The following is a 72,089-nucleotide window of genomic DNA, read 5'->3' as shown; positions in this document are numbered from 1 at the left end:
TTCGCACTTGTGTTAGTGTTGAAAAACCACTTTTCACACTTGTGTTGGTGCAGGAAACCACTTTTGCACTTGTATTAGTGTGGCAAAACCACTTTTCGCACTTGTGTTAGTGTTGAAAAACCACTTTTCGCACTTGTGTTGGTGCAGGAAACCACTTTTGCACTTGTATTAGTGTGGAAAAAACACTTTTTGCACTTGTGATAGTGTTGAAAAACCACTTGTCGCACTTGTGTTAGTGTTGAAAAACCACTTTTCGCACTTGTGTTGGTGCAGGAAACCACTTTTGCACTTGTATTAGTGTGGAAAAACCACTTTTCGCACTTGTGTTAGTGTTGAAAAACCACTTTTCGCACTTGTGTTAGTGTTGAAAAACCACTTTTCGCACTTGTGTTAGTGTTGAAAAACCACTTTTCGCACTTGTGTTGGTGCAGGAAACCACTTTTGCACTTGTATTAGTGTGGAAAAAACACTTTTCGCACTTGTGTTAGTGTTGAAAAACCACTTTTCGCACTTGTGTTGGTGCAGGAAACCACTTTTGCACTTGTATTAGTGTGGCAAAACCACTTTTTGCACTTGTGTTAGTGTTGAAAAACCACTTTTCGCACTTGTGTTAGTGTTGAAAAACCACTTTTCGCACTTGTGTTAGTGTTGAAAAACCACTTTTCGCACTTGTGTTGGTGCAGGAAACCACTTTTGCACTTGTGTTAGTGTGGAAAAACCACTTTTCGCACTTGTGTTAGTGTTGAAAAACCACTTTTCGCACTTGTGTTAGTGTTGAAAAACCACTTTTTGCACTTGTGTTGGTGCAGGAAACCACTTTTGCACTTGTATTAGTGTGGAAAAAACACTTTTTGCACTTGTGATAGTGTTGAAAAACCACTTTTCGCACTTGTGTTAGTGTTGAAAAACCACTTTTCGCGCTTGTGTTGGTGTTGAAAAACCACTTTTCGCACTTGTGTTGGTGCAGGAAACCACTTTTGCACTTGTATTAGTGTGGAAAAAACACTTTTTGCACTTGTGTTAGTGTTGAAAAACCACTTTTCGCACTTGTGTTGGTGCAGGAAACCACTTTTGCACTTGTATTAGTGTGGAAAAAACACTTTTCGCACTTGTGTTAGTGTTGAAAATCCACTTTTCGCACTTGTGTTAGTGTTGAAAAACCACTTTTCGCACTTGTGTTGGTGCAGGAAACCACTTTTGCACTTGTATTAGTGTGGAAAAAACACTTTTCGCACTTGTGTTGGTGCAGGAAACCACTTTTGCACTTGTATTAGTGTGGAAAAACCACTTTTCGCACTTGTGTTAGTGTTGAAAAACCACTTTTCGCACTTGTGTTAGTGCTGAAAAACCACTTTTCGCACTTGTGTTGGTGCAGGAAACCACTTTTGCACTTGTATTAGTGTGAAAAAACCACTTTTCACACTTATGTTAGTGTTGAAAAACCACTTTTCGCACTTGTGTTAGTGTTGAAAAACCACTTTTCGCACTTGTGTTGGTGCAGGAAACCACTTTTGCACTTGTATTAGTGTGGAAAAAACACTTTTTGCACTTGTCTTAGTGTTGAAAAACCACTTTTCGAACTTGTGTTAGTGTTGAAAAACCACTTTTTGCACTTGTGTTGGTGCAGGAAACCACTTTTGCACTTGTATTGGTGTGGAAAAAACACTTTTTGCACTTGTGATAGTGTTGAAAAACCACTTTTCGCACTTGTGTTAGTGTTGAAAAACCACTTTTCGCACTTGTGTTAGTGTTGAAAAACCACTTTTCGCACTTGTATTAGTGTAGAAAAAACACTTTTTGCACTTGTGATAGTGTTGAAAAACCACTTTTCGCACTTGTGTTAGTGTTGAAAAACCACTTTTCGCACTTGTGTTGGTGCAGGAAACCACTTTTGCACTTGTATTAGAGTGGAAAAACCACTTTTCGCACTTGTGTTAGTGTTGAAAAACCACTTTTCGCACTTCTTTAGTGTTGAAAAACCACTTTTTGCACTTGTGTTAGTGTTGAAAAACCACTTTTCGCACATGTGTTGGTGCAGGAAACCACTTTTGCACTTGTATTAGTGTGGAAAAAACACTTTTCGCACTTGTGTTAGTGTTGAAAAACCACTTTTCGCACTTGTGTTGGTGCAGGAAACCACTTTTGCACTTGTATTAGTGTGGAAAAACCACTTTTCGCACTTGTGTTAGTGTTGAAAAACTACTTTTCGCACTTGTGTTAGTGTTGAAAAACCACTTTTCGCACTTGTGTTGGTGCAGGAAACCACTTTTGCACTTGTAATACTGTGGAAAAACCACTTTTCACACTTGTGTTAGTGTTGAAAAACCACTTTTCGCATTTGTGTTAGTGTTGAAAAACCACTTTTCGCACTTGTGTTAGTGTTGAAAAAACACTTTTCGCACTTGTGTTGGTGCAGGAAACCACTTTTGCACTTGTATTAGTGTGGAAAAAACACTTTTCGCACTTGTGTTAGTGTTGAAAATCCACTTTTCGCACTTGTGTTAGTGTTGAAAAACCACTTTTTTTTATCACCGATTCGTGCCCCGCGCTGCTCAGCTCATGCGGCCCCTTTATGAGGCCCTCCGGGGCAAGCCGGCCAAGCATGACATTGTTTGGTCCGCGGCCATGGATGCGGCCTTCGCCAGCGCCAAACGGGCCCTCGCCGACGCAACGCTGCTGGCTCACCCGGTGCTCAACGCGCCCATTGCCCTCACTACGGACGCCTCCAACTACGCGGTGGGCGCCGTCCATGAGCAATGGGTGGACGGGGTTTGGCAGCCATTCGCTTTTTTCAGCCGGCAACTCCGGCCGAACGAGTTAAACTACAGCACGTTCGACCGCGAGCTGCTCGGGCTATTCCTGGCCGTTCGCCATTTCCGACACCTCCTGGAGGGCCGCCCGTTCACGGCTTTCGTCGACCACAAGCCGTTGGTCTACGCAATGGCTAAGGTCACGGAGCCGTGGTCGGCCCGCCAGCAGCGCCACCTCTCCGCCGTGTCGGAGTTCACCACGGACATCCGGCACGTCGCCGGCAAAGACAATGCCGTGGCCGACTGTCTTTCTCGGGCCAGCGCGAACGCGGTCCACCTCGGCGTGGACTTCGCGCTCATGGCGGCCGACCAGACCACTGACGCCTCGGTGCAGGCACTCCGTGCGGTGGACACGGGCCTCCGCGTGGCCGACATTCCCTTCGCGGGCACCGTCCTGCTCTGCGACGTCTCCCAGGGCCAGCCTCGCCCCATCGTGCCCGTTTCCTGCAAGCGCTGCATCTTCGCCTCCATCCACGGCCTTTCTCACCCGGGCCGGAAAGCTTCTCAGAAGCTGGTGTCGGCGCGTTTCGTCTGGCACGGCCTTCGACGAAACATCCGCGACTGGGCCAACGCCTGCACGGCCTGCCGGCGGGTCAAGGTCCACCGCCACACCCAGGCCCCGCTGGCACCTTTCGCCGTGCCTGAACGGCGTTTCGACCACGTCCACGTGGACCTGGTGGGTCCCCTGCCCCCCTCGAGGGGGTTCACCCACCTGCTCACAATGGTGGACAGGACCACCAGGTGGCCGGAGGCTGTGCCCCTCGCCTCCACCACCACCGCCGACGTGGCGCAGGCGTTCATCGCCACCTGGGTCGCGCGCTTCGGCGCACCAGCGGACATCTCGTCCGACCGCGGCCCACAGTTCACGTCTGACCTTTGGGGCGCGGTCGCCCTTTCGTTGGGGGTCACGCTGCACCGCACCATGGCCTACCACCCCCAAACCAACTGGTTGTGCGAGCGGTTTCACCGCTCCATGAAGGCCGCACTCATGGCCGGCCTTCAGGACGACGGTTGGGCCGACCGGCTGCCGTGGGTCCTTTTGGGCCTTCGCACGGCCCCCAAGGAAGACCTCCAGGCGTCCGCCGCCGAGCTCGTCTACGGCCAGCTGCTCCGCGTCCCGGGCGAATTCGTGCCCGAAGCTACCAGTCCCTGGTCCGCCGCTCGCCAGCGCTCGGACCTCCAGGAGGCCGCCCGACGATTTGCCCCCGTGCCGACGTCCCGCCACGGTGGTACCCCAGTCCTACGTCCCCCCGGCGCTTCGCACAGCAGAGTACGCCTTTGTGCGTCATGACGCGCACCGGGGGCCAATCCGGCCGCCGTACGACGGGCCCTTCCGGGTCCTGCGACGGGGCGACAAGTCTTTCATCGTCGACTTCGGCGGCCGGCCGGACCGGATTTCTGTGGACCGCCTCAAACCGGCGCACATGGACGTCGACCGACCACCACGGTTGGCCCTTCCTCCACGGCGAGGCCGCCCCCCGTCCACAGTTCCCCCCGCTCGACCACCCACCACCACGTCGGACCCCTCCCCACGACCCTCCAGGGGTCGCTTCGGCCGGGTCATCCGGACCCCCCTTAAATTGACCCTGCCGGTGCAGGTCGATTCTGGAGGGGCATGTGTAGCGGTTACCACTGGATGCACACAATCGCCTTGCACCGGCCAGAACACGGCCAGACGCGCCTCTCCCGGGCATGCCCGGACTCACTGTTCCCGGGCACGCCCGAACCTCCCGGGCACGCCCGGTCTCGTCTTTCCCAGGCATGCCCGCTCTCGCCTTTCCAGGGCTCGCCCAGAGCGTCCGGGCATGCCCGCTCTCGCCTTTCCAGGGCTCGCCCAGAGCGTCCGGGCATGCCCGCTATCGCCTTTTCAGGGCTCGCCCAGAGCATCCGGGCATGCCCGCTATCGCCTTTCCAGGGCTCGCCCAGAGCGTCCGGGCATGCCCGCTATCGCCTTTCCAAGGCTCGCCCAGAACGCCCGGGCACGCCCAGCCTCGACTTGCCAGGCCGCAGCCAAACACGCCCGGCAGGTCCAGACTCGCCTTTCCAAGGCTCGCCCTTGACACCCGGGCATGCCCGGTATAGCTTTTGCCGGGCAAACTTCCCGACATAAATGTGTATATATATTGCTGCCCGATAAACGGGCTTGTCAGAATACCTGAGCTGTTTTGTTTCAATAAAGCAACTCGGACGAATTCCGTCTTTGGTCGCGTCAATTCTTTCGACTCGCGTTGGAGCGCAGTTCCTTCATTGGTGACCTACCGACATGGATATGGCAGTGACGCTTAAACTGCCTACCTTCTGGGAGGCTCACGCGGCTGTTTGGTTCACTCAGGCGGACTCTCAGTTCGCCCTGCGAGGCATCACCGCGGACGACACCCGCTTCCACCATGTTGTGGCGGCGCTCGGTTCCGCCACCGCGGCCCGCGCCTTGAGCCTCCTCGAGCACCCGCCGGCTGCTGACAAATACGACGCGCTGAAGACACTCCTCCTCGATGCTTTCGCCCTCTCACCGGCAGCACGCGCACGGCGCCTGCTCGCTCTGCCCGAGCTCGGCGACACGCGCCCGTCAGAGCGCATGGACTATATGCTCTCATTGCTCGGTGAGCACTCTCCGGATTTTCTGTTCCGCGAGCTGTTCCTTCGCCAGCTGCCTCACCCGGTACGCCTCGCCCTGGCTGGCACGTTGATCACGGTTTCCCGCGCCCTCGCCAGGGAAGCCGATAAGATCTCCTCGGCGGGCCAGCACATCGGCGCGGTTACCTGGAGCCCGCCGCCATCCGAGGCGACGCCCACGATGCCCGAGCGCCCTGCGCGGTTGGAGGCCGAACTGCCGGTGCAACTGGCGGCCGCCACGCCGCACCGCCCGCTTCCGACACGACGGCCGGGGCCTCCACCTGACCGTGCGTTGTGTTATTACCACGCCAGGTTCGGACACAAGGCTCGGACGTGCCGGCCCCCGTGCACTTTCGGCAGGTCGGGAAACGGCCGGGCCGGCGTTCATTCCCAGCCATGAGCGCCGGCCACTCGGACAACTTGCTGTTTATTCGGGACAAAGCGTCTGGGCGGCGTTTCCTGTGTGACACCGGCGCCCAACTGAGCGTCATACCCGCCTCCGAGCAGGACAGGCGGGACGCCGTTTGCGGCCCCTCTTTGGTCGCTGCTAATGGCTCGGCCATACGCACTTTCGGCCCACGCGTCGTCACCCTCTGCTTCGGCAGCCAGCGTTTTCAATGGACTTTTGTGACCGCCTGCATCCCCATGGCTTTGCTGGGCGCCGACTTCCTCTGCGCGCACGGGCTGCTGGTCGACGTCAAACGTCGTCGCCTTGTCAACGCCGAGACCTTCAGCTCCCTGGCGTGCACGATGAGCAGCTCCGCGCCGACCGAACTGGCATGCGCCCTCCCGGCAGCGAACGAGTTCGCATGCCTGCTCGCGGAATTCCCGGCCCTTACGTGGCCGACGTTTTCGGCCGTCGCGGTGCGGCACGGGATCGAGCACCACATACCCACTACGGGCCCGCCGGTCTACGCCAGGGCCCGCCGCCTCGACCCGGCCAAGCTCGCCATGTCAAAGGCCCAGTTCGACGCGTTGGAGCACCTCGGCATCGTGCGGCGATCCGATAGCGCGTGGGCCTCGCCACTGCACATCGTGCCAAAGCCGGGGGGTGGATGGCGCCCGTGTGGCGACTACCGCCGTCTCAACGACGCTACCACCCCCGACAGGTACCCGATCCCGCATATTCAGGACTTTTCCGCCCGTTTGATGGGACGGGTCATCTTTTCGAAAATTGACCTGATACGGGGCTACCACCAGGTACCTGTCCGGGCGGCCGACATCCCGAAGACGGCCGTCATCACGCCGTTCAGCCTGTTCGAATTTTTGCGGATGCCGTTTGGCCTCAAGAACGCGGCCCAGGCGTTCCAGCGCTTGATGGACGGCGTGCTGCGCGACCTGCCGTTTCTTTTCGTCTATCTGGACGATATCCTCATCGCCAGCACGTCCCGCGCCGAGCACCTCCTCCACCTCCGAACACTGTTCGGTCGCCTCAGCGAGCACGGCTTAATTGTCAACCCGGTCAAATGCCACTTCGGCGCGACGACCGTTGACTTTTTGGGCCACCGCATCACCAAGACCGGGGCCGTGCCGCTGCCGACCAAGGTCGAGGCCATCACCACGTTCCCGCGTCCCCGTTCCATCAAGGCCCTCCAAGAGTTCCTCGGCATGGTGAATTTTTATCACCGATTCGTGCCCCGCGCTGCTCAGCTCATGCGGCCCCTTTACGAGGCCCTCCGGGGCAAGCCGGCCAAACATGACATTGTTTGGTCCACGGCCATGGACGCGGCCTTCGCCAGCGCCAAACGGGCCCTCGCCGACGCAACGCTGCTGGCTCACCCGGTGCTCAACGCGCCCATTGCCCTCACTACGGACGCCTCCAACTACGCGGTGGGCACCGTCCATGAGCAATGGGTGGACGGGGTTTGGCAGCCACTCGCTTTTTTCAGGCGGCAACTCCAGCCGAACGAGTTAAACTACAGCACGTTCGACCGCGAGCTGCTCGGGCTATTCCTGGCCGTTCGCCATTTCTGACACCTCCTGGAGGGCCGCCCGTTCACGGCTTTCGTCGACCACAAGCCGTTGGTCTACGCAATGGCTAAGGTCACGGAGCCGTGGTCGGCCCGCCAGCAGCGCCACCTCTCCGCCGTGTCGGAGTTCACCACGGACATCCGGCACGTCGCCAGCAAAGACAACGCCGTGGCCGACTGTCTTTCTCGGGCCAGCGCGAACGCGGTCCACCTCGGCGTGGACTTCGCGCTCATGGCGGCCGACCAGACAACCGACGCCTCGGTGCAGGCACTCCGTGCGGCGGACACGGGCCTCCGCCTGGCCGACATTCCCTTCGCGGGCACCGTCCTGCTCTGCGACGTCTCCCAGGGCCAGCCTCGCCCCATCGTGCCCGTTTCCTGGCAGCGCCGCATCTTCGCCTCCATCCACGGCCTTTCTCACCCGGGCCGGAAAGCTTCTCAGAAGCTGGTGTCGGCGCGTTTCGTCTGGCACGGCCTTCGACGAAACATCCGCGACTGGGCCAACGCCTGCACGGCCTGCCAGCGGGTCAAGGTCCACCGCCACACCCAGGCCCCGCTGGCACCTTTCGCCGTGCCTGAACGGCGTTTCGACCATGTCCACGTGGACCTGGTGGGTCACCTGCCCCCCTCGCTGGGGTTCACCCACCTGCTCACCATGGTGGACAGGACCACCAGGTGGCCGGAGGCTGTGCCCCTCGCCTCCACCACCACCGCCGACGTGGCGCAGGCGCTCATCGCCACCTGGGTCGCGCGCTTCGGCGCACCAGCGGACATCTCGTCCGACCGCGGCCCACAGTTCACGTCTGAGCTTTGGGGCGCGGTCGCCCTTTCGTTGGGGGTCACGCTGCACCGCACCACGGCCTACCACCCCCAAGCAAACGGGTTGTGCGAGCGGTTTCACCGCTCCATGAAGGCCGCACTCATGGCCGGCCTTCAGGACGACGGTTGGGCCGACCGGCTGCCGTGGGTCCTTTTGGGCCTTCGCACGGCCCCCAAGGAAGACCTCCAGGCGTCCGCCGCCGAGCTCGTCTACGGCCAGCTGCTCCGCGTCCCGGGCGAATTCGTGCCCGAAGCTACCAGTCCCTGGTCCGCCGCTCGCCAGCGCTCGGACCTCCAGGAGGCCGCCCAACGATTTGCCCCCGTGCCGACGTCCCGCCACGGTGGCCCCCAGTCCTACGTCCCCCCGGCGCTTCGCACAGCAGAGTACGCCTTTGTGCGTCATGACGCGCACCGGGGGCCAATCCGGCCGCCATACGACGGGCCCTTCCGGGTCCTGCGACGGGGCGACAAGTCTTTCATCGTCGACTTCGGCGGCCGGCCGGACCGGATTTCTGTGGACCGCCTCAAACCGGCGCACATGGACGTCGACCGACCACCACGGTTGGCCCTTCCTCCACGGCGAGGCCGCCCCCCGTCCACAGTTCCCCCCGCTCGACCACCCACCACCACGTCGGACCCCTCCCCACGACCCTCCAGGGGTCGCTTCGGCTGGGTCATCCGGACCCCCCTTAAATTGACCCTGCCGGTGCAGGTCGATTCTGGAGGGGCGTGTGTAGCGGTTACCACTGGATGCACACAATCGCCTTGCACCGGCCAGAACACGGCCAGACGCGCCTCTCCCGGGCATGCCCGGACTCACTGTTCCCGGGCACGCCCGAACCTCCCGGGCACGCCCGGTCTCGTCTTTCCCAGGCATGCCCGCTCTCGCCTTTCCAGGGCTCGCCCAGAGCGTCCGGGCATGCCCGCTCTCGCCTTTCCAGGGCTCGCCCAGAGCGTCCGGGCATGCCCGCTATCGCCTTTTCAGGGCTCACCCAGAGCGTCCGGGCATGCCCGCTATCGCCTTTCCAGGGCTCGCCCAGAGCGCCCGGGCACGCCCAGCCTCGACTTGCCAGGCCGCAGCCAAACACGCCCGGGCAGGTCCAGACTCGCCTTTCCAAGGCTCGCCCTTGACACCCGGGCATGCCCGGTATAGCTTTTGCCGGGCAAACTTCCCGACATAAATGTGTATATATATTGCTGCCCGATAAACGAGCTTGTCAGAATACCTGAGCTGTTTTGTTTCAATAAAGCAACTCGGACGAATTCCGTCTTTGGTCGCGTCAATTCTTTCGACTCGCGTTGGAGCCCAGTTCCTTCATTGGTGACCTACCGACATGGATACGGCAGTGACGCTTAAACTGCCTACCTTCTGGGAGGCTCACGCGGCTGTTTGGTTCACTCAGGCGGACTCTCAGTTCGCCCTGCGAGGCATCACCGCGGACGACACCTACTTCCACCATGTTGTGGCGGCGCTCGGTTCCGCCACCGCGGCCCGCGCCTTGAGCCTCCTCGAGCACCCGCCGGCTGCTGACAAATACGACGCGCTGAAGACACTCCTCCTCGATGCTTTCGCCCTCTCACCGGCAGCACGCGCACGGCGCCTGCTCGCTTTGCCCGAGCTCGGCGACACGCGCCCTTCAGAGCGCATGGACTATATGCTCTCATTGCTCGGTGAGCACTCTCCGGATTTTCTGTTCCGCGAGCTGTTCCTTCGCCAGCTGCTTCACCCGGTACGCCTCGCCCTGGCTGGCACGTTGATCACGGTTTCCCGCGCCCTCGCCAGGGAAGCCGATAAGATCTCCTCGGCGGGCCAGCACATCGGCGCGGTTACCTGGAGCCCGCCGCCGTCCGAGGCGACGCCCACGATGCCCGAGCGCCCTGCGCGGTTGGAGGCCGAACTGCCGATGCAACTGGCGGCCGCCACGCTGCACCGCCCGCTTCCGACACGACGGCCGGGGCCTCCACCTGACCGTGCGTGGTGTTATTACCACGCCAGGTTCGGACACAAGGCTCGGACGTGCCGGCCCCCATGCACTTTCGGCAGGTCGGGAAACGGCCGGGCCGGCGTTCATTCCCAGCCATGAGCGCCGGCCACTCGGGCAACATGCTGTTTATTCGGGACAAAGCGTCTGGGCGGTGTTTCCTGTGTGACACCGGCGCCCAACTGAGCGTCATACCCGCCTCCGAGCAGGACAGGCGGGACGCCATTTGCGGCCCCTCTTTGGTCGCTGCTAATGGCTCGGCCATACGCACTTTCGGCCCACTCGTCGTCACCCTCTGCTTCGGCAGCCAGCGTTTTCAATGGACTTTTGTGACCGCCTGCGTCCCCATGGCTTTGCTGGGCGCCGACTTCCTCTGCGCGCACGGGCTGCTGGTCGACGTCAAACGTCGTCGCCTTGTCAACGCCGAGACCTTCAGCTCCCTGGCGTGCACAATGAGCAGCTCCGCGCCGACCGAACTGGTGTGTGCCCTCCCGGCAGCGAACGAGTTCGCTCGCCTGCTCGCGGAATTCCTGGCCCTTACATGGCCGACGTTTTCGGCCGTCGCGGTGCGGCACGGGATCGAGCACCACATACCCACTACGGGCCGGCCGGTCTACGCCAGGGCCCGCCGCCTCGACCCGGCCAAGCTCGCCGTGGCAAAGGCCGAGTTCGACGCGTTGGAGCACCTCGGCATCGTGCGGCGCTCCGATAGCACGTGGGCCTCGCCACTGCACATCGTGCCAAAGCCGGGGGGTGGATGGCGCCCGTGTGGCGACTACCGCCGTCTCAACGACGCTACCACCCCCGACAGGTACCCGATCCCGCATATTCAGGACTTTTCCGCCCGTTTGGCGGGACGGGTCATCTTTTCGAAAATTGACCTGATACGGGGCTACCACCAGGTACCTGTCCGGGTGGCCGACGTCCCGAAGACAGCCGTCATCACGCCGTTCGGCCTGTTCGAATTTTTGCGGATGCCGTTTGGCCTCAAGAACGCGGCCCAGGCGTTCCAGCGCTTGATGGACGGCGTGCTGCGCGACCTGCCGTTTCTTTTCGTCTATCTGGACGATATCCTCGTCGCCAGCACGTCCCGCGCCGAGCACCTCCTCCACCTCCGAACACTGTTCGGTCGCCTCAGCGAGCACGGCTTAATTGTCAACCCGGTCAAATGCCACTTCGGCGCGACGACCGTTGACTTTTTGGGCCACCGCATCACCAAGACCGGGGCCGTGCCACTGCCGACCAAGGTCGAGGCCATCACCACATTCCCGCGTCCCCGTTCCATCAAGGCCCTCCAAGAGTTCCTCGGCATGGTGAATTTTTATCACCGATTCGTGCCCCGCGCTGCTCAGCTCATGCGGCCCCTTTACGAGGCCCTCCGGGGCAAGCCGGCCAAGCATGACATTGTTTGGTCCGCGGCCATGGACGCGGCCTTCGCCAGCGCCAAACGGGCCCTCGCCGACGCATCGCTGCTGGCTCACCCGGTGCTCAACGCGCCCATTGCCCTCACTACGGACGCCTCCAACTACGCGGTGGGCACCGTCCATGAGCAATGGGTGGACGGGGTTTGGCAGCCACTCGCTTTTTTCAGCCGGCAACTCCAGCCGAACGAGTTAAACTACAGCACGTTCGACCGCGAGCTGCTCAGGCTATTCCTGGCCGTTCGCCATTTCCGACACCTCCTGGAAGGCCGCCCGTTCACGGCTTTCGTCGCCCACAAGCCGTTGGTCTACGCAATGGCTAAGGTCACGGAGCCGTGGTCGGCCCGCCAGCAGCGCAACCTCTCCGCCGTGTCGGAGTTCACCACGGACATCCGGCACGTCGCCAGCAAAGACAACGCCGTGGCCGACTGTCTTTCTCGGGCCAGCGCGAACGCGGTCCACCTCGGCGTGGACTTCGCGCTCATGGCGGCCGACCAGACCACCGACGCCTCGGTGCAGGCACTCCGTGCGGCGGACACGGGCCTCCGCCTGGCCGACATTCCCTTCGCGGGCACCGTCCTGCTCTGCGATGTCTCCCAGGGCCAGCCTCGCCCCATCGTGCCCGTTTCCTGGCAGCGCCGCATCTTCGCCTCCATCCACGGCCTTTCTCACCCGGGCCGGAAAGCTTCTCAGAAGCTGGTGTCGGCGCGTTTCGTCTGGCACGGCCTTCGACGAAACATCCGCGACTGGGCCAACGCCTGCACGGCCTGCCAGCGGGTCAAGGTCCACCGCCACACCCAGGCCCCGCTGGCACCTTTCGCCGTGCCTGAACGGCGTTTCGACCACGTCCACGTGGACCTGGTGGGTCCCCTGCCCCCCTCGCGGGGGTTCACCCACCTGCTCACCATGGTGGACAGGACCACCAGGTGGCCGGAGGCTGTGCCCCTCGCCTCCACCACCACCGCCGATGTGGCGCAGGCGTTCATCGCCACCTGGGTCGCGCGCTTCGGCGCACCAGCGGACATCTCGTCCGACCGCGGCCCACAGTTCACGTCTGAGCTTTGGGGCGCGGTCGCCCTTTCGTTGGGGGTCACGCTGCACCGCACCACGGCCTACCACCCCCAAGCCAACGGGTTGTGCGAGCGGTTTCACCGCTCCATGAAGGCCGCACTTATGGCCGGCCTTCAGGACGACGGTTGGGCCGACCGGCTGCCGTGGGTCCTTTTGGGCCTTCGCACGGCCCCCAAGGAAGACCTCCAGGCGTCCGCCGCCGAGCTCATCTACGGCCAGCTGCTCCGCGTCCCGGGCGAATTCGTGCCCGAAGCTACCAGTCCCTGGTCCGCCGCTCGCCAGCGCTCGGGCCTCCAGGAGGCCGCCCGACGATTTGCCCCCGTGCCGACGTCCCGCCACGGTGGCCCCCAGTCCTACGTCCCCCCGGCGCTTCGTACAGCGAAGTACGTCTTTGTGCGTCATGACGCGCACCGGGGGCCACTCCGGCCGCCGTACGACGGGCCCTTCCGGGTCCTGCGACGGGGCGACAAGTCTTTCATCGTTGACTTCGTCGGCCGGCCGGACCGGATTTCTGTGGACCGCCTCAAACCGGCACACATGGACGTCGACCGACCACCACGGTTGGGCCTTCCTCCGCGGCGAGGCCGCCCCCCATCCACAGTTCCCCCCACTCGACCACCCACCACCACGTCGGACGCCTCCCCACGACCCTCCAGGGGTGGCTTCGGCCGGGTCATCTGGACCCCCCTTAAATTGACCCTGCCGGTGCAGGTCGATTCTGGAGGGGCGTGTGTAGCGGTTACCACTGGATGCACACAATCGCCTTGCACCGGCCAGAACACGGCCAGACGCGCCTCTTCCGGGCATGCCCGGACTCACTGTTCCCGGGCACGCCCGAACCTCCCGGGCACGCCCGGTCTCGTCTTTCCCAGGCATGCCCGCTCTCGCCTTTCCAGGGCTCGCCCAGAGCGTCCGGGCATGCCCGCTCTCGCCTTTCCAGGGCTCGCCCAGAGCGTCCAGGCATGCCCGCTATCGCCTTTTCAGGGCTCGCCCAGAGCGTCCGGGCATGCCCGCTATCGCCTTTCCAGGGCTCGCCCAGAGCGTCCGGACATGCCCGCTATCGCCTTTCCAAGGCTCGCCCAGAGCGCCCGGGCACGCCCAGCCTCGACTTGCCAGGCCGCAGCCAAACACGCCCGGGCAGGTCCAGACTCGCCTTTCCAAGGCTCGCCCTTGACACCCGGGCATGCCCGGTATAGCTTTTGCCGGGCAAACTTCCCGACATAAATGTGTATATATATTGCTGCCCGATAAACGGGCTTGTCAGAATACCTGAGCTGTTTTGTTTCAATAAAGCAACTCGGACGAATTCCGTCTTTGGTCGCATCAATTCTTTCGACTCGCGTTGGAGCGCAGTTCCTTCATTGGTGACCTACCGACATGGATACGGCAGTGACGCTTAAACTGCCTACCTTCTGGGAGGCTCACGCGGCTGTTTGGTTCGCTCAGGCGGACTCTCAGTTCGCCCTGCGAGGCATCACCGTGGACGACACCCGCTTCCACCATGTTGTGGCGGCGCTCGGTTCCGCCACCGCGGCCCGCGCCTTGAGCCTCCTCGAGCACCCGCCGGCTGCTGACAAATACGACGCGCTGAAGACACTCCTCCTCGACGCTTTCGCCCTCTCACCGGCAGCACGCGCACGGCGCCTGCTCGCTCTGCCCGAGCTCGGCGACACGCGCCCGTCAGAGCGCATGGACTATATGCTCTCGTTGCTCGGTGAGCACTCTCCGGATTTTCTGTTCCGCGAGCTGTTCCTTCGCCAGCTGCCTCACCCGGTACGCCTCGCCCTGGCTGGCACATTGATCACGGATTCCCGCGCCCTCGCCAGGGAAGCCGATAAGATCTCCTCGGCGGGCCAGCACATCGGCGCGGTTACCTGGAGCCCGCCGCCGTCCGAGGCGACGCCCACGACGCCCGAGCACCCTGCGCGGTTGGAGGCCGAACTGCCGGTGCAACTGGTGGCCGCCACGCCGCACCGCCCGCTTCCGACACGACGGCCGGGGCCTCCACCTGACCGTGCGTGGTGTTATTACCATGCCAGGTTCGGACACAAGGCTCGGACGTGCCGGCCCCCGTGCACTTTCGGCAGGTTGGGAAACGGCCGGGCCGGCGTTCATTCCCAGCCATGAGCGCCGGCCACTCGGGCAACTTGCTGTTTATTCGGGACAAAGCGTCTGGGTGGCGTTTCCTGTGTGACACCGGCGCCCAACTGAGCGTCATACCCGCCTCCGAGCAGGACAGGTGGGACGCCATTTGCGGCCCCTCTTTGGTCGCTGCTAATGGCTCGGCCATACGCACTTTCGGCCCACGCGTCGTCACCCTCTGCTTCGGCAGCCAGCGTTTTCAATGGACTTTTGTGACCGCCTGCGTCCCCATTGCTTTGCTGGGCGCCGACTTCCTCTGCGCGCACGGGCTGCTGGTCGACGTCAAACGTCGTCGCCTTGTCAACGCCGAGACCTTCACCTCCCTGGCGTGCACGATGAGCAGCTCCGCGCCGACCGAACTGGTGCGCGCCCTCCTGGCAGCGAACGAGTTCGCTCGCCTGCTCGCGGAATTCCCGGCCCTTACGTGGCCGACGTTTTCGGCCGTCGCGGTGCGGCACGGGATCGAGCACCACATACCCACTACGGGCCCGCCGGTCTACGCCAGGGCCCGCCGCCTCAACCCGGCCAAGCTCGCCGTGGCAAAGGCCGAGTTCGACGCGTTGGAGCACCTCGGCATCGTGCGGCGCTCCGATAGCGCGTGGGCCTCGCCACTGCACATCGTGCCAAAGCCGGGGGGTGGATGGCGCCCGTGTGGCGACTACCGCCATCTCAACGACGCTACCACCCCCGACAGGTACCCGATCCCGCATATTCAGGACTTTTCCGCCCGTTTGGCGGGACGGGTCATCTTTTCGAAAATTGACCTGATACGGGGCTACCACCAGGTACCTGTCCGGGCGGCCGACGTCCCGAAGACGGCCGTCATCACGCCGTTCGGCCTGTTCGAATTTTTGCGGATGCCGTTTGGCCTCAAGAACGCGGCCCAGGCGTTCCAGCACTTGATGGACGGCGTGCTGCGCGACCTGCCGTTTCTTTTCGTCTATCTGGACGATATCCTCGTCGCCAGCACGTCCCGCGCCGAGCACCTCCTCCACCTCCGAACACTGTTCGGTCGCCTCAGCGAGCACGGCTTAATTGTCAACCTGGTCAAATGCCACTTCGGCGCGACGACCGTTGACTTTTTGGGGCACCGCATCACCAAGACCGGGGCCGTGCCGCTGCCGACCAAGGTCGAGGCCATCACCACGTTCCCGCGTCCCCGTTCCATCAAGGCCCTCCAAGAGTTCCTCGGCATGGTGAATTTTTATCACCGATTCGTGCCCCGCGCTGCTCAGCTCATGCGGCCCCTTTACGAGGCCCTCCGGGGCAAGCCGGCCAAGCATGACATTGTTTGGTCTGCGGCCATGGACGCGGCCTTCGCCAGCGCCAAACGGGCCATCGCCGACGCAACGCTGCTGGCTCACCCGGTGCTCAACGCGCCCATTGCCCTCACTACAGACGCCTCCAACTACGCGGTGGGCACCGTCCATGAGCAATGGCTGGACGGGGTTTGGCAGCCACTCGCTTTTTTCAGCCGGCAACTCCAGCCGAACGAGTTAAACTACAGCACGTTCGACCGCGAGCTGCTCGGGCTATTCCTGGCCGTTCGCCATTTCCGACACCTCCTGGAGGGCCACCCGTTCATGGCTTTCGTCGACCACAAGCCGTTGGTCTACGCAATGGCTAAGGTCACGGAGCCATGGTCGGCCCGCCAGCAGCGCCACCTCTCCGCCGTGTCGGGGTTCACCACGGACATCCGGCACGTCGCCAGCAAAGACAACGCCGTGGCCGACTGTCTTTCTCGGGCCAGCGCGAACGCGGTCCACCTCGGCGTGGATTTCGCGCTCATGGCGGCCGACCAGACCACCGACGCCTCGGTGCAGGCACTCCGTGCGGCGGACACGGGCCTCCGCCTGGCCGACATTCCCTTCGCGGGCACCGTCCTGCTCTGCGACGTCTCCCAGGGCCAGCCTCGCCCCATCGTGCCCGTTTCCTGGCAGCGCCGCATCTTCGCCTCCATCCACGGCCTTTCTCACCCGGGCCGGAAAGCTTCTCAGAAGCTGGTGTCGGCGTGTTTCGTCTGGCACGGCCTTCGACGAAACATCCGCGACTGGGCCAATGCCTGCACGGCCTGCCAGCGGGTCAAGGTCCACCGCCACACCCAGGCCCCGCTGGCACCTTTCGCCATGCCTGAACGGCGTTTCGACCACGTCCACGTGGACCTGGTGGGTCCCCTGCCCCCCTCGCGGGGGTTCACCCACCTGCTCACAATGGTGGACAGGACCACCAGGTGGCCGGAGGCTGTGCCCCTCGCCTCCACCACCACCGCCGACGTGGCGCAGGCGTTCATCGCCACCTGTGTCGCGCGCTTCGGCGCACCAGCGGACATCTCGTCCGACCGCGGCCCACAGTTCACGTCTGAGCTTTGGGGCGCGGTCGCCCTTTCGTTGGGGGTCACGCTGCACCGCACCACGGCCTACCACCCCCAAGCCAACGGGTTGTGCGAGCGGTTTCACCGCTCCATGAAGGCCGCACTCATGGCCGGCCTTCAGGCCGACGGTTGGGCCGACCGGCTGCCGTGGGTGCTTTTGGGCCTTCGCACGGCCCCCAAGGAAGACCTCCAGGCGTCCGCCGCCGAGCTCATCTACGGCCAGCTGCTCCGCGTCCCGGGCGAATTCGTGCCCGAAGCTACCAGTCCCTGGTCCGTCGCTCGCCAGCGCTCGGACCTCCAGGAGGCCGCCCGACGATTTGCCCCCGTGCCGACGTCCCGCCACGGTGGCCCCCAGTCCTACGTCCCCCCGGCGCTTCGCACAGCGAAGTACGTCTTTGTGCGTCATGACGCGCAACGGGGGCCACTCCGGCCGCCGTACGACGGGCCCTTCCGGGTCCTGCGACGGGGCGACAAGTCTTTCATCGTCGACTTCGGCGGCCGGCCGGACCGGATTTCTGTGGACCGCCTCAAACCGGCGCACATGGACGTCGACCGACCACCACGGTTGGCCCTTCCTCCACGGCGAGGCCGCCCCCCGTCCACAGTTCCCCCCGCTCGACCACCCACCACCACGTCGGACCCCTCCCCACGACCCTCCAGGGGTCGCTTCGGCCGGGTCATCCGGACCCCCCTTAAATTGACCCTGCCGGTGCAGGTCGATTCTGGAGGGGCATGTGTAGCGGTTACCACTGGATGCACACAATCGCCTTGCACCGGCCAGAACACGGCCAGACGCGCCTCTCCCGGGCATGCCCGGACTCACTGTTCCCGGGCACGCCCGAACCTCCCGGGCACGCCCGGTCTCGTCTTTCCCAGGCATGCCCGCTCTCGCCTTTCCAGGGCTCGCCCAGAGCGTCCGGGCATGCCCGCTCTCGCCTTTCCAGGGCTCGCCCAGAGCGTCCGGGCATGCCCGCTATCGCCTTTTCAGGGCTCGCCCAGAGCGTCCGGGCATGCCCGCTATCGCCTTTCCAGGGCTCGCCCAGAGCGTCCGGGCATGCCCGCTATCGCCTTTCCAGGGCTCGCCCAGAGCGCCCGGGCACGCCCAGCCTCGACTTGCCAGGCCGCAGCCAAACACGCCCGGGCAGGTCCAGACTCGCCTTTCCAAAGCTCGCCCTTGACACCCGGGCATGCCCGGTATAGCTTTTGCCGGGCAAACTTCCCGACATAAATGTGTATATATATTGCTGCCCGATAAACGGGTTTGTCAGAATACCTGAGCTGTTTTGTTTCAATAAAGCAACTCGGACGAATTCCGTCTTTGGTCGCGTCAATTCTTTCGACTCGCGTTGGAGCGCAGTTCCTTCAATACCACAGTTCTTCTCTACTGACCCAATCAAACGCTTTCGTAAGGTCGACGAAGACCATATATAGATAGCAATGTTGCACGTGGTAGACGTTTATTGTCTCGAATGTAGATTACATGGTAGACGTTTTGTGTTGAATACACATGGTATAGATGTTTATACAATTGCGCATTGATTTAAGACCAGACAAAGACGAAAGAGCAATTTGATAACACGAGGCAAAGCTACTGGTAATTGTCGTTGGATTACGACGGAGACCACGTGTTACCGAGAGAGGAGGACAATAGATGGACCGGTGGTGGTCAGGTGACGTGTCCACGGATCACGAGCACCAACAGCTCGGGGAATAGAAAAGGGAATGGAAGAAGAAGAAGAGCAATATTAAGAGGGGCGTGGAAGGAGGAATAAGCTCCGCCCAGCTGAGGTGACGTAGTAAAATATCGAGTAAACTCCAGAGTTGCTTTCGCCGCAGAGTGGATCTTCCGAGACACTGTCTGTCGATCCTTGTTGAAGGCGAAGCGGGTGTTCGAGAGCGGACACGAAGAGCGAAAGACACGCCTCGGACAGGGACAGGGTCAGGGACAACGAGGAGAAGGTGGAGGCGAGCGCATCGTTCTGCGGGCGATGGGCCGCTCCTCGTCCTCTGGCCGGTCCCTCTCTCGGCTGCTGATGTCCCTGTGCCTCGGACTCCTGGTCCCGGTCCGTCCCGCTCAAAAAGGTGATCTAAATTGGCTTCGGTGTTTACCTGGTCCGGAGACGCGACCATCAAACCGCCCTGTTACTTGTTAATGAACCCCGGATCGAATGGACCTTTTATCATCGGTCATCGCCATGCGGTTCATTGGGTTATTACTGACAGTCTAAGGCTCATGTCATGGAGGGTACATCGATTTACATGGAGGACAAAGACATTGGTGGGCATCGTTGTACTCTCGTTCATTCCAAGGATATTGGTAGACAAGCACGTCTGGTAGTGGTATACCTGCCAACCCAAATAAAATAAATAATTAATCTTTCATACACCTAGTACACCTTGCTGATGACTTCCTGCCTAACACCTCTTCAACCGATAAAGGAGTTAACTTTGACAAGAAGGTCATTTGACCCATCACGCCTGTGTCGTATCCCCAACCCCATGTTTGTGCTTTATTTTCTGCATGCAAATCCCATTATCTCTGCACCTTTTACAGTTCACTTACTGAGTACCTGCACACGTTGCTACTCCTCATGTGAGAACTACTGTCTTACCTAATGACCTTTAATGACCGTGACCTGAATATGTATGTGGAACAGCCACGTTTCGGAGATTTGGCAACCTGTCTAAAGGACTGTGTGAGTCAAGATGCGGTGGTGACTCTTCATCTCACGGTACTTGATACTTTGACATCGCTTGAAATAGGGGAAAAATATTTTTACGCCATTCTTTTTGTTTCTACAAAACATCAAATATTTTATGTGGGATTGCTATATTGTTATCAAATCCATGTGGCAAATGCCTGCACACATCCGTGTTACAGTCAGCAACTTTTGATGAGCAAGAGAAAGTTACTCAGCAACTTTTGATGAGCAAGAGAAAGTTACTCAGCAACTTTTGATGAACAAGAAAAAGTTCCTCAGCAACTTTTGATGAGCAAGAGAAAGTTACTCAGCAACTTTTGATGAGCAAGAGAAAGTTACTCAGCAACTTTTGATGAGCAAGAGAAAGTTACTCAGCAACTTTTGATGAGCAAGAAAAAGTTCCTCAGCAACTTTTGATGAGCAAGAGAAAGTTACTCAGCAACTTTTGATGAGCAAGAGAAAGTTACTCAGCAACTTTTCATGAGCAAGAGAAAGTTACTCAGCAACTTTTGATGAGCAAGAGAAAGTTACTCAGCAACTTTTGATGAGCAAGAGAAAGTTACTCAGCAACTTTTGATGAGCAAGAGAAAGTTACTCAGCAACTTTTGATGAGCAAGAGAAAGTTACTCAGCAACTTTTGATGAGCAAGATAAAGTTACTCAGCAACTTTTGATGAGCAAGAGAAAGTTACTCAGCAACTTTTCATGAGCAAGAGAAAGTTACTCAGCAACTTTTCATGAGCAAGAGAAAGTTACTCAGCAACTTTTCATGAGCAAGAGAAAGTTACTCAGCAACTTTTCATGAGCAAGAGAAAGTTACTCAGCAACTTTTCATGAGCAAGAGAAAGTTACTCAGCAACTTTTGATGAGCAAGAGAAAGTTACTCAACAACTTTTGATGAGCAAGAGAAAGTTACTCAGCAACTTTTGATGAGCAAGAAAAAGTTCCTCAGCAGCTTTTGATGAACAAGATAACGTTCCTCAGCAACTTTTGATGAACAAGATAAAGTTCCTCAGCAACTTTTGATGAACAAGGGAAACTTTCTCAGCAACTTTTGATGAAGAGAAAGTTCCTCAGCAACTTTTGGTGAACAAGGGAAAGTTATCAGCAACTTTTGATGAACAAGAGAAAGTTCCTCAGCAACTTTTGATGAACAAGGGAAAGTTCCTCAGCAACTTTTGATGAAGGGAAACTTCCTCAGCAACTTTGGATGAAGAGAAAGTTCCTCAGCAAATTTTGATGAACAAGGGAAAGTTATCAGCAACTTTTGATGAACAAGAGAAAGTTCCACAGCAACTTTTGATGAACAAGAGGAAGTTACTTAAAGTTAAAGTTACTCACCAACTTTTGATGAACAAGGGAAAGTTACTCAGCAACTTTTGATGAACAAGATTAAGTTCCTCAGCAACTTTTGATAAACAAGGGAAAGCTACTCAGCAACTTTTGATGTACAAGAGAAAGTTATTCAGCAACTTTTGATGAACAAGATAAAGCTACTCAGCAACTTTTGATGAACAAGGGAAAGTTACTCAGCAACTTTTGATGAACAAGGGAAAGCTCCTCAGCAACTTTTGATGAACAAGATAAAGTTCCTCAGCAACTTTTGATGTACAAGAGAAAGTTGTTCAGCAACTTTTGATGAACGAGATAAAGCTACTCACCAACTTTTGATGAACAAGGGAAAGTTACTCAGCAACTTTTGATGAACAAGAGAAAGTTACTCAGCAACTTTTGATGAACAAGAGAAAGTTCCTCAGAAACTTTGATGAACAAGATAAAGTTCCTCAGCAACTTTTGATGTACAAGAGAAAGTTCTTCAGCAACTTTTTATGAACAAGATAAAGCTACTCAGCAACTTTTGATGTACAAGGGAAAGTTACTCAGCAACTTTTTATGAACAAGATAAAGCTACTCAGCAACTTTTGATGAACAAGGGAAAGTTACTCAGCAATTTTTGACGAACAAGGGAAAGCTCCTCAGCAACTTTTGATGAACAAGGGAAAGTTACTCAGCAACTTTTGATGTACAAGAGAAACTTCTTCAGCAACTTTTGATGAACAAGATAAAGTTCCTCAGTAACTTTTGATGTACAAGATAAAGCTACTCACCAACTTTTGATGAACAAGGGAAAGTTACTCAGCAACTTTTGATGAACAAGATGAAGTTCCTCAGCAACTTTTGATGAACAAGATAAAGCTACTCAGCAACTTTTGATGAACAAGGGAAAGTTACTCAGAAACTTTTGATGTACAAGAGAAAGTTCTTCAGCAACTTGTGATGAACAAGATAAAGTTACTCAGCAACTTTTGATGAACAAGATAAAGCTACTCAGCAACTTTTGATGAACAAGATAAAGCTACTCAGCAACTTTTGATGAACAAGGGAAAGTTACTCAGCAACTTTTGACGAACAAGGGAAAACTCCTCAGCAACTTTTGATGAACAAGGGAAAGTTACTCAGCAACTTTTGATGTACAAGAGAAAGTTCTTCAGAAACTTTTGATGAACAAGATGAAGTTCCTCAGCAACTTTTGACGTTCAAGAGAAAGTTCTTCAGCAACTTTTGATGAACAAGATAAAGCAATTCACCAACTTTTGATGAACAAGGGAAAGTTACTCAGAAACTTTTGATGTACAAGAGAAAGTTCTTCAGCAACTTTTGATGAACAAGATAAAGCTACTCACCAACTTTTGATGAACAAGGAAAAGTTACTCAGCAACTTTTGATGAACAAGAGAAAGTTACTCAGCAACTTTTGATGAACAAGAGAAAGTTCCTCAGAAACTTTTGATGAACAAGATAAAGTTCCTCAGCAACCTTTGATCTACAAGAGAAAGTTCTTCAGCAACTTTTTATGAACAAGATAAAGCTACTCAGCATCTTTTGATGAACAAGGGAAAGTTACTCAGCAACTTTTGATGAACAAGATAAAGTTACTCAGCAACTTTTGATGAACAAGAGAAAGTTCCTCAGCAAGTTTTGATGAACAAGATAAAGTTACTCAGCAACTTTTGATGAACAAGGTAAAGTTACTCAGCAACTATTGATGAACAAGGTAAAGTTACTCAGCAACTTTTGATGAACAAGAGAAAGTTCCTCAGCAACTTTTGATGAACAAGCATTCTGAGTATTGCGCTGCAATACATGTCCCCGACCAGCAGTCTGTCGTCCGGAAAACTGTTGGGGAAATTACCAAAGTTCAAAGTGCCATAACTTTGTCAAAAATGATCGAAACGTCGTGAAGTTCGAACTTGATCTGTAACTTATCATGAGGAAACCATGTACCAAGTTTGAAATCATTAGCGTTGAGAGTTTAGAAGAAAAAAAAGTCCGGAAAACTGTTCTTTGCGTGACGGGCGGACAGACTGACAGACGGAGGGACGGAGTGCAAACCTATAGTATAGTCCCCTCCGGTGTACACCGGTAGTGGACTAACAAGAGAAAGTTCCTCAGCAACTTTTGATGAATAAGAGAAGGTTCCTCAGCAACTTTTTATGAACAAGAGAAAGTTCCTCAGCAACTTTTGATGAACAAGAGAGTTTTTGGTGTCTACTGGGAGTGTTGCAATTTTTAACTTTTGCGAATTACAGAGCCAGGCGCTATGTTCTGTAATCTGTCTGATCTATCAGCTCATTGGGTAATGCTCCATGGGTGATGAAATGCGTCGAATGCATGTACTGTATATGAGAGGTTTGGATTTAAGATACATGTATGAGAGGTTGTGCCATCTTGGTGAGCAGTGCTGGATTTTGGCGATAAAACGTTTATTTCGGATCATGTCCGTTGATATTAAAAAAAAAATGTACATGGAGCCTTGTCTGTGCATGTGTAATGCTTTTTTGCACCCAAAAAAAACACTAATTGATTCGATTTTGGTGAAGATCCGGATCGGAGAATTTTTTAAGTCATTCTTCTCCATTGAGAGATAGGGCCAAAAACGACATATCGCACGATATGTCAAAACATCGTGGACTTATCCGGAAAAAAGTTGGTGTATGAGTTGGGTAAGTGACAAGAACAAGCCAATTATATTTTGGTTAAGGTCTGGATGAAGATCCGACCTATCAGTGGGATTCAAAAGGTAAAATGTACAGCCTGGCGGAGGGATGCTCTCTGCCGAGTGCGGTTGTTGTTGTTGTTGTTGTTGTTGTTGTTGTTTTGCCCCAGTCATTTCTGGTTGAACTGACCAGCTTTAACAGAAATAGCTGATGTACCTCACAGGAGCGACCCAGATATCCCTCACATCCAAGATGTTGTGCTCTTGTCTAGGTGACGCCAGCACCACACAGTCTTCCATGGTGTGTTGTATTGGGTGTGGAGTGGCCTGCAGTGGTTGCAGGTGTCATCAGTGTTGTCGTCGACTCTATTCGTTGGGGAGTAGTTTCTCTGTGTAGTTATCTGTATCCGAGCGCTGTTCTTGTTATCTGTGTCTTGTTCAATGTTCATTTCTCACAGGCTTTTCTCTTTGTCACCGGCATGTTTCCTTTTTTATTTTTGGAGGGTCATCTTCCCTCAATGGACTATGGATTGTCATTCTTATCCATAAAAAGGGTGTTAACACAGACGATGTGAATTACAAGCTCGTAATCTTTCCTTCCATAATCATCAAGGTAATGGAGTCAATAATCTCAGCAGATCTCCAGATCTATCGCTACTCTAACTCTTTAATCTCAGATTATCAATTTGGCTTCTGTCCGCAACACTCCAATCCACTCCACACATGCTCCAAGAAATCGGCAATGAATGGATGTCAGTGGGAGCCGAGAGGTCAGAGCAGTCTTACTGGACATCTCTGCAATTTACACCATCTGGCATCCAGCCCTGATCACTAACCTTTCTGTCAATGGATCCGAGGTCCTCTCTGTAACTGGCTGGTGGATCTTCATGCAGGCTGTCATGTAATGTCGAGTGTTTAATGGCACCCTATCTCTTGCACTATCCTTGGGACCTGGTATGTCTCAAGGTAATACCTGACACCTACCTATCCTCTTATCTTTTGAACACCACAGGGTACCGTATGTTGGAGCCAAAGCCACAGGTTTTTGGCTCGACCCTACCAAACCCTACCCGACCCTACCCTGGATGAAAAGGCAATGAAAGAAGACGGGAAAATGTAATAACTAAATGACATTTACAGGATTCATTCATGACTTGAATTGTTGCAAGTTGATGGAAGACGGGAACACACTTCTGGGGAGGTTGTTCCAAAGAGAGGCAATGCAAGGGAAGGAGGAGGAGGTATGGAAATTAGTGCGAAGGAAGGGAGAGTGATGCAGAAAGGATGACAATCGAAGTGAGAGGAGTGTTACAAACAGAGTGAAGAGGAGGAGGGGCATAAAACAGACTGAATCTTGAGAGTTCATAGAACACGTTACCACATGCAGTGTTCCAGCTTACACTTCAATTTATAAAATAGCCCCGAGTGGGCTGACGGTCATCTCTTGAGGTTGTACTTCAGAACTCTGCTGATTTGGGGGGACCTGCCCTGGGAGCCCCCCCTCCCCCCTGACGGTCATCTCTTGAGGTTGTACTTCAGAACTCTGCTGATTTGGGGGGACCTGCCCTGGGAGCCCCCCCTCCCCCCTGACGGTCATCTCTTGAGGTTGTACTTCAGAACTCTGCTGATTTGGGGGGACCTGCCCTGGGAGCCCCCCCTCCCCCCTGACGGTCATCTCTTGAGGTTGTACTTCAGAACTCTGCTGATTTGGGGGGACCTGCCCTGGGAGCCCCCCCTCCCCCCTGATCCGAAATCAAAAACTTGAAGCCTGAGCGATTGTGCGTGCGACTGTCCTGTATCCATGTGTCAAGTTTCAGAACAATCAACCGGGTGATAAGGGAGGAGTAGCAAAAATATCAAAAAGTTAACGACTGGATGGACGGATAGACCGGAAGACATCCGGACATCATGACCAATTTTAAAAGTTCATCTCTTTGATAAATCGAGATGAAATGACGGAATGTAATGATTTTAACGGTCGTTAAAAAGAAATTCCAGAAGTTTAGCACGATTGAAGCAGTCTTATACATCACCCTTATAATCCACCTTGTTTAATGCGTCCAAGCACTGCTAAGCTGAAGGGTTTTGAAAGTGCCAAAAAGGCGATTTATGTTCTACAGTGTTCAATTATATAATTAAATTTAAATAAAATAAAGATTTTAAAAGTTGTAAAAAAAAATCGGAATTTACCGCCGTTGATGTAGTGGCTTTTACACCACCCTATCTAACACATTACATTAGTTATTTGTGCCTGTTGTTTGTTGTCCTTTATACTGTCCCTCTCTCTCCCTTGTTCTCCTTCTCTCCCACTCTCTCTCCTTCCCACTCTCTCTCCCTCTCTCTCTCCCTCCCTCTCTTCCTTTCTCTCCCATTCCCTCTTTCTCCCATCCTCTCGCCCTCACCCTCTCTCCCTCTCTTTCCATCCCCCTCTACCTCTCTGTATGTCCCTTTCCCATGTATGCCTGTTCCACTCGTCTCTATTGTCGGCGTGTTTGCCTCTCACCATATTCAGCTTTTCCATGAGCTTCGAGCTCTGTCCTGAAATAAAAAGATGGCTTGTAGAAAGCTGCCATTTGAACAATTTGTCAATGCCGATATGCCAAGGTCGCCGTTGCACGCCTAGGTCGGTGTGCCCCTCCCTGAGATGCTGTACTTTGTTTTTCTTGATATAAACAAAAACCAAACGTCATTGATTGTGCTGTTGTGTTTCCCATTCAGCGATTTTCGCATTTATTTTGCGAAAACAAATTCCACCCATCATACATGGAATCCGCATGTTTCTTACAACTTGAACACAACATTAACTGCGTCTAATAAAGTCAACTGCACATTTTCTTCCCAATGAAAGTTTTAAATTTCTTGTTGAAGTAAATAACTTGTTAAGTTTAAGCAGTTGTACAAGATTCTGTAAAACCTTCTCCCAAGTAAAGGAGCGTACATTCACGTTTGGGGGATAAGATTCTGAGTTGAGTTGAATTCTGGAGGGGAAGCACCTGCACACGTTCATGTGTCTCCATACCGATCATTACACCTTTTTGATCGATGACATGCGATGGTTGAAAGTATTTCTGCAGCATTCTGCATTTTTTTTTTCCTCCAGACGCTGAATTTCTTTTTTTATGTTCAGCCATGCTGTCTGCAGTAGTTCAAACAATTGTCCAATCTGAGGCAGGAACTTTGTAAGGTGTGATCCTGTATACCTCGGAAACCTGTTTTGACTCTAGTTTATTTTTCCTTGACTCACCAGCTTTTCATTTTGCCTCGAGTCTCTTCCTGATGTAATCAGGGCATGAGTCGACTTGCAACCAAATGGATTCTATTGAATGAGGTTGTGGCATTAGTGAGCCTGTTTTGACCTTTCCAGACTTGGCTTCTTTTAGACCTCTGAAAAAATTGAACAATGAGCTCACCATTTATGACATAGTGGAGGCCACTTGTGTTGATAAAAAAAAAAATCATTACAAGGTCTAAGGGCTCGTAATGGAGCTGCCACTCACACATCTCACACACAGGGACATACTGATGAGACAAACACAGCTGCTGAGCTTGGGGGAAGTGCCAGCATTTCCCAGGGTACCATGGGTACCACCTGAGTGCAGCCTTGGCAACTGCTGATGCCGAGTGTGTTTTCCGGTCGCCTTCTTCGCACCGCCCCACGCACGTACCATACATGGTCAAGTCCGACCACTTTCCAGGGGCACCAGATGATCTTCGCATGGTGGCCTTGACCGTGATGCAGATGGCCCTCATTAAAGGACCATAATTATATGGCATGGAAGTGAAAGGTCTCACCTCACACAATCGCAAACGGAGTGGAGAAATCCTTGGGGCACCCCTGGTAGCGATGGAAGTAGGCCCTTGGCGTTGATGCCACGGCTCCTATTCCAAAGCTTCTGACACCTCTCGGAAATCTCCTCCCAGGTTGCAGTCTCCAGGAGGCTCCCAGGAGAGAGAGAGTGACTGGTGGTGGAAGCGGAAGGAGCAGCGTGGGATTGCAGATGTTGTGGGGAAGTGGAGACTCCACGTCCCAATGGCGCTGCTTTTCTTACCACACTCAGCAGAACATTTCCTTCTCTCCATGGATGCCTTATCCTTTTAAATGCTGAATGCCAAGCAAGGTAGCAACACATACCATTTAAAAAAAATCTTTGGTCAAATGGCACAAAGCTTCTGCTCTCCCTTGACCACAAAACTCCTCCACTTCCCTCTGTCCTCAGCCAACTCTCTCCACCCTCCAACCCCCCCCCCCCCCCCCCCCCACTTTACTGATATCCCTCTTCACACAATCCTCACATCTCACCGTGGTCTACCTCTTTTCCTTCTACTTGCTCCTCAACCATTCTTTGCCATTCTCTCTTCCCCCATCCGCACCGTGTCCAACCCATCTCGGCCGGAATTTCACCAATCTCCCCATCAACATCATCTGCACACCATTCTCCCCCCTCAGCTCATCCATTCTCCTTCTATCCACCCTCTTCACCACCGCAATCCTCCTGACCCAGTTTTTCTCGCAAACGTGCAGCCTCTTGTCTCTCTGTCAGTGCCACCGTCTCCAGACTGTAAAGATAGGCTGGCATTACACACGACACCAAAACCTTTCCTTTCAATTTCCTTGATATCTTTCATTACTCCATTACTCCCTCCACCCTCCACACAATCGCACACACCTGAATCCTCCTCCGCACCTCTGCCTCTTTCTTACCATCCCCTGTCACTGTTCCGTTCCCTCCCCCCCCCCCCCCCCTCCCAGATACTCAAACCTATTTCCTTGTCTCATCTCCTTCCCCTCTAACCTGATATTCATTTATTGTCTCTGCTGCCCAACCAACATCACCCCTGTCCTCTCCATGCTCATCGTCAGTCCATGTTTCTCAAATGCCTTCTTCCGCTCCACCAGTACTTCATGCATCTCCCGCCCACTCTCCACCATAACAGCCAGATCGCCTGCATGCAATATCCCCCCCCCCAGAATACCTTCCATGTTTCCCTTCCTGCTTACCTGCTCCATCACCATAATCAACATGATTAGTGGGCTGAGAGCGTTTTCCTGCCTCAAACTGATGTTCACATTTAACTCCTCCGACATTCCAGCACCAACCAAAACTCTTTCCTTTATTCTCTTGTTTATCCCTTCCACCAACGTAACTTCTGCTTCCGGCACTTGCATGCATCTTAGTGTCACCATCACCATCTCTCTTGGGACAGTGTCGTAGGCCTTCTCCAGATCCACAAATCCCAATGTCATTTCACCTTGCACTTCCAACCTCTTCTCCACCAGCTATCTCAGCACGAACATACCATCTGTCATTCCCCTACCCTTTTTAAACACACCTCTTCACTTTTTGGATACCTCATCTTCCATATCATTCCTCACCTTATTCACTGGTCTCCTTGCTGCTTTATTCTTCTGCCCATACAGGTGTAGCAACCCCACATCCGGCTACCTTCCTCTATCCTTGACCTTCTTTATCCTCTTCCAAACCTCCTTTATCCTACCAACTGCTTTCACTACTTCCGCTGTCCACCATTCTTGGTTTCTATCCCTAGACAAGGCACCCTTCCCTGATATCCTTCCACACAACCCTAAATGCATTTCTGTACTTCCACTCCTTCTCCAAACCTTCCGCTTCTTGCTAAGTTGCTCATACCTGGCCCTCTCCCTCTCCTTGTACTCCATGAAGGAATTGCCCTTACATTCTCCCCCACCTAATAACCTCCCAACCCTTGCACTTAACCTCCCTCCTTTTCTTCATCTTTACCACAAATACCACAGGCTTCTGTTGCGTGGTAACATGCTCTCCCACCATAGTATATCGGAAGAAAAGAACCCAAATTTTCGCTATTTTGTGAATGTAATATGTACAATGTACATCCCTCCCAGGTTCTGTGTACATCCATGTACATCCCTCCCCCACCCCCAATAATACAGTCGTGGCCAAAAATATTGGCACCCTTGCAGTTTTTTCAAATAACTCACAATTTTCTCGAAAAATAAGCTGAAATTGACAAAAGTAATTGTTCTCCACAATTCTTTATTTCACTGTTAATATTACAGAACCTTTGTTTTTGATTGAGAACTTAATATATCATTTTAAATCAGAAAATAAAAAGAAATGGCATTGACAAAATTATTGCCACTCGAGAATTAATATTTGGTTGCACAAACTTTGGACAAAATAACTGCAGTCAAGCGCTTCCTCCAGCTATGAATGAGCTTCCTCCACATCTCTACTGGCAGTTTGGCCCACTCTTCTTGTGCAAACTTCTCCAGTCTCCCAGATTTGAAGGGTTCCTTCTCCCAACTGCTGTTTTCAGATCTTCCCACAGGTATTCAATGGGATTTAGATCTGGACTCATTGCTGGCCACTTCAGAACAGTCCAGCATTTTGTCTTGAACCATTCCTGGGTGCTTTTTGAAGTGTGTTTGGGGTCATTGTCCTCCTGCAAGACCCATGACCTTCGACGGACACCCAGCTTTCTGACATTGGGTTGAACATTGTGCTCCAAAATGCCTTGGTAATCTCCTGATTTCATGATTACATGCACACATTCAAGGCACCCAGTGCCAGAGGCAGCACAGCAACCCCAAAACATCACTGAACCTCCTCCATGTTTGACTGAAGGGAAGGTGTTCTTTTCTTTGAAGGCTTCATTTTGTTTTCTGAAAACATAGAGATGATGTGCTTTACCAAAAAGCTCTAATTTGGTCTCATCTGTCCACGGGACATTCTCCCAGAAGGATTTTGGCTTGTTCAGGTGTGTTTTGGAAAACTCCAGTTGGGCTTTCTTGGCAGTGGGGTCCTCTTGGGTCTCCTACCATAGAACCCCCTTCATTGAGTTGGCAGTGGATGGTGCGAGTTGAAACTGTCATACCTTGTGTCTTAAGGTCAGCTTGAATCTGTTTGGCAGTTGATCGAGGTGCTTTCTCCACCATTCGAACAATCCTTGGCTGCAATCTTCGATCAAGTTTTCTCTTGCGGCCACGTCCAGGGAGGTTGGCTACAGTGCCATGGGCCTTAAACCTCCTGATAACATTGCGTACGGTGGACACAAGAACATCAAGGTGTCTTGAGAAGGACTTGTAGCCTTGAGATTGTCCATGTTTGGCTACAATCTTGTCTGACCTCAGACAATTCTCTGGTTTTCTTTCTTTTCTCCATGCTCATTGCGGTACACAGTGACACAAAACAGCAGAATGCCTTTTTTTCTCTATTCAAACTGGTTGAATGAGTCGTTTTATATTGCAGGCACCTGCAACTTACCACAGGTGAGTTCAATTCCAAAGTAAAGGAGAATCACCTGCTTGAAATCTAATTATCACTAACTTCCAAAACGTGCCGATAATATCCGGGCCATTTTCGGATTTATGTGTGGAATAAGCAAGATTTTGTAAAAAATTTTCAGTTTTTTGTTTTGTTTCACTGCAAACCAAAGAAATACAAATGTGGACAGCAAAATATTTTTTTTATTTCAACAATTTTCTGGAAGAAATGGTGCATTATCTGAAAAATGTGCAAGGGTGCCAATATTTTTGGCCACGACTGCATATATAGTTAGGTTGGAGAGGGTGCATATTAAGTAGATCACAAGTTAGCATGGTCCGTATATTTGCGTAGGTTAGCATTTTTTTTTTTCAAACCAGGGACCCATTGGAGTGAAGTTGTCCTACTATTACGTATGCCATAGATATTAAAGGGGCAGAATGACAGAGACATTAGGTAGGAAATTTTTATTCATTTTTGTCCTCTCTGTGAGCCAGGCTGGGTGAGGATAGGGTTATACCAGAGGGGATTTTCGATGTATTTGCATCCCTTGTGCTGTTTGTAAAACCTCCCTGTGGCCCGTGATGGTCTGAGATGGCCCTATGGCAGCATCTGCGTGCCACATAAGTGGCAGGGCCAGTCTGGGAGGAGGGATACTTGGGCTCTGTGGGCATGGCTGCAAGGGAGGTAATGAACGGTGGCGGAGAGTGAGTTAAGCTGGTCTGTTGGGGAGGATGGCGAGCTCTCTTCACCTTCACTTCCTCTTGTGTCTTAGCACTTGCAGGTCTCTTACCATCCTTCAAGCTATCTTACCAGGCTATTCTCTCGGGCCACTCTTCAAGCGCTCTTCCCACTCTGCTCTCCACTCTCGTCACCCAACTGAACGTTTCTCCTCTCTGCTAGGCAACGTGGCTGTTTATTTATTTTATCTTGGCCGTCTATCTATTGTCTCAGGTTTCTCCTTGTTTGTTGTCATATCCCTCCTTTCAACCAACCTGCTATTCCGTTAGAACACGTGTCGGGTAGTGGCACACCATATAATCCTCGCGTGGTGTGCTGGAAACAGTTTTCGCATTTGACAAATCCCTGGGAAGGTAAAATAAGTGACGTTCGCTATAAGAAACTAGCGGGATTCGCATTTCTGACCGGGAGACTGAGGGGAAACTGCGCTACCCACTCGAGCATGATCCCTTTTGATTTCAGCCATTTGTGAAGCATTAGCTTCGGCGCAACAGGGTCATCATTAGCAAGGCCCATCGACACAACAATATGATAAATATATTCTCTGCGCCTCAGGTTAATTTTTGTTGTTGTTGTTTTTTGAGTTGCTGTGAGTTGCTCAACCTTGTTGTACTTGTGAAGTCTCCATGAATTTTTCCACAGTTTTATTCCTGACATAAATGGTGATGATTTGCATTCCTGTCTTTGCATTAAACATTTATCTGTAGCTGAACTGTTCTTCCTTTTGATCTTAATTTGTTGACTACCTCCGCCACAGAAGGTGGATGAAGGTTATGTATTCACCCCTCTTTATCTGTTGGTTGTGAACAGGATATCTCAAAAAGTTATGGACGGATTGGGACGAAACCTGGTGGATAGTTTACGTGTGTGACAAGAACAAAATATTCAGATTTTGGTGAACATCCGGATCCGGATAGTAAAAAAAAAATTGTGATTCGTCACAATTGTAAGATCGGGCCAAAACCAGTATATAATATGAATGATCGTTTTAAGGCTATTTTCCCCGCTAGAGCGGGGGTTAGCCTTGCGGGCCCCATGACCTCATGGTTCCCTGTTTGAGGCAATGTTTTTATGGCCGGATGCCCTTCCTGACGCCAACCCTTGGTCACGCTCTTATGACGCGCAGGGATACGGTGTACCTATTCTAAATCGGGGTACACTACACACCGTGATCATTCATCTCAGCAAGCTGGTACTCAATTTGCCGACCTCGGAAGGATGACAGGCCGAGTCAACCCCCCTGGCGTTAATAAAGCGATCGACCTGGATTCGAACCCAGGATCCTAGGATCCCAAGCCAGCACCATAACCGCTAAGCCAACACCAGTATATAGTACGATATCATAAAAAGTTATGGACGGATTTGGACGAAATGGCCATTTATTATATGAGAAAATGGCCATTTAATATCCATAAAAATGGATAATATCGCTGACGACTTTAATTTGTACCACGTTTCCTCATTATTATACATGGTTGACTGTCGCCAATGCCCCTGGAAGTGCATCTGGCTTGTTGAATGTGACTCTGACATCCATAAAGCTGATACAAGACTGGGGCATCTCTGTTTCATCGTTCTCTGTTTAATATTTATGAATGTTTCATATTCCAAACTTGAAAGAGCAAAACATAATTGAATTCAATTTATTTGATTCATGGTTTTATTGTCGAATCATTGCAGCCAGAAGCTGAATTGTGAATGGTTTACAATATAAAATGAAAATCAAGATAATTAAATATATATAAATATTGCAATGAGTGTCATAACATCTACAAATAAATAAAATGAATTAAAAAGTACCACTTATTTATTTTTAAAATTAGAAGTACAGCGTGGCCACAAAGTCCCTATGCACGCAGAAACAGCCGATGTACCTCAAAGGAGCGACCCAGAGATCCCTCACATCCAAGATGTTGTGCTCTTGTCGGTGTGCATCCATCGCATGTCGTCGATCAAAAAAGTGTAATGATCGGTATGGAGACACATGAACGTGTGCAGGTGTTTCCCTTCCGGAATTCAACTCAACTCAGAATCTTATCCCCCAAAAGTGAATGTACGCTCCTTTACTTGGGAGAAGGTTTCACAGAATCGTGCACATCTGCTTAAACTTAACAAGTCATTTACTTCAGTCTTGTTTAAATATTTTTGCATTGATTTTAAAGCTCATGGAGGAGCTTGTACATCTAAAATCACATGCAGGACAAAGACATTCGTACATACTGGTGTGCTTCAATATGAATTTCAAACACTTCGGGAGACGATGTGACAAATACACGGTGTATAGGAATTGAGCCACGGTTCCGAGCATTATTAGCCTTTGATTCAGAGGCTCTTCTGGCTAAACAGTTGCATTGGCTCCATCTGCCAATTAGGCCTGAGCGTAGCAGAGCTACATCGCCGTAGGATTGTACTGCGGCCAATATACCGGGAAGATAATTTAATCCTCAATTTTATCGACCAGTCAAACCCGGAGAGGGAGTAACCCGAAACGTGTGTTTCGGGCCTGTTTGGCCTTCAATTTTATCGACCAGTCAAACCCGGAGAGGGAGTAACCCGAAACATGTGTTTCGGGCCTGTTTGGCCTTCGTCGGCGTGGATGAGTATTCAAGCCAATGGCTACACCTTGTTTGGAAAGAAGATATGATGTATGTCAAATATTTTGGTAAATAATCTCATAATCCTGAAGCAGTGCAGTTTTTGTATCTTGAACTGCAGCATTATATCAGTTGAGACTTGTTGATAAATTGCAAATGCCAAGCCCTTGGCAGCACCACCACCAGCCAGCAGCAGCCAGCCAGCACCAGCAGCAGCAGCAGCAGCCAGCACCAGCAGCACTACCACCCTCCACCTTCCGTCACACTATACTGCAAACAACGTCGCAGGTTCCCCACGTTTGCACCGACACCGTACACTGGTCGATGCTCTTCTTCAAAAGCTCAGACTTCCCTTTTGTTCCTTTGTTTATTTTTTCTTCACCCAGTTGCTACATTCCTGCGTTCCATCCTTCACGGACTCGAATTGTAATAGTGCAGTGGGAAGCAATCCAGCTGAGAGGGCCTTCTGTACGATGCATTCTTGTTTTATTGAAAGGCCGGCACGGAGCCATCAAAGCGAGCACCGTTGACCACATATCGATGCCCTCCTGGCACTAGCCCTTCATGAGGCTCTCGAGTGCGTGCGGCCATTGCTGCTTTCGGCCTGCTTCGCACTCTTTCTTATTCAAACGGAACCACCGCCGCGGCCCAGGAAGCTGTTTTCGAAACTTTTTCACACTTGTAATGCGTTTCCCCATGCAACGTTCCCTCAAAGAAGAACAGTTCCTTGAGATTCTTTCGAATCGAGGAGAACGTATTATTTGATTAACCTGTTTATCAATGGATTCCTCACTTCAAATCAGTTGTGTTTGAGTTCAACTCCTGTAGGTAGGCATAATTTCAGGCTGTTCGGTTGTCGTTAAAGTTGTGTCTACAAATTTCGTACTTCATAAATAGGTTAAGGATGATTGGGAGAAAAATAAGGACTACTACTACTACTACTGTAGTCTTAATTATTTCCAGTTGTTTGTGGGGTTTGTGAGGGAAAGTCTTTGGCCTAAGTCTTTCACAAACCGGTTAGCCAGGATTGATATTCCACTTGAGGTGCAGGAATTTGTTATTTGTTCAGAACGCCATCACTTGCCTACTCTTCCCAAAGGGCACCACAACCTGTTTTATATCCACCAACGAATGGGAATATGGGACACCCGTGTTAATGTCCATGCAAGGGACCCCTTTGTGATACGACACCCTGTCTGCGAAGCATCAATCCAAGTGTCTGTCCACCAAGTTTCGTCCGAATGCGTCCATAACTTTTTGAGACATCCTGTTCCCAAACAAGCAGACAGAGGTGACCTCTGTCCACCTTCGCTGTCGGAGGTAAACATGTTTGCTTGAAGGTCATGTGACACATTTTTCCAGTGTTATTATTTTAGTTATTTGAGGATTTTGAAGTTGTTTTTATTTCTTTATTTTCACACAAACAAGCTCGTTTGACATGGGGGGTGGGGTGGGTGGGGAACAATATTATTCCAGCCACCTGGAAAAAAAATCTGGCAAAATACAAGGAGCCATACACTGAGGGAATTTCTCTGCGCATATCCCAGGTGATTATTCTCGGCCGATGAACACAATTGTGGGACATTCTGGCAAGACGGACACACACTTGCATGAATTCCAAGAATTTTGCATGCACATTGCCGATGCATCGACATTTCCTGCTTTTATTTGTACCAGTGCGCTCGTTGGTCCGTTGGACCAAATTTTCATCGGTGTTCACGGCCTTGTAGGATACCTGCCTGCTATACTGATTGGGCATTAGCTTGCCCTTCACCAAGGCCACATGATGACGTGAATGTTGTGAATATTGTACACCGCTCCTTACCTCAGCCACCAAAGGTAGATGGAGGTTATGTTTTCACCCGTGTCTGTCGGTTTGTCTGTCGGTTTGTCTGTCCGTTTGTCTGTCCGTTTGTGAACAAAATATCTCAAAAGGTTATGGACGGATTTGGACGAAATTTGGCAGAGATGTAGCGAATGTGACAAGGACGAAATGACTAGATTTTGGTGAAGATCCGGATTCGGATCCGGCTACGAGAATTTTTAAAGTCATTCTTCACCATTCGGAGATCGGGCCAAAAACGACACATAGCAGGATATCTCAAAAAATTATGGACGGATTTGGACGAAACCTGTTGGACAGGTTGGGTGTGTGATAAGGAAGAATCGATAAAATTTTGGTGAAGATCCGGATCCGGATCCAACCAGTAGAATTTTAAAATGACTTTTCACCAGTCAGTGATATGGCCAACCAGGTGGAGGTATGCTCTATACTGGGTGCCGTTCTAGTTTTCTATGCCATCTCCAGGCGCTGCAAAACGTCATTGCCAGGCACCGAAGGGGCCCCGGAAATGACGAACGCTGAAAGGGAGCACTCAGTTTTCGCTCTGGTTGTTTATTTACTTGTTTGTTTGTTTGTCCGGGCGATATCTCAGCCATCCTTTGAGCTAGGAAGCTGAAATTTCGACACAATAGTGAGCAAGTCCTTTGGCAAAACCGATATTTTTTGTTTTTGATTAATCAATTAATTGATTAGTTATTTAATTACTATCTATTAATTAAGTACTTATTTATTTCCTTTCTCTTCTGGGCATTATCTCAGGCACCTTTTGAGCTAGGAACCTGATATTTGGACATGCCAATGACCAAGTGCTTTTGCTGCAAAGACTATTTTTGATTTATTGATTAATCAATTAATCGATTAATTATTTAATTATTTGATTATTTGATTAATGACTTCATTAATTGATTTTTTTGCAGTTACAGATTCAGATGAAACGGTGGTGGATTTGGTATTCCAATAGCCAATTGATTCATTATTTAATTATTTTATGATTATTATTTATTTATTTTCATTATTAATCATTTATTTATTTTCTTTCTCATCTGGGCAATATCTCAGGCACCTTTTGAGCTAGGGAGCTGATATTTGGACATGCCAATGACCAAGTGATATGGCTATAAAGGATATTTTTTATTTATTGATTAATCAATTCATCAATTAATTGTTTAATTTTTTCAATTAACGATTTATTTAATTAATTTTCAAAAAGTTACAGCTTCAGATGAAGCACTGGTGGTTTTGGTATGCTATTAGCCAATTGATGAAGAAAATATTTTCGGATAATTATTTATTGATTTTAATTATGCAATTAATCAATCAATTATTGTACACCTCACTCACCCAATACAGTCTTTGAGCTGCAAGGTGGAATTCCCGGGAGCCGAATGCTATTAGCCGAAGGTGCCCCGGCAATACCGCGCCGGAGGATATTTAATTATTTGGCATGGGGGCAGTGTACTTTGCATGTATCTGTACTTGTTTTCTTTGTTTGTTTATTTGTTTTTTTGTCCGGGATATATCTCAGCCATCCTTTGAGCTCGGAAGCTGAAATTTCGGCACATTTTTTGTTTTTTGATTAATCAATCAATTGATTGATTACTTAATTATTATCGATTAATTAAGTACTTATTTATTTCCTTTCTCATCTGGGAAATATCTCAGGCAACTTTTGAGCTCGGAAGCTGATATTTGGACACAGCAGTGAGGTCAAGTGATGTGGCTATAAAGGATATTTTGGATTTATTGATGAATCCATTAATCGATTAATTATTTATTGATTAGTCAATTGATTGATTAATTATTAAATTTTTGATTAATTAATTATTTAATTCTTTTTCAAAAAGTTACAGATTTGGATGAAACGCTGGTGGTTTAGGTATGCGATTAGCCAATTGGTTAAGAAGTTAATTATTTTTACGATTATTATATATTTATTTTAATTTCACAATTAATCAATTATTGTGCACCTCTCCCTCCCAATACAGTCTCGATGCACTGGAGGATGTTATTTATTTATTTATTTGGCATGGGGGCGGTGTACTTTGAATGTATCTGTACTTGTTATTATTGTTGTTAATGTTATTATTATTGTTAATATTATTCGTATTGATTAATGTATGCTTTGTTACGATGTTATCATTTGTTTTGTTATTTATTTTGCAATTAGAATGCCATTTTGTAATATTTGCATTTTGCAATGATGTGGAAGGACCTATTAAACTGCTCTATACACCTTAACATGACGTGTAACTAATCCTTGGGAATTGTTATGGATTATTTGTCGTTAATTAGCCTAATCAACTCAGGAGATGATAACTATCATTTTGGTGTATCACATTCCACATCAGCTCCAGTCGAACTCTACAAAAGTCATCACACACACACACACACACACCACACACCACACACACACACACCTTGTCCATTTATAGTAGATACATCACGTCATCTTTAAGAGAATTATAAAAAGATCTGCCTTTACATTATTTTAACCAAATAGCTGGTTTGTTATGTGTGGTTTGTTCGAAAGTGTGATGCTTGTTTCATATTCCAATAAGTGTGATTTATCCAGCAGGTGCTGATTATAATCTGCTGCTGGACGATTTGAGAGACAACGTTGCTGTGCAGTACCGGTCCGCTCGCTCGCTAGACAAAAACACAATATCTGAGAAGGTTGAAAAACCTGTCAAGGTATAACACCGACACTTTGCATTTACCACCATTCAAAAAAAATCGTGCACAAAATCCAGGCTCATGAAAGAGCGAGGAGACGGAGGATAAAATGTCAATGTGCTGACAGTTGGACAGAATGAGCAAGCAAATTGATGAACAGGAAGAGAGCTAAGAAAGGAGAGTATGAAATGCAGTAACCTGCAAGTAAGAAGGTTAGGTTAGGTAGATTGATGGAGGTAGAAAAGATTTCAGGTAGGGGGGATCCATGTGCTTGAAGGTTGGAGTGAAGAGTGAGCCACCGACCTATCTGCAATATGACACTATGACAGCAACATCATGTTTCGGCCTTATCACAGGAAGTCCCAACAATGTTGAGAGCTTTAGATTCCACAGAATCCAGGAGAGACAGATGTGATGCTGGGGTGCCGGCTCATAGGGGAGAGCGGTACTCCATTGAGATTTGAACAAAGGCCTTGTGGGCTGAGTAGTTCTTATTTTAAGCAATATCAAATGGTTTGAGTCTAGGCTTAAAAGAGTGGTGCGAGTAGTGTGAGTACTCATTTGATAATCCAATCGATTTATTTTGTCTTTTGTGTCCCTAGACTGGATATCCGACTTGCCATAATGGCTCAAGGAAAGCAAAATCAAAATATCTTGTGAGAGCATCTTTATATCATTGTGGTTGTCAGGGTGTACGCCTGGAGAAACGTTCACTTCTGTATTCTCCGATAGTATTGTGAATGATGCCGTGGCACAATAATATCGGCCGGTGCGACGTTTCCCCTGTTGTGTGAATTACTTGATCCAACTCCGTACAAGTTCTGAGTTTTTGAAATCATTTGGTCCCCCACCAATATGGGTGCTGTGTCCTGGAACCCCCTTCCCCACCCCAACCCCCCCTATACTTCTATTTTGACATTTGCACCCCCAATCAAAGAGCATACATTTGGAATAAAAGTACAGACTGGCTTATTTCCAAAAATCCTAGAGGGCATACTCCAACGGATTATTAATTTCGCATTTTCGAATCTTGTACTCCGTTTGTCCAGCCTGGTGTTGCCTTAGCGGTTAGGGTGCCGGCTTGGGATCCGAGGATCCTGGGTTTGAATCCCGGTCGATCGCTGAATTAACGCCAAGTGGGTTGACTCAGCCTGTCATCCTTCCGAGGTCGGCAAATTGAGTACCAGCTCACTGGTAATTCCCTGTGTGTCGCAAGAGGCGACTAACAGGGTTGGCGGCAGGAAGGGCATCCGGCCATAAAACATTGCTTCAAAAAGGGGACCACGGTGCCCAAAAAAGGCGAACCCCCGCTCTGTGGGGGAAAATGGCCTCTAAAGGCGTTTCTATACTCCGTCTGTCCATTGCCAATGGTTTTCTCACCGTGCATTCTGTAATATTAATAGTGTATATTTTAACCACCTTGTATGTTTTTATTTGTTTTTGACCAACCCAGGATGAACACAAGTATTACACCACATCTTATGGCTCACAGGAGAGCAACAAGCATCTGTGGGTGGATATGGATGCCATAGAAAACACCTCGACGCGTGTGCATGGGATCCTGTCAAACACTCACCGACAGGCAGCCGTGAGTTGAGAACACTGTTTGAACTTTGTTTCTGGACATTTTCACCTTGACATGGACATTTCAACAAATGGGTGATCGTTCACAGTAATCTTGAGTTATTTTGGATTGATTGAAGCTATGGTTGGCACCTACGGAAATGCAAGCATACACGCGGTGGGTATCGTTAGCTTGCGAGATGGAAAAAAAGAAACCTACGAAGGCCGGAGACCACAACGATGGTGATTGTGATACCTTTTTGTTGCTTGACATCCATCTCTTTAAGAAGGAGCTTTGTGGAAGAGCGAGGTGACAGAAGGTAAAATGGCAACCTGTTGACAGTGGAGTAGTGGGACCAGAGTTGGACTCGTCAAGCAAGGCAGTGAACAAACAGGAAGGGAGGAGAGAAAGCACAATAGGTTAGGTAGAGTTGATGGGGGTATAAATATGGTGAGTAGGGATGGGTGGGAGGTGGCATGAGATGTTGGTCCACCATTGAATCCCTGGAGGGAAGTGCGCACTTGAACAGCTGGTACACAAATGGGAGAAAAGAGGAACAAAGCATTTGAGGTGTGCGGAGACCCCGGATTTGGGGAATTAAACCAGAAGGGGTCCACTGGAACAAAGGAACATCCTGGAGGAGGGTGGGAGGTTCATACCGTAAGACGCATAATCATACCATAATCCGCCATGTGATGTGCCGTTTTGATGCGCATTGTGCATGTTGTATGATTGTGATGTGCATAGTCACTCAACTTTGATTACACCTCTCCAGAAAATATTTTGTCAGACCTTCTGACATTTATTTCCCTGTGCCTTGTCTTGCAGAGAGTGAATATTACCTTTCCGTTTCTCTTTTATGGACATTACCTGCACGAAGTTACAATTGCCACTGGAGGTATGGACCACCGACACTTTATCCACTTACCACATTGGTACTTTCTAGCTGTTCATCGATTGTTGAATTGAGGAGTACGTACGTACACATGTCCTTCCCCGCTATGTCTCCGCAGGGTTTATTTACACCGGTGAAGTCATCCACCGGATGTTGACTGCCACCCAGTACATTGCTCCTCTCATGGCAAACTTCGATCCCAGCTTGTCAAAAAACTCAACTGTTCGCTACGTAGACAATGGTAGGGCGTTTGTTTCCAGCTGCCTAGGTTACTAGAGACTTCATAGAACACCTTACCCCATGCAGTGTTCGGGTATATCATTAAATTGGAATAAAATAATGATGTGGTACGGCACACAACAAAGCAACTTTTTTGACCGGCTGTCTGTTGACACACCTGTCTGTCACACCCAACCTGTCGAGCAAGTTTTGTCCTAATCCATCCATCACTTTTAGATATATTTTGCTCAGTCAGTCAGACAGACAGGAGTGAAAACATAACCTCAGTCCACCTTTGGTGGTGCAGGTAATATTAGCTCCTTAATAATGCTGATTTGATTCTTGGAAAGAAAGCAGTAAATTTCTGGTGTCGTCATGAAGGAAGTTTGGCTGTGCGCATGTTTTAGGTTATCTCAAAATATTTTGAGGTAGAGACAGGTAACATCTCTATAGGAGTGGCTATGACCTGGGTATGTCATGGCGCCAATGTTTTGGGTTATATTTGTCTAGGACCTGGGTATGTCATGGCGCTAATGTTTTGGGTTGTTTGTTTGTCTCGGACCTGGGTATGTCATGTCGCTAATGTTTTGGGTTGTTTGTTTGTCTAGGACCTGGGTATGTCATGTCGCTAATGTTTTGGGTTGTTTGTTTGTCTAGGACCTGGGTATGTCATGGCGCTAATGTTTTGGGTTGTTTGTTTGTCTAGGACCTGGGTATGTCATGTCGCTAATGTTTTGGGTTGTTTGTTTGTCTAGGACCTGGGTATGTCATGTCGCTAATGTTTTGGGTTGTTTGTTTGTCTAGGACCTGGGTATGTCATGTCGCTAATGTTTTGGGTTGTTTGTTTGTCTAGGACCTGGGTATGTCATGGCGCCAATGTTTTGGGATGTTTGTTTGTCTGGGACCTGGGTATGTCATGTCGCTAATGTTTTGGGATGTTTGTTTGTCAAGGACCTGGGTATGTCATGTCGCTAATGTTTTGGGTTGTTTGTTTGTCTAGGACCTGGGTATGTCATGTCGCTAATGTTTTGGGTTGTTTGTTTGTCTAGGACCTGGGTATGTCATGGTGCCAATGTTTTGGGATGTTTGTTTGTCTAGGACCTGGGTATGTCATGTCGCTAATGTTTTGGGATGTTTGTTTGTCAAGGACCTGGGTATGTCATGTCGCTAATGTTTTGGGTTGTTTGTTTGTCTAGGACCTGGGTATGTCATGTCGCTAATGTTTTGGGTTGTTTGTTTGTCTAGGACCTGGGTATGTCATGTTGCTAATGTTTTGGGTTGTTTGTTTGTCTAGGACCTGGGTATGTCATGGCGCTAATGTTTTGGGTTGTTTGTTTGTCTAGGACCTGGGTATGTCATGGCGCCAATGTTTTGGGTTGTTTGTTTGTCTAGGACCTGGGTATGTCATGGCGCCAATGTTTTGGGTTATATTTGTCTAGGACCTGGGTATGTCATGGCGCTAATGTTTTGGGTTGTTTGTTTGTCTCGGACCTGGGTATGTCATGTCGCTAATGTTTTGGGTTGTTTGTTTGTCTAGGACCTGGGTATGTCATGTCGCTAATGTTTTGGGTTGTTTGTTTGTCTAGGACCTGGGTATGTCATGTCGCTAATGTTTTGGGTTGTTTGTTTGTCTAGGACCTGGGTATGTCATGTCGCTAATGTTTTGGGTTGTTTGTTTGTCTAGGACCTGGGTATGTCATGGCGCTAATGTTTTGGGTTGTTTGTTTGTCTAGGACCTGGGTATGTCATGTCGCTAATGTTTTGGGTTGTTTGTTTGTCTAGGACCTGGGTATGTCATGGCGCCAATGTTTTGGGATGTTTGTTTGTCTGGGACCTGGGTATGTCATGTCGCTAATGTTTTGGGATGTTTGTTTGTCAAGGACCTGGGTATGTCATGTCGCTAATGTTTTGGGTTGTTTGTTTGTCTAGGACCTGGGTATGTCATGTCGCTAATGTTTTGGGTTGTTTGTTTGTCTAGGACCTGGGTATGTCATGGCGCCAATGTTTTGGGATGTTTGTTTGTCTAGGACCTGGGTATGTCATGTCGCTAATGTTTTGGGATGTTTGTTTGTCAAGGACCTGGGTATGTCATGTCGCTAATGTTTTGGGTTGTTTGTTTGTCTAGGACCTGGGTATGTCATGTCGCTAATGTTTTGGGTTGTTTGTTTGTCTAGGACCTGGGTATGTCATGTTGCTAATGTTTTGGGTTATATTTGTCTAGGACCTGGGTATGTCATGTCGCTAATGTTTTGGGTTGTTTGTTTGTCTAGGACCTGGGTATGTCATGGCGCTAATGTTTTGGGTTGTTTGTTTGTCTAGGACCTGGGTATGTCATGTCGCTAATGTTTTGGGTTGTTTGTTTGTCTAGGACCTGGGTATGTCATGTCGCTAATGTTTTGGGTTGTTTGTTTGTCTAGGACCTGGGTATGTCATGTCGCTAATGTTTTGGGTTGTTTGTTTGTCTAGGACCTGGGTATGTCATGGCGCCAATGTTTTGGGATGTTTGTTTGTCTGGGACCTGGGTATGTCATGTCGCTAATGTTTTGGGATGTTTGTTTGTCAAGGACCTGGGTATGTCATGTCGCTAATGTTTTGGGTTGTTTGTTTGTCTAGGACCTGGGTATGTCATGTCGCTAATGTTTTGGGTTGTTTGTTTGTCTAGGACCTGGGTATGTCATGGCGCCAATGTTTTGGGATGTTTGTTTGTCTAGGACCTGGGTATGTCATGTCGCTAATGTTTTGGGATGTTTGTTTGTCAAGGACCTGGGTATGTCATGTCGCTAATGTTTTGGGTTGTTTGTTTGTCTAGGACCTGGGTATGTCATGTCGCTAATGTTTTGGGTTGTTTGTTTGTCTAGGACCTGGGTATGTCATGTTGCTAATGTTTTGGGTTATATTTGTCTAGGACCTGGGTATGTCATGGCGCCAATGTTTTGGGTTATATTTGTCTAGGACCTGGGTATGTCATGTCGCTAATGTTTTGGGTTATATTTGTCTAGGACCTGGGTATGTCATGTCGCTAATGTTTTGGGTTGTTTGTTTGTCTAGGACCTGGGTATGTCATTTCGCTAATGTTTTGGGTTGTTTGTTTGTCTAGGACCTGGGTATGTCATGTCGCTAATGTTTTGGGTTGTTTGTTTGTCTAGGACCTGGGTATGTCATTTCGCTAATGTTTTGGGTTGTTTGTTTGTCTCGGACCTGGGTATGTCATGGCGCCAATGTTTTGGGTTATATTTGTCTAGGACCTGGGTATGTCATTTCGCTAATGTTTTGGGTTGTTTGTTTGTCTCGGACCTGGGTATGTCATGGCGCCAATGTTTTGGGTTATATTTGTCTAGGACCTGGGTATGTCATGGCGCTAATGTTTTGGGTTATTTGTTTGTTTGCTTTACTGTAGATGTGGGGGGTGGGAGGGTTCCTGATAATGGCTGAAATTCTGCATCAAATTCGTTTTTCTGAGATTAAATACTTGGCTGCAACTGATAAATAAAGGAGAACGTCGACTTCAAGAAAGAAGCATTTGTTCAGTTTGGGCAATGATTTGGCTCCACCTTTAAAATTCTGGAGGAAGCTTAGGTAGTTAATCTTTTTCATCTGCAGTTTTATGATTATGACACATACATGTTAAAGCAGGTTACATAACATTGATTATTTAGCTTAAAGTGACTGCATATGTGAGAAATGTTTGAATTGAGAATACTGTACTTGCTCGAATGTATCGTGTTTTAGCGAATTACTTTTGTCACCGCGTAAGTGATGAGGTTCTTGGGTTCAAGTCCCGGGTTGAGTCAGAAGTTTTTCTCACTAGCCCCACGCAGGAATTTACTTCCTGTTTCTTAAATTATATATATATATATTGACGTCTCAGGAGTAATTTGTTCTTCCGAATTTGATAGTTTTACATAAATCGAAGCTTCAATATAAAACTCCAGTCCATTTTATCCAATGGATGTCTTGGAGTGACATCACTCACATGCATCTTTCACGATTCATCTGAAGCAGAGTGGAAACTCTCCAATTGGAATTGATTCTAAATTTGCTTTTCTTTTACAAAGTTCTCTCCAGTTACTTATTAAAAGTGCAGTTTTGTATGACATGTTGTCCTCTTCGTCGGCCTTGTGAGTATAAACAGGTAATTGTGATTGTGAAAAAGTTGCTTTTGAGATATTTGAGGCTACTTCCCCAAACTATCACCTGCAAGGCCATGATGTATTAGGAGATCTCATTTTGTTTGTTTGTTTTTGCTTCCTTACGACCTGTTTATCCAGGATCAGCACTTGTTGTTCAGTGGGATCGGGTGCACCTGAAAGATCAGAGCGATGCAGGAGCCTTTACCTTCCAGGCCTCTCTCCACAATGACGGGAAGATTATTTTTGCCTACAAAGATGTATGTTTGCGTCATTTTGTTTAACAAAGGTCTGAACTTTACTGGCATGATATAATCTGTGCATGCTAACACATGTTGGGTGGGGCTGTGGAACCTTGGTTATAGCAGTATATACCTAGGCGAAGGTAACTTTGATTTCAAATCTTCCAGCTATGAATAAAATAGGACTTCCAGTTCCGGGTTGCTCCATGCGTATTTCGATTCTGCAGCTGATTCTCACCTCATCCAAAGTAGGCTATGAGCCAAGGGGGTTGGTCGGTACCATACAGATGGAGTAAGGCTCATTGTGATTTTTAGCAACATATATGTCCCTAGATATGAAAAAAAAGTGATAGCAGTGTATAACTCTCGGCCATCTCTGTGTTATCACCCGAAATATTATTATACGCCTGCTTCGCTTCGCCAAAAAATGTGATATTTGCTAAAATTGGAATAAATATGTTTTTAAGGACCACAGAGTGCCAATAATTTGCATACTGGATGCCAACTAATATAGTAATAGAAATATAGAACATTTGTGGGGGTTATTTATCAAATATTTGATATAATGACAAAAAATATGTTAAATTTAGTGAAAAAGTGGTCGAAATCGCTTCGAGTTCAGAATTCACATTGTACATTTTTGTCAATATTTCAAAAATGAAAACTCCCAGAGTAACATTTGACCCCTCAAAATCTTCGCAAGGAACCACTGCATTGGAATATATCATTACTTTGTAATATGGTGGTTGTTTGGGGCACATATTTTGGCAAAGTTCAAAATATGTTCAACCATACCCCCTAATTTTGATATTTTGGAACGAAACATAGCTTTTGAACATTTTAGGTTTATTCGTCTACTACTTTTGGTATCTCAGTGTAATTTTTGGTATTAGCTAGTATCCTAAAGTAGGTTTGTAACATCAGCTACATTATATTTCACAATGCATGCAAACTTGCTCCACACTCTAGGTTTATCATGATCTCTCGAACAAATACGATCTCGATCTCGATCTCGGCACTCTGTGGTCCTTAAAAACATGTTTATTCCAATTTTAGCAAATATCACATTTTTTGGCGAAGCGAAGCGGGCGTATAATAATATTTCGGGTGATAACACAGAGATGGCCGAGAGTTATACACTGCTATCACTTTTTTTTCATATCTAGGGACATATATCTTGCTAAAAATCACAATGAGCCTTACTCCATCTGTATGGTACCGACCGGTCAATTTGGGGGGTCTGGCTCATAGCCTAAAGCGAAGTTTTCATACCTCGATCCGTTGTGTTTTTTTGTTATACAGGTATTTTTGTCTCTGCGTTGCTCTTTGTGTTTTCATTGGAAATGATTGGTGTTAAATCGTACTTTGTTGTCGATGTTGTTAACTGTGTTGTTGTATAGCCCAGGCCTAGCCGGTAGAAATATCGTCTTGTTTTGAGGTTGTTCTGCCTCTTCAATGCAATCCTATTCCCCCGCGCTTCAAAAAACAAAAACAAAACTCTCACTCCGAAACACGATCTCATTCTCTCATTCTGTCTTCTACTTGTACTTCCTATACCTCTTTCTTTACCTCTCCCTTATCTCGATGGCTTCATTGAATAAAACGCTTCACTTTTGTTACTTCTCTGTCATGAGTCACCCACGTGTTCTTCTTCTTCATCACTATCTAATCCTCCTCTTTTTCTTCTTCACAAAGCATATTTGCAAACCTGTCTGTCACCGAAGTGCTTTGTCTGTCAACCCTACTCAGGTTCTATTCGTGTCTTTAACAAAAATTCCTTCCACCCATCCCATGATCTTTATCTCAGAATGTTAAATATGGGAATCTTAAGTCCAGTTTTCCAAGGTTATCTGCAAATGACAATGAAATGCCCTTCATGTTATTTTCCAGTGTCAAACCCCTCTATGTCAGTTCTCTCCCCCACATCTCCTGCAAGCCCGTGTCCTTCCAACACCAACCCTTCTTCCAACAACATCTTCCAACAACATGTTCCCCTCTTCAGCATACCTCCACTTCATGACCCCTCTCCAAGCTTGCTCCTCACAACACCCTCTCCAAGCTTCTCTCCTCACCCTACCTCATCAAAGCTTCCCTCTGGCCACCTCAAAGCTTTCCCCAAACCCCACTCGTCATTGCTTCCTTGCTCAGCTTCCCCTTCGTCCCGCCCTCTCTTGATTTCCCTCTCGTCCTGTCCAATGTCTGCTCCCCCCCTCTTCTCGCTCTCCCACTAACAGCTTCCCCCTCGTCTTGTCCCCACTTGGCTTCCCCCTTTGTCCAACCTTTTTTGGCTTCCCTCCTCGTCCTGCCCCTTCTCAGCTTCCTACCCTTCTCTGCTTCCCCCCTCATCCCGCCCCATTTCTGCTTCCTCCCTCGTCCCGCCCCTTCTCTGCTTCCCCCTCGTCCCGCCCCTTCTCAGCTTCCCCCCTTGTCCTGCCCCTTCTTGGCTTTCCCCCTCATTCTGCCCCTTCTCTGCTTCCCCCCTCGTCCCGCCCCTTTTCTGCTTCCCTCCTCTGCTTCCTACCCTTCTCGGCTTCCTCCTTTTCCCGCCCCTTTTCTGCTTCCTCCCTCGTCCCGCCCCTTCTCTGCTTCCCCCCTTGTCCTGCTCCTTCTCGGCTTCCCCCCTCATTCTGCTCCTTCTCAGCTTCCCTTTGTCCCGCCCCTTCTCTGCTTCCCCCCTCGTCCTGCCCCATCTCAGCTTCCCCCCTCATCCCGTCCCTTTTCTGCTTCCTCCCTCGTCCCGCCCCTTCTCTGCTTCCCTCCTCGTCCCGCCCATTCTCAGCTTCCCTCCTCGTCCCGCCCATTCTCAGCTTCCCTCCTCGTCCTGCCCCTTCTCAGCTTCCCACCCTTCTCTGCTTCCCCCCTCGTCTATCTGTTGTATACCAGCAGATCTTTGACGCATATGCATATCCAGTGCCTATATTATAAAAGAGCCATTTTTGTGTCTGTCTGTGTGTCGCCATTTTTCTCAGAGATGGCCAAACGTGTCTTCATCAAACTTTGGGAGGTTCATCAGTGAGAATGTTTTAGGGGAAAAATAGTTTGAAATTTTTTAAAACAAAACTTGACTTTTATATATGTATTTAAATTTCGCCATGATGCCTAATCCTTTCTTGCTATGTGAAAGGTAATATTAAATAATCCTCAAGCCCATTCCTTAGTGGGTGTAGGGAAGTGTTTCGGCCCCCATAAAAAAGATTTTTTTTTTTATATCTTCAAAATCCAACAGGATTAGAACAGCACTGGTCAATGCCTGGTAACCCTGCGAATATAACATAATAGGGGTAATGTAACTTATGACACACCCTGTATAATAAATGATGACTACTAACTCAACCATCCTATTTGCTATTTTCAATGTTTCCCACCTCCTGCCTCTCCTCTTTTCAAGTTCGTTAATTCCCATGTTGTTCATCCCACTGTCAGATCTACTTTGCTCTTCTATGAGCCAATCCGCCAAATTCACAATCCTTTAATTACAAACACATTATTTAAACAAAGAATGAACCATAATATAACATGGACATCGAAGGATTGAATAACTGGTTTAATTAATTTTATTGTTGCATATGGTGGACATTGATATCGGACACGAGCATTTGTAGGAGATTTAGCATACCAAAAGATCACAGATTATTTACTTCCAAAATGAGTGAACCTGAACATTAATAATAAATGAATTGACAAGTAGAAAAGCAGTCGGAGTACATATATATTACATACACATACATATTACATACACATACATATTACATACACATACATATTACATACACATACATACACTCACATCCAGGGTCTGCCTAGCAGGCACGTAAGACATCGGCCATTATAAAGCTCGCAGTGTTAGTGTGAGAAATCTCTGAGGATATCCCGGAGACTCAATAGCTCAATGGGCTGTCACCGCGTAAGTGATGAGGTTCCTGGGTTTGAGTCCTGGGTTGAGTCAGAATTTTTTCACACTAGCCCCACGCAGGAATTTACTTACTGTTTCTTATATATATATATCTCATGCCACCTAAAACCATCAGAAGAGGAGGAGGAGAGTGCATGATATCATCCTGACAAAATATTTTCAGGGCACAAAGAAAAGGAGGTACTTGATTGGAACAAATGCATTGTAGTACCGATATACAAGAACAAAGGAAGTAGACAAAAGGCAGATATGGCGGATGGCAAAATATTTCGCCGACATTGTTCCTGTACTTGTATTGTGATACCTATTACGAGGGCAGTTCAAGGTCTACCTGCACTAATTATTTTCCACGTAAATAAAGAATTTTCTGAAAACGATGAAATTTTCATTTTTGCCTCAACATAGTCCCCACCAATGTGAGCGCTTAGCCCGTCAGTGTGGCAGTGCTTTAATGCCCGCTTAACGTGGGAGTCTTTGAGATGGGTATGCGGCCATTTTCGAACTTCGGCTTTTCGATCCCACCTTACTTTGTTGTTGCTGTGGTGACATTTACCGTGTAAGATCTCGCATTGTCATGCAACAACGCAACAACGCTGGAGAGCATTCTTGGAGAGCCGCCACTTGCGAATTGCATTGCGAACATCATTGTGTAGGATGTCAAACTAATGCTGGATGTTTGTTGTTGTTTCACTATCAAATTTTCAGCATGGATCAGTCCTTGGCATTCCCAAAACACGATCCAACACTTTTCTGGCAATGTGGTGCCACTCCATGCTTTACAGCTGGTGTTTGGTGGTGAACCCATGACTCGTCACACTTTACAAACTTTCTTCAAAGTCATTCCCTCTTTGTGGCAACGTCTCAGATGTTCAGATGCCATGGTCACAAGGGTAGCCTTTTGATCAAAGAAAAGGTCTTGCACTCACTATTGTGAACTTGGTGTGGATGATGGTCTGCACACCACCGATACCGATTCCAACTTTGTCTGCAATAATACGCACAGATACGCAGTGGTTACTCGGAGTCAGTCGGTCAATTCTTTGGATATTTCCAGGAATAGGAGCTGCGGTTTACATTCTCCTTCACTAAAAACCCGGTCGCACATCAGGCAGGTAGACCTTGAACCACCCTCGTGTATCAGTTCCTTGATCCAGAGCAATGCATTTTTCAAAATGTTGCAAAATTCATCTTTTCTAGATTCCATTCCCTGTGAGCAACATAAGCACAGAAAACCACGCAGTAAAAGTCGGACTGTCTGACGCATTTGTGGTGGAGGAAAAATGGAAAACACGACCAAGTAAGTGCCTTGGTGAAAATTGTTTTGCAACAATCCCTAGTGGATACCGATCCAAATGTCTTATTTTGGATCTTTGTGTGCTGTGTGTCTGTTGTGTTGTCTTTGTGCTGTGTTGTCTTTGTGTGTGCTGTCTTTCCCTCGCGGTCCCCCTGTGCTGTCTTTCCCTCGCGGTCCCCCTGTGCTGTCTTTCCCTCGCGGTCCCCCTGTGCTGTCTTTCCCTCGCGGTCCCCCTGTGCTGTCTTTCCCTCGCGGTCCCCCTGTGCTGTCTTTCCCTCGCGGTCCCCCTGTGCTGTCTTTCCCTCGCGGTCCCCCTGTGCTGTCTTTCCCTCGCGGTCCCCCTGTGCTGTCTTTCCCTCGCGGTCCCCCTGTGCTGTCTTTCCCTCGCGGTCCCCCTGTGCTGTCTTTCCCTCGCGGTCCCCCTGTGCTGTCTTTCCCTCGCGGTCCCCCTGTGCTGTCTTTCCCTCGCGGTCCCCCTGTGCTGTCTTTCCCTCGCGGTCCCCCTGTGCTGTCTTTCCCTCGCGGTCCCCCTGTGCTGTCTTTCCCTCGCGGTCCCCCTGTGCTGTCTTTCCCTCGCGGTCCCCCTGTACTGTCTTTCCCTCGCGGTTGTCAGCTCTTTCACGAGCCTCGATTCAGTATAATAAATGTTGTCCATTAATAGTGTACCTTTTTGCAACTGCAATAGCTCTAATAAAAACGTTATCAGACAGAAAGGCCAGATTTTTGTTGCCATTCTTGGTCTACGATGGAAATGTAATTGTTGTTGATTTCTTGTATCCTGGTCACCTGTTGGTGGAAGCATTGAAGGCACCTGCTCACTGGTGGTTTTTCTGTTTTTCTTTTGTTTTTTTGCAGTAACCTTATCATTTCTGTGGGTTTTTTTCCCAACTGGAGTACAGTAACCTTGTCATTTTGCCCACTTTTCCAAAGACATTACTTCTGATTTCCCCTTTGGCCTATTGGTTCATCGCGATTTCCTTAATCTGGCATGGTACAACTTTTCATTTCTGTAAAGCATCAACAACTCGCTAAGGCGGATCAACTTTGGCATAACTTCCTCGACTTTGGAATGTGCGTCGTGTAATTCCAATGAAAACCCTTTTCCCTGGATAAAGTAATTTTTGTTTTCTCTTTGTGCTCCTAGGCATGAGACGAAAGACCATTTTTGAATACAATCGGTTGGAGCTTGACATGGACAAAGTGACCAATTATTCTGTTGTACAAATTACTCCGTTACCAAGTAAGTTAGGATTCTGAATTTTTGCATTTTCATATTATTTAAACTCTGTGCTAATTGTACGATATCAATTGTCCAGAAGCACACGGGGCTTTGTAATCACGTGTGTGTGTGTGTGTGTGTGTGTGTGTGTGTGTGTGTGTGTGTGTGTGTGTGTGTGTGTGTGTGTGTGTGTGTGTGTCCGTCTGTGCCATAACCTTTTTATCATTTGAGATATTTTCATCAAATTTTCACCAACGATTTATTATGATAATATGGAGAAGATAATTTAATAATTTGGTCAAAAGGTTAAAGGTCAGTGTCACCTAAAATCATCTATTTTTTATCCAATTGAGTGAAATTTGAGTTTTGTCATCAAAATATCAACAAAGCTTTATTATGAGAATATGGAGAAGGCAAATTAATAAATTAGTCAAAAGGTCAAAGGTGAGCGTCACATAAAATCGTCAATTTTCATCCAATTGACCTGAAAATTTAAGAATTTACATGTTGGGTCACTGAATTGGTTCACCACTCAAAAGCTACACGGCCATTACAAAAAATTTTTTATATCAAAAGGTCAGAGGTCAAAGTTGCATAAAATCACCAATCTTAACCCAACTGACCTGAAATTTGAAGAATTTGCATATTGGGTCACTGAATTGGTTCACTATCAAAAGCTAGAAGCTGATTTTTTTTTTTAGATCTAAAACTCAAAGGTCAAGGCTACATAAAATCATCAATTTTCATTTTGGATAAATAAAAAAAACTGTTTGCGTTAGTTTGAACATACAAAAGAAGAAGAAGACGACGTCTAAAGACAAACAGATGTGGACGGGCATTGCATTTTCAGATGCCTTCTTATTAGTCCCCTACCGGTGTACACCGGAGGGGACTATAGGTTTGCACTCCGTCCCTCCGTCTGTCCGTCCGTCACGCAAAGAACGGCTTTCCGGACTTTTTTCCTAAACTCTTAATGCTAATGATTTCAAACTTGGCACATGGTTTCCTCATGATAAGTTACAGATCAAGTTCGAACTTCACGACGTTTCGATCATTTTTGACAAAGTTATGGCACTTTGAACTTTGGTAATTTCCCCAACAGTTTTCCGGACGACAGACTGCCGGCAGGGGACATGTATTTCAGCGCAATACTCAGAATGCTTGTTTCACTTGATTTTCATGTTTCCTTTTGTGCCACCTTGTCATTCAGCTTGTCAGCAGCTCAAAAACTGCACCGAGTGTGTCACGTCGGACATCGATTTTGAATGTAGCTGGTGCGATGCCATCCAAAGGTATGAACAAGCTCATTGGCTCTACCATGAAAGTGTGTGCTTGTAATATGAAACTTCCAAAATGATCCTCTTGGACTCGTGCTTCAACTGGCATTGAGATGTTGGAAATCTCTTGCAAACACAGTCTGCAATTAAAATGTCTTGTTGCCAAATCCTTTTTTCTAAACAAATGTTGACGACATTGCAACCCAAGCAATTGATGAAAGAAAGATGGTGTGGGCTGTCAAAAGTTCCACCATTTTTTGCACAATAAATGACCCCTCTTCAAAAAGGTTGGCATATTCCATTAATGGCAGACATTTCCTGTAGAATCCTGAGATGCTGCATGTTCTGATCTTTATAACCGTATATCTCATGTAGACCGGCACATTTCTGCCTGCACAGGTGTTCCAGTGGTTTTGATCGACATCGACAAGAATGGGTGGATCACAGGTGCTCCGCTCAGGTACCACCAAGTTATTCCAGCAATCTTAGAGAACTGTAATTGTTGCACACTTTGTCCTACTCATATATCGATGCTCATGCTTTCCATCCATTTCCAGATCGACAGGCAAGGATGCATGCTTTTGGAGAATAACATTTCAAGTCAGACGCCTGCAATGACCGTGCCGGTTACCAAAGGTTTGGAGGTTACGCTCAAGATAACTTCGACCCCAATCACGGGCAGCCATTCAAATCTCGGTCAGCTTCTTCTTCTTCTCTGTGACTTATTCTTGGTTCGGAAAAAGAGCATAGTACCGTATCGAGTAATCTTCATTTATTCGCAGCCAATGGGATCATGGTGCACACTCCCTTTTCTCGTGTTTCACAACTTTTTGATTTTTGTTTTAATAACTTACATTGATCTAAGGTTTACGTGAGACCTTGTTTAATGAGCCATTTTTCTACTTTTCTACTTTTTCTAAATCTACTTTTTCTGATTAAAGGTATTTTTTCGTATACATAATTTAGGCCCATGGAAGAGTGGGACGACAGAGGTTACAATGGTAACGTTCTAACAATGAGGTCACGGTTGGACACAAGCAAGGGAAATGATGAACAGCAAAAGAGGAGGGGACGGAATCCAGTAAACTGCGAGTATGAGGGATTTTTTGGTAAGGTTAATGGGGGTAGAAGGATCACAGGTATATAGGTATAGTGGGGCGGCTTAGCCCAAATATTCAAAAGAATTGTGCATTTTGTGAAACAAGCACCAAATTTGGCACAAATGTACATTAATATGTTGCGAACATTTTCAGATATTGGGCCACTTGAAATTCCGTAATTTTTTTTTTCAAATTTTTTCAAATTTCGTAATTTCACATTTTTCGGGTGACACCGTCACAATTTCGGTCTTCGAGGCCGGCCGATAGGCAAAGTGTGACCGGAAGGGACGAGGTTCTCCTGACCACGTGGCCCTCGATCCGGGAAGCGAGAGGCGTTCCATTAGTGGACGCGCCCCTCACGCCCGACTTTTGGGCGGCCCCGGCAGGCCGTTTGTTTTGACGTTCCGTGACAGGCCCCGCACCCCCACCTCCGGGCCGACCGGAAGCTTGTGCTGAGTACATCATACCTGAACAACTCAGTGAGGCAGAACACAGCAGTGCACACCAGGGTGACCCCTTCAGTGCATAAACCAATTAACCTGTCCACTGCAGGGCATATAGAAATGAAGTTATTTTCTGCATATAATAATAATATAAGTTCAGTTCTATATAACAATTTCTGTTATCACCACTACCACTACAACTACCACTACTACAAGCTTTGTCTGGAATTTTGTGGACTAACAGACAAACAGACATACAGACAAGCTGGGATCAAAACATTACCTCCTTCCACCATTGAGTGTAGAGGTAAACATCATGGAAATTATATCATGCCCTAGATTTAATTCATGCTTACCCGTGTATTTGCTTCACTGGTTCACAAGGTCTTTTGCATACATGTAATTCAGACTCTCGTCTTCATTGCTGACCACACAATGTTCGCAACATATTAATGTACATTTGTGCCAAATTTGGTGCTTGTATCACAAAATGCACAATTCTTTTGAATATTTGGGCTAAGCCGCCCCACTATATCGGCCGGCCTCGAAGACCGAAATTGTGACGGTGTCACCCGAAAAATTTGAAATTACGAAATTTGAAAAAATTTGAAAAAAAAAATTACGGAATTTCAAGTGGCCCAATATCTGAAAATGTTCGCAACATATTAATGTACATTTGTGCCAAATTTGGTGCTTGTATCACAAAATGCACAACAGGTTTGCTATGCTGCTACACTAGTATGGGGTTTGAGATTGTAAGCTTTAAAGTGTTCAAGAACCAACCTCAAGTCAGTCTGGTCAATCTTATTGATCACAGTAAGTTGTGCTGTCAATCTTTTTCATGTGTTCCAATTTTTTTCAATAATTTGTGAGTTTATATTGGTCGTTATTAAATTGCATGCAAAACAGTTCAAAAATTATGGCACCACCAATAACTGCCTGGTAGGCCAGGGTCAGGTTTGATATTGCGATTACCAAGTGGTCTTTATCTGGGACTGTGCAGTTATCGTATTCTAGGTGTTAAACACCCTCCTAAATCGGAGGGGTCATCGTGTGACCAGGATGTAGATGGTGACCTAATGTGCATAAATTGCAGTCACGTGATGCTCAGGGGACACCTTATACCTGGCACATGGTGCTTTCACAGTCTACATGAAGAAACCCAGAAAATGGTGGAAATGTCAGACATGTCTTGCTATATAACCAGGCAGCTATACTAGTTGATAGTGCCGTCGGTTTCAATTGTGGATCTTCCCAACCATAACTAGATTTTTGGGAAACATAAAAATTCTAATTTTGTAAAACATTGTAAAACATTGTGCCTTATGATGAGTTGATCCCTTCGTCCCGTTTTTGCTCAATATTTGCATATCTTGCAAAAACCACATTATGAACCCTGTGTCAGGGTTCACACAGTCCTTGAAACTCCTTGACATTTCTGGAAATGAAAAAGCATTTTTCAGTACTGGAAAAGTCCTGGAAGATTTGTCCAAGTCCTTGAAACTCCTGAAAAATCGAGAAAATTGCACAAATAGAAATCATCTGCCAGGTCACGTAATACACGTGGAGAGTGGAGTACATGTGACTGAGTAGTTGTTAGTTGTACATGACATCGGGTCATGCATACATTACGCACGTGCTTACAGAAACTGCAGATTAAGCAGGAAGAAACTACTTAGCCTGATTAAGAAAAAATGCACTGCCGATTGTAAAGCGAAAGGAAAAGGAAATTTGAAGAATGTCGGAACTTTTCTATTTTATTTCCTTGTGGCTGAAGCACCTTGACTACCGGGATTGGCTCGTGAAGGAGTCCGTTCACAAGGCCAGATGTGGAGTTTGTGAGAAGACATTCAATATTGGGAATATAGGGTAAAGCCTACTTCGGAGTCATAGAGGTGGAGCCAAGCACCACAGTGTGGTGTCACATGATTGCAAATGTCTGATCCATGAACTCTGATTCTTTGATTCCAGGACAGGTATTTAAACTTCAGTTGTATTTTGTTTATATTTACTCTGCATTCATGAAGTGAAAACCGGGTTAAGCAATTGGTTCACTTCTGTCTGTCTGTCTGTCTACAATTGTTAAGTAATGGTACTCAAACAAAATGGAAAATAATTCCAAACAGGAAACTTACTGTTTTAAGGACTTCAAAAAGGACACAAAAAACAGGCATAAAGAACGAGTAACATGTTAAATAAGGTGGTGTAAAAGACACTGCATCAACGGCGGTAAACCTTTGAATTTTTTTTTACAACCTTTAAAATCTTTATTTTATTTCAATTGAATTATATACTTGAATACTGTACAACACAAATCGCCTTTTTGGCACTTTCAAAAATCTTACGTTTAGCTGTACTTGGACAAAATATTCATGCCCTGAGGGCAGAGTAACTATGAGAATCGGCATTGACATCTCGTGCCCCGAGGGCAGCATAACTGTGTAAGATTCTGTATTCTGACAAATGTGGCGGCACCAAGTTGTGTATAAGTGGCAAATATGCCGTTTATTTGGTGCATCGTCATCTCAAAGATTGTTCCAAAATCGTCATTTGCTCCGAGAGTTTGCAGAATGTTTGTAATTGCACTATTGTATGGATAAACCTCAATGGCGACGAGAAACGTATCTCAGCGGAGCATCATCAGCTCTGGACTGTTGCGTTTGGCCGATCTACTTTGCATGGATACCATCATGCTTGTTATGCAAGGTTCACAAACAAAACAAGCAGATCTTGCTTAGAGATGCAAATAAAGAGTTTAAAGGGCTCTTCTTCTTTCCATGTCCCTTTTCTCAAGACTGCATGAGATAAGGTGTTTTATGAACTTGCTGGTTATTGTCTGTTTTTCCCAAATCGAATCCAAACATTGTTTTACACAGTAAACCTTGCACTTGGTAATCTTCCATCTGCTTGGAAATCTGCCAACATCACTGCTTTACATAACAAAGGTGTAAAAACTGATCCCCTTAACTACAGACCTATCAACTTGCTTCCCATCATCAAGGTCATGGAATCAATCGTCACAGTTGATATGAAATCCTTTCCATTTCTTCAACAACCTCATCTCAGATCACTAAATTGGTTTCAGACCAGGTCACTCTACCTTGGACATGCTGCTTCAACTCACCCAACAGTGGATGAAGGCCCTCGATGTCAGAATATGACATCAGGGCCGTCTCTCTGGACATATCTCGTCCTTTTGATACAGCCGGGCATCCTGCCTTACTATCCAAACCTTCCGCCTATGGCATCCAAGGTCAACTCCACACATGTCTTGCTGACTTCCTCTGCACTCGTAGACAGTGTGTGGCACTCAATAAAATCCTTTAATCTCCTCTCCATGTCAAGTCTGGAGTGCCATGTTTTTGTCCCAGTCCTATTCCTGATCTTCATAAAATTTTCGATTTTCCAAAGAGTTTGGACTCTTTGGAAAATCTCCTTGATCTATTTGCTGATGACTGCACCCTCTGCTGTGACATCCCCCTCCCCCCTCACCCCCCACCTCTCCCATATATACTTTCTCAACAAATCTCTTGAGGAAGTTCAGTCATTCAAACTTATGGGTCTCACTATCAGCCATGATCTTTCTTGGGCAAGCCACATGTCAATGTTGGCCTCCAAAGCCAGTCACCGACTGGGCATCCTCCTTCGTACAAAGTCTTTCCTTGGCACACATGAACTCCTATTCACCAACAAGGCCGTCATCCGCAGCTTGATGGAGTACTGCTTTCCGCTCTGGGATGGCTCCCCTGCCCCACATCTTGCTCAGCTTGACGCTGTGGAAACGAAGACCTTCAAGATCATTGAAATCTCCCGCGATGAATCCGCGTCGATGGGCCTCTCACTTCGCCATCACAGGCAGGTCAGTGGTATCCCTGTCTTCTACCACCTCCTTTCTGGTATTGCATCATCTTGTAGCGGCTACCGCTGGGTTTACACAATCGCCTTGCACCTACCAAGGACGCGGAGCGATCACCATGCCGGGCTCGTCCAGGATGCCCGGGCAGGCCCGCGCTCAACTTGCCAGGCCTCGGCCGGGACGCCCGGCCACGCCCCCTCTCGCCTTTCCCGGGCAAACGCTCCGGGATAATGTGTGTATATATATTGCTGCCCGATAAACGGGCTTTTCAGAGTACCCGAGTTGTTTTGTGACAATAAAGAAACTCGGACGAATTCCAGCTTTTTGTCGCGTCCATTCTTCCGATTACGTGGGAGCACAGCTCCTTCATTGGTGACCTACCGACATGGACACGGCAGTTGCCCTTAAACTGCCTACCTTCTGGGAGGCTCACGCGGCGGTTTGGTTCGCCCAGGCGGACTCCCTGTTCGCCCTGCGAGGCATCACGGCCGACGACACCCGCTTCCACCATGTGGTAGCAGCACTCGGTTTAGCCACCGCGGCCCGCGCCCTGAGCCTCCTCGAGAGCCCGCCAGCCGCTGACAAATACGGCGCGATTAAAAAGCTCCTCCTCGACGCTTTCGCCCTCCCATCGGCGGAACGCGCACGGGCGCCTGCTCGACCTGCCCGAGCTCGGCAACACGCGCCCGTCCGAGCGAATGGACTACATGCTTTCGCTGCTCGGCGAGCACTCTCCGGCATTCCTGTTCCGGGAGCTGTTCCTCCGTCAGCTGCCTAACCCGGAACGCCTCGCCCTGGCGAGCACCACGATCACGGATCCCCGCGCCCTCGCCAGGGAAGCCGACAAGATCTCCGCGGCAAGCCAACGCATTGCAGCAGCGACCTGGGGCCCACCGCCGTCCGACGCAACGCCCATGGTGCCCGAGCACCCGGCACGGTCGACGACCGAACTGCCGACGCAATTGGCGGCCGCAACGCCGAGCCGACCACCTCCAGCACGACGGCCGGGGCCTCCACCTGACCAAGCGTGGTGTTACTATCATGCTGACCCCCGTGCACCTTCGGCAGGCCGGAAAACGGCCGGGCCGGCGTTCATTACCAGCCATGAGCGCCGGCCACACGGGCAACTTACTTTTCATCACGGACAAAGCGCCCGGATGGCGCTTCCTGTGCGACACCGGCGCCCAACTGAGCGTCATACCCGCCTCTGATCAGGACAGGCAGTCCGCGGTTTGCGGCCCCTCCTTGGTTGCGGCCAAAGGATCGGCCATCCGCACCTTCGGCCCGCGCAACGTCACCCTCTGCATCGGCGGCCAACGCTTTACTTGGACTTTTGTAACCGCCAGCGTACCCATGGCTCTGCTAGGCGCCGACTTCCTCTGCACACACGGACTGCTGGTGGACGTCCAACGGCGTCGCCTCATCAACGCCGAGACCTTCAGCTCCCTGGTATGCACATTGAGCAGCTCCGCTCCGACCGAGCTGGCATGCGCCCTCCCGGCGGCGAACGAGTTTGCTCGCCTGCTCACGGAGTTCCCGGCCCTCACGCGGCCGACGTTTTCGGCCGTCGCAGTACGACATCGGATCGAGCACCACATACCAACCATGGGCCCACCAGTCTACGCCAGAGCCCGCCGCCTCGACCCAGCCAAGCTCGCCGTGGCCAAAGCCGAGTTCGACGCTTTGGAACACCTCGACATCGTGCGACGCTCCGATAGCGCGTGGGCTTCGCCACTACACATCGTCCCAAAACCAGGGGGCGGCTGGCGCCCATGTGGCGACTACCGCCGCCTTAACGACGCTACCACCCCCGACAGGTATCCGATCCCGCACATCCAAGACTTCTCCGCCCGTCTGGCAGGACGGGTCATTTTTTCAAAAATCGATCTCATACGGGGATATCACCAGGTACCTGTCAGGGCGGCCGACGTCCCTAAAACGGCCGTCATCACACCGTTCGGCTTATTCGAATTCCTACGGATGCCGTTTGGCCTCAAGAACGCGGCTCAGGCGTTCCAGCGCTTGATGGACGGCGTGCTGCGTGACCTGCCATTCCTCTTCGTTTACCTGGACGACATCCTCGTCGCCAGCACGTCCCGGGCCGAGCACCTCCTCCACCTCCGAACACTGTTCGGGCGCCTCAGCGAGCACGGCCTCATCGTCAACCCGGCCAAATGCCACTTCGGCACGACGGCCGTTGATTTTTTGGGCCACCACATCACCAAGAACGGGGCCGTGCCGCTGCCAACCAAGGTCGAGGCCATCACCACGTTTCCGCGTCCCCGCTCCATAAAGGCCCTGCAGGAATTCCTGGGAATGGTGAATTTCTATCACCGCTTCGTGCCCCGCGCTGCTCAACTCATGCGGCCCCTCTACGAAGCCCTCTGGGGCAAGCCGGCCAAGCACGATATCATCTGGTCCTCAGCAATGGACGCGGCCTTCCAAAGCTCAAAGCGGGCCCTCGCCGACGCAACACTGCTCGCTCACCCGGGGCTCAACGCTCCCATCGCCCTCACCACGGATGCCTCCGACTACGCGGTGGGCGCCGTACATGAGCAATGGGTGAACGGGGTTTGGCAGCCACTCGCTTTTTTCAGCCGGCAGCTCCGGCCGAACGAGCTCAAATATAGCACGTTTGACCGTGAGCTCCTCGGTCTACACCTGGCCGTTCGCCATTTCCGCCACCTCCTGGAGGGCCGACCCTTCACGGCGTTCGTCGACCACAAGCCGTTGGTTTACGCAATGGCCAAGGTCACGGGGCCGTGGTCGGCCCGCCAACAGCGCCACCTCTCCGCCGTGTCGGAGTTTACCACGGACATCCGGCACATCGCCGGCAAAAACAACGCCGTGGCCGACTGTTTTTCTCGGGCCAGCGCGAACGCGGTCCACCTCGGCGTGGACTTCGCGCTTATGGCGGCGGACCAAACCACCGACACCACGGTGCAAGCCCTCCGGGCGGCGGACACGGGCCTCCGCCTGGCCGACATCCCCTTCGCGGACACTGTCCTGCTCTGCGACGTCTCCCAAGGCCAGCCTCGCCCCATCGTGCCCGTTACCTGGCAACGCCGCATCTTCACCTCCCTCCACGGCCTTTCCCACCCGGGCCGGAAAGCTTCCCAGAAGCTGGTGTCGGCGCGATTCGTCTGGCACGGCCTTTGACGGGACGTCCGCGATTGGACCAGCACCTGCACAGCCTGTCAACAGGCCAAGGTCCACCGACACACCCAGGCCCCGCTGGCACCTTTCACCGTGCCCGAACGACGTTTCGACCACGTCAACGTGGATCTGGTGGGCCCCCTCCCCCCATCACGGGGGTTCACACACCTGCTCACCATGGTGGACAGGACCACCAGGTGGCCGGAGGCCGTTCCCCTCATCTTCACCACCACCGCCGACGTGGCGCAGGCTTTCATCGCCACCTGGGTCGCCCGCTTCGGCGCACCAGCGGACATCTCGTCGGACCGCGGACCGCAGCATCTCCGAGCTGTGGGGCGCGGTCGCCCGCAACCTGGGGGTCAAGCTCCACCGTACTACGGCCTACCACCCCCAAGCCAACGGGTTGTGCGAGCGATTCCACCGCTCCATGAAGGCCGCGCTCATGGCCGGCCTTCAAGACGGCGGTTGGGCCGACCGGCTGCCGTGGGTCCTTTTGGGCCTCCGCACGGCCCCCAAGGAGGACCTCCGGGCATCCACCGCCGAGCTTGTCTACGGCCAGGCGCTACACGTCCCGGGCGAATTCGTGCCCGACGCTACCAGTCCCTGGTCCGCAGCTCACCAGCGCTCGGACCTCCAGGAGGCCGCCCGACGGTTTGCCCCCATGCCAACATCCCACCACGGTGACCCCCAGTCCTACGTCCCCCCAGCGCTTCGCACAGCGGAGTACGTTTTTGTGCGTCATGACGCACATCGGGGGCCACTCCGGCCGCCGTACGACGGGCCCTTCCGGGTCCTGCGACGGGACGACAAGTCGTTCGTCATCGACATCGGTGGCAGGTCGGACCGGATTGCGGTGGACCGCCTCAAGCTGGCGCACGTGGACATCGACCAACCGCCACGGTTGGCCCTTCCGCCGCGGCGAGGCCGCCCCCCGTCCACGGTGCCCCCCACTCGAACGCCCACCACCACACCGGACCCCCCCCCCCACGACCCGCCAGGGGTCGCTTCGGCCGGGTCATCAGGACCCCCCTCAAATTGACCCTGCCGGTGCAAGTCGATTCTGGGGGGACGTGTGTAGCGGCTACAGCTGGGTTTACACAATCGCCTTGCACCTACCAAGGACGCGGAGCGATCACCATGCCGGGCTCGTCCAGGACGCCCGGCCACGCCCGCGCTCGACTTGCCAGGCCTCGGCCGGGACGCCCGGGCATGCCAGGCCACGCCCGCTCTCGACTTGCCAGGCCGCGTCCGGGACGCCCGGGCATGCCCACCCTCGACTTGCCAGGCCGCGGCCAGGACGCCCGGCCACGCCCCCTCTCGCCTTTCCCGGGCAAACGCTCCGGGATAATGTGTGTATATATATTGCTGCCCGATAAACGGGCTTTTCAGAGTACCCGAGTTGTTTTGTGACAATAAAGAAACTCGGACGAATTCCAGCTTTTTGTCGCGTCCATTCTTCCGATTACGTGGGAGCACAGCTCCTTCAATCTACTCTTTTTGTGCTTTGCCCCCCACTCACCGCCCCCAGGTTTCCGCAGGGCTCACAGGGTCCACCATCAACCCCCTTTTGAGAACACTACCCAAATACAGGATCACGGTGACCTCCACTCCACTCATGTGTTCCTCTTTTTCCCCACCTGTGCAACCAACATACACACACACACACACACACACACACACACACACACACACACACACACACACACACACACACACACACACACACACACACACACACACACACACACACACCATTGAGCCCTAATTACCTTTTGCCCTCTTGAGTTGCTACACCTTTAAACACCGTTTTTGTTGACTTTTTACTAAAATCTAAAAAGCCTGATTTTGATCCTTGTATGAAATATTTGCCACCGATTAAGGAGATCTCTCGACCTCCCTACCCCCTTTATCCTCATCGTCACCCCTACCTCTCCCCACTCCTTCCCCATGGGACGCCAATATACGGGGTTTGTCCATCCTCTATCCTCTCAATGCTGAACATCTGGCGAGGACGCAGCAGGTTTAATGTGTTTGCTATGAGTCGACCGGGGTCGGGTTCTACCCGGTGACCTCCAGGCTCAGAGACCGAAGCCATAATGACCACAATGGCACCAAGTCCAGTAATGGCAGCATTTTCAGTATTTTATACCAAAAACGGTTTGTGGTTCCTTCAACTTGTTTACTCTGATTAATGATAATAATTTATAAGTTATTCTCCCTTCACAATTCTGTTTATAAATAAATAAATAAAATGTTTTCATCATCAAAAAGGAATTGGCATTCTCCGCTGTGTTTCTGTACGAACGCAAGTCAATCGAGGTCAACACAACAGCCATGTGGTTATAAAACATCAAACCTGTGAACTTGGCCTGTTGAACGTTTTATCAGGTGAATGCGCTTTGTATTGTTTAATTTTTTTTTTTTTGATGTGCCATTTTGATTTTTAAAGTACACGAGTTGGATCCGCAATACGGAACTTGCTGATAAATTTTATTTATTAATGTTGAATTTTTTTTAAAATAAATGCTCCAGTGTTGGTGTTCCTTAACATGGAATAATCCACGAGATGTTTAGTATGAATGATTTTGGTATTTGAGGAGTGGTCTTACTCTAATGCAATTCTGCACACATGATGTATTTTAATATATAATATATAACATCCAGCCAGTATTAGATGCTTATAACAATCCATCCCACCCCCACCAACCTTCCATAGTTTTGGAGCCAATCACATGACATCTTCCAATGGCATCAGGAAACCCACGCATCACAAAAAACATTATAACTTTGTGCCAATGGCAACGATATCGGAAAGGAAAACCATCTGTGTTGTGTTTAACTGATGCAGGGCAGTTTGTTCATGATTGTGGGATGGGGAGGTGAAGTGAGTTGAGGGGAGAGGAGGTGGGAAGAGGGGGGGGGGGTGGAAAGGAGGGGGGTTGGGAAGGACAGGAGAGGGGGAGGTAAGGTGAAGTGAGTTGAGGGAAGAGGAGGTGGGAAGGAGGGGGGCTGGGAAGGAGAGGGGAGGTGAGAAGAGGGGGAGAGGGGAGTGGGATGGAGGGGAGGTGAGAAGGGGGGAGAGGGGGATATGGAAAGGAGGAGGGTTGGGAAGGAGAGGAGAGGGGGAGGTGGTGAGTAGAGGGGAAAGGAGGGGGGCTGGGAAGGAGGGGAGCTGGGAAGGAGGGGGGCTGGGAAGGAGAGGAGAGGGGAGGTGAGAAGAGGGAGAGAGTGGGGTGGGATGGAGGGGAGGTGAGAAGGGGGGAGAGGTGGAAAAGAGGGGGATATGGAAAGGAGGGGGGTTGGGAAGGAGAGGAGAGGGGGAGGTGAAGTGAGTTGAGGGGAGAGGAGGTGGGAAGGAGGGGGGCTGGGAAGGAGAGGAGAGGGGAGGTGAGAAGAGGGAGAGAGTGGGGTGGGATGGAGGGGAGGTGAGAAGGGGGGGGAGGTGGAAAAGAGGGGGATATGGAAAGGAGGGGGGTTGGGAAGGAGAGGAGAGGGGGAGGTGAAGTGAGTTGAGGGGAGAGGAGGTGGGAAGGAGGGGGGCTGGGAAGGAGAGGAGAGGGGAGTTGAGGAGAGGGGGTGGGATGGAGGGGGAGGAGAGAAGGGGGGAGAGGTGGCAAAGAGGAGGATGTGGGAAGAGAGGGAAGTGAGAAGAGGGGTAGGTGGGAGGAGGAGGATAAGGGGACATGGGAGAAGAGGGAGGGGGAGAGGGGAGGAGAGGGAGGAGAGAGGAGAGGGAGGTGAGAAGAGGGAGGTGGGGGTGAGGGAGCGGTGAGGGGAGAGGGGAGGGGAGGTGGGGATGAGGGGAGAGGAGAGGGAGTTGGGAAGGAGAGGAGGTGAAGATAAGGGGAGAGGAGGAAGTGGTTGGAGGGTTAGATGTGAAGAGGTGAGGTTCTTTTTCACTCAGCCTCATATTGATTTTTTTCACATCAGATTTACCTTTTAAAACCAATAATCATCCTTTAATTTGAGTTTTAAGTTAGGCCACAAAGTTGAATATCAACAGTCGTACTTTTAAGAGAGGGTGAAATCAATATTTGTAAAAGTGTTTTTTAGTACGAGAGTGATGTAATAATAATGACACGTGACTGTGAGAGTGTGAGACCATCAGTACAGAGCATTTGTCAGACGGAACTTCCGCAATCGTTATATAATAAATAAATCTGAAAATTATTGCGTCGTTTCCACAACTGGGAAGCATTTACTATGACTAGGCCGCCCGCGCACAGCGGGAGACGGACGGGGTTTTGCAATCACTTCTGTCTGTCTGTCTGTCCAGTCCGTAGGTTTTTTGAGCTTTTGTCGTCAAATTTTCTACAAATTTTTATGATGACAATTTTGAGAACACAAATTAATAATTTTGAAAAAATGTCGTCACATAAAATCGTCAATTTACATCCAATTTACCTGGAATATTAAGAATTTGCATATTGGGTCACTGAATCGATTCACCAATAAAAAGCTAGAAGCCGATTGTTTTTTCTTTAGATCAAAAGGTCAAAGGTCAAGGTCTACTAAAATCGTCTTTAAAAAAAACAAATCGTCATGTACAACATGCATAAGAAGAAGTCCGAATACAGAGCGGACGCTGTCGGCCTATTTCCAGATGCTTTCTAGTCTGATCGTGCGATGACTCGATACACATTTGTGTGATTTCTAGAGATATCGGTGAAGGATCACGTGATGTTTTGTGCCTCAGAGGTCGGTGGTACCAACACGGTGACTGCCGTCGGGGTGGTGTTTGGCCTGCTCATAACCATCCTCATCATCACGTCGTTTGCTTTGATCATCTTCTATATTTATCAGCATCCCACTTCGGCTGTCGGGTTGTTCTTTATCGAGGTACATGTCGTCACCTCACGCTCCATCTCATCTCAAGCCGTGGGATGTTGTGCATTCTTTGGAGTTTCGCGGAGTCGTGTTACACTGTGGTGACATTTTGTTTGTGCGCATGCGCAGCATCGACCGAAGACCTGGCCGGCCATCCACTTCCGTCGAGGTTCGGGCCACCCTTCGTACACCGAGGTCGAGGGAAACCTCGAGAAGGAGATTATCGTGGAGGCCGAACACTGACAGGACGTCGGACCTCTGAGCTGCTATCGTGAACAGAGATTTTTTTGTTCAACTTTTTCATTTATTTTGCATGTTCTTGAGAGAAATAAGGTACACGCTTTTCCTATTGCACAGTATTTGCACGGTGTTTAATTTGACGCGATAATGTAATGCCACAAATGATCCCATTCCCAGATTAATCGCCATTTTAACTCGGGTGAGGGATCGGGCGACACTGTGCTTGCAACGCGAAGATGGCGCCACGTTCGCTCTTTGCTGCGGCGGGTCAGTAATTCCGTGGGTGGCATAAAAAAATTGGCCATTTAGCTGAGGATTCTGCACTCCAAACCTCCTCCCTGGGACAGATTCTGCACTCCAAACCTCCTCCCTGGGACAGATTCTGTACTCCAACACTCCACCCTGGGACAGATTCTGTACTCCAACACACCACCCTAGGACAGATTCTGTACTCTAACACTCCACCCGAGGACAGATTCTGTACTCTAACACTCCACCCTAGGACAGATTCTGTACTCTAACACTCCACCCTGGGATGGATTCTGCACTCTAACACTCCACCCTGGGACAGATTCTGTACTCTAACACTCCACACTGGGACAGATTCTGTACTCTAACACTCCACCCTGGGATGGATTCTGTACTCCAACACTCCACCCTGGGACTGATTCTGTACTCCAACACTCCACCCTAGGACTGATTCTGCACTCTAACACTCCACCCTGGGATGGATTCTGTACTCCAACACTCCACCCTGGGACTGATTCTGTACTCCAACACTCCACCCTGGGACTGATTCTGTACTCCAACACTCCACCCTAGGACAGATTCTGCACTCCAAACCTCCTCCCTGGGACAGATTCTGTACTCCAAACCTCCTCCCTGGGACAGATTCTGCACTCCAAACCTCCTCCCTGGGACAGATTCTGTACTCTAACACTCCACCCTGGGACAGATTCTGTACTCCAACACACCACCCTGGGACTGATTCTGCACTCCAAACCTCCTCCCTGGGACAGATTCTGTACTCCAAACCTCTTCCCTGGGACAGATTCTGCACTCCAAACCTCCTCCCTGGGACAGATTCTGTACTCCAACACTCCACCCTGGGACAGATTCTGTACTCCAACACACCACCCTAGGACAGATTCTGTACTCTAACACTCCACCCTAGGACAGATTCTGCACTCTAACACTCCACCCTAGGACAGATTCTGTACTCCAACACACCACCCTAGGACAGATTCTGCACTCTAACACTCCACCCTAGGACAGATTCTGTACTCCAACACACCACCCTACGACAGATTCTGTACTCTAACACTCCACCCTAGGACAGATTCTGTACTCTAACACTCCACCCTAGGACAGATTCTGTACTCTAACACTCCACCCTACGACAGATTCTGTACTCTAACACTCCACCCTAGGACAGATTCTGCACTCTAACACACCACACTGGGACGGATTCTGTACTCCAACACACCACCCTAGGACAGATTCTGTACTCTAACACTCCACCCTAGGACAGATTCTGCACTCTAACACTCCACCCTAGGACAGATTCTGTACTCCAACACACCACCCTAGGACAGATTCTGTACTCTAACACTCCACCCTACGACAGATTCTGTACTCTAACACTCCACCCTAGGACAGATTCTGTACTCTAACACTCCACCCTAGGACAGATTCTGTACTCCAACACACCACCCTAGGACAGATTCTGTACTCCAACACACCACCCTAGGACAGATTCTGTACTCTAACACTCCACCCTAGGACAGATTCTGCACTCTAACACACCACACTGGGACGGATTCTGTACTCCAACACACCACCCTAGGACAGATTCTGTACTCTAACACTCCACCCTAGGACAGATTCTGCACTCTAACACACCACACTGGGACAGATTCTGCACTCTTAACACACCACACTGGGACAGATTCTGTACTCTAACACTCCACCCTAGGACAGATTCTGCACTCTAACACTCCACCCTGGGATGGATTCTGTACTCCAACACTCCACCCTGGGACTGATTCTGTACTCCAACACTCCACCCTGGGACAGATTCTGCACTCTAACACTCCACCCTGGGATGGATTCTGTACTCCAACACTCCACCCTGGGACTGATTCTGTACTCCAACACTCCACCCTGGGACTGATTCTGTACTCCAACACTCCACATTGGGACGGATTTTGTACTCAAAAGCAACACTACATTTTTGACGCCATTAATGAACCACGCTCGGTGGATAAATTGGCCACTGCTGGTTACGGGGATGCAGGATAAGGGGAGTTGGAGGAGGTAGTAGTTACCTCGTGATCGTCAGATCCCCAGGTAGGTGTTTGATCATTTTGAGGTATCCTCCAAGCTCGGCGCTATCGCCGTGTCGATGAGAATGGGCAGTGCGAGTACGGGATGCATCGGGCGGGGCCTGAGAGGGAATGTAATGTTTCGGGATTCCTTGGTTTCCATGCAGCACTATTTTGGTACGAAGCCATACTGAACACGTTTTGTCTTTTCCCCCTTTTTGTATAATACCAGAGCGCTTTAATACGAATGTACATTATGATACCAGGCTGGAAGAAGAATTCTTGTTTTTTAAAGGAAGTTGATTTTAGTTTGGAAGTTTGGGGAAGTTGACGATGCAGTTGTCGCCTTTGGGTTTTATGAAGGGCTGTGTCAAGTTTCGATTAAAAGCCATCCTAAAAACGGCATTACTAAATCTCATGATTACCTCTGCCACGGAAGGTGGATGCAGGATGTATTGTGTTCATCCATGTTTGTTACTTGGCCAAAAACATTGGATTTTTTTTTGACAACTATGTTGATCACTCCATCGGTTTGTGTGTTTGTCTGTCCGCTCACTTATACTTGCCCACAGGTCACAATTTTAAACCGATCTTCACGAAACTTCAACAAACGGTAGAGTTCGTGGTCCGACAAAATCCTATATATTTTTCAGGTCAAAATGTCAACTTCAAAGGTCATACGCCAAAGGTCAACCACTTTTTTTAAACTTCTAAAATCCTAAATTTTCATCTGATTTACTTGAAATTTGAATAGGTTTTACATAACAGCGAACTGAATTCAACCACCGACTATTTTTGAGGTCAACATAGGTCACAAGGTCAACATACGCCAAAGGTCAATCCTTGTTTTTCAAATTTCTAAAATCTTCAATTTTAATCTGATTGCCTCGAAATTTGAATAGGATTTTAATATCAACGAACTGAATTCAACCACCGACTATTTTTGAGGTCAACATGGGCCAAAAGGTCAACAGAGGCCAAAAGAGGAATAATTTCTAAAATTGTCAATTTTCATCCGATTAACTAAAAATTTGAATTGGATTTTCATATCAGCTAAGTGAAACCAACCACCAATTATTTGTGAGGTCAAAAGGATGCTCTACTGAGTGCCATTCTGCTTTGTTCTCTTTTGCCAAATGCCGCTCCATGAGTGATTTTTCATTTCTTGGTTTGGCCGTGAGCACGATACATTGAAACGTTATGGATGGTGTAGAAGTATAAAGACTTCTAAAGTCAGGAGTAAGCGAGTTATCGCAGGCATCCCAATTGAAACCTGACCCAATGGATTCGGACGGAACTTAGTGGACAAGTTGGGTGTGTGACAAGGACTAAACGATTCGGTTTTCGAAAATATCCGGATACCGGATTCAGATATCAGGTTTTTCTTTAATCCATTTTAAAGTGATTCTTCACCATTGAGTGTTTGGGCCCAAAACGATATATAGCACGATATCTCAAAAAGTTGTGGACGGATTATGACAAAACTTGGTGGATAAGTTGGGTAAGGGACAAGAGCAAGCCGATTCTATTTTGGTTTACGTCGAATACAGATACAAAACGTCAACTGTTCAGCCTGGCGGAGGTATATGCTTTATCGAATGCCATTCTAGTTATAGTACGTTTCAATTTGTATCCTTGTATGAAAAATACACCATTATGCAGCAATTGCAACTTTGGTGAATTTCTCATTAACTTTTTTGGAGGCAACAATGTCCTTTTCATCAGTGATCGACAAAATGACGGAGATTCTTTTGGGCCAATTAAAAACAAGTCGCTGCTTCCTGCACAAGTTATTGGGAAATTCTCCGAAGTCGTTTGTTGTCTGATGGTGTATTTTATTGGTCTCCGACCGGTTTCACTGAAAAAGACGATAGGTTTGCCCTCCGTATGTCCGTCTCACCTGTGGTTTTTCAGACTTTTTCTCCATACCCTATAACAAAATCAACTAAAACTTGGTACATTGCTTTATCTTACTATAATTCACCAAATGTCCGTCCGTCTGTTTGTATGTTGGTCCGTTTGAAGGTACCCCAAAAACGGCTGAACCGATCGCAACGATATTTTTGGTGGGTAATCCTGGGATCTCCTGAAGTAAAACAGGGCATATTGTTTTTCCAATTTCAGCTTTGGCCTCAAGCATTTTCAGGTTTGGACTCCCGCATAACGTTATTTTCCCGGGTGCCGCACAAACGGCTGCACCGATCGGACTCGGTGACCTCAGACAAATACCTTTTATAAGGACATGGGTTGAATCCCTGCTTGAGAGAATGCCAACCCCCACCCCATCATCACGGTTGTCTCTCCAACTCACAACCCCACGAGATATGCGGAAAGGACGACCCAAAACCAATTATCTTCTTTTTGATTCATATATAAACATCATT

The 72,089-nt window shown here is 49.6% G+C and overlaps 1 protein-coding gene across 1 annotated transcript; it reads left to right on the top strand.

Moving 5' to 3' along the window:
* Positions 1–18,990: 18,990 nt before the first annotated feature.
* PLXDC2 (plexin domain containing 2) lies at positions 18,991–70,110 on the top strand. The gene is made up of 13 exons (XM_068119659.2): positions 18,991–19,281; positions 38,912–39,027; positions 40,463–40,597; positions 41,402–41,471; positions 41,587–41,709; positions 45,956–46,074; positions 51,167–51,266; positions 52,408–52,503; positions 53,693–53,774; positions 54,159–54,219; positions 54,317–54,455; positions 67,011–67,153; positions 67,271–70,110. The coding sequence occupies exons 1-13, from the start codon at positions 19,188–19,190 to the stop codon at positions 67,382–67,384; spliced, it is 1,392 nt and encodes a 463-aa protein (XP_067975760.2). The 5' UTR covers positions 18,991–19,187; the 3' UTR covers positions 67,385–70,110.
* Positions 70,111–72,089: the final 1,979 nt, after the last annotated feature.

Source organism: Myxine glutinosa, chromosome 6 (genome assembly GCF_964187855.1).
Source record: "Myxine glutinosa chromosome 6, kmMyxGlut1.1, whole genome shotgun sequence".
In the NCBI taxonomy this organism is placed as follows: Eukaryota; Metazoa; Chordata; class Myxini; order Myxiniformes; family Myxinidae; genus Myxine; species Myxine glutinosa.
This window is presented reverse-complemented; position numbering and strand designations above follow the sequence as displayed.

Bases quoted from the DNA above. Each gene is read 5' to 3' on its own strand.
- PLXDC2 (XM_068119659.2), top strand. From the start codon at position 19,188: ATGGGCCGCTCCTCGTCCTCTGGCCGGTCCCTCTCTCGGCTGCTGATG. The intron at 19,282-38,911 runs GTGATCTAAATT...TTTATCCAGCAG, and splicing joins GGTCCGTCCCGCTCAAAAAG to GTGCTGATTATAATCTGCTG. The intron at 54,220-54,316 runs GTACCACCAAGT...ATCCATTTCCAG, and splicing joins ATCACAGGTGCTCCGCTCAG to ATCGACAGGCAAGGATGCAT.